General features: G+C 45.4%; 2 protein-coding genes across 3 annotated transcripts in view; one reads left to right on the plus strand and one right to left on the minus strand.

Annotated features, from left to right (window-relative positions):
* The window catches only part of LOC139411872 (sodium-dependent phosphate transporter 2-like), a 135,298-nt gene extending 132,617 nt beyond the window's left edge, over positions 1-2,681 (plus strand). The window contains exon 11 of one of the 2 annotated variants that reach the window (XM_071158620.1): positions 2,475-2,681. In XM_071158620.1, coding sequence (XP_071014721.1) covers positions 2,475-2,639 — 165 coding nt within the window. In that variant the 3' untranslated portion in view covers positions 2,640-2,681. The remainder of the gene's footprint in view (positions 1-2,474) is intronic. The other variant, XM_071158621.1, reaches the window with a different exon arrangement.
* A 17,980-nt stretch (positions 2,682-20,661) lies between these two features.
* LOC139411873 (E3 ubiquitin-protein ligase KCMF1-like) lies at positions 20,662-44,676 on the minus strand. The gene is made up of 10 exons (XM_071158623.1): positions 44,517-44,676; positions 41,252-41,419; positions 40,028-40,167; positions 35,646-35,747; positions 34,817-34,985; positions 26,392-26,480; positions 25,903-26,114; positions 24,044-25,762; positions 22,854-23,790; positions 20,662-21,421 (listed from the first exon to the last, which is right to left on the minus strand). Exons 1-8 carry the CDS (start codon positions 44,530-44,532, stop codon positions 25,471-25,473), a joined length of 1,188 nt encoding a protein of 395 aa, XP_071014724.1. The 5' UTR covers positions 44,533-44,676; the 3' UTR covers positions 20,662-21,421; positions 22,854-23,790; positions 24,044-25,470.
* Between the last annotated feature and the right edge of the window lie 13,747 nt (positions 44,677-58,423).

Genomic DNA, 58,423 nt, shown 5'->3' on the forward strand with positions numbered 1-58,423 from the left:
CTGACCCTCTAGGACTCTGACCCTCTAGGACTCTGACCCTCTAGGACTCTGACCCTCTAGGTCTCTGACCCTCTAGGACTCTGACCCTCTAGGACTCTGACCCTCTAGATCTCTTTCCCTCTAGGACTCTGATCCTCTAGATCTCTGACCCTCTATGACTCTGACCCTCTAGGACTCTGGCCCTCTAGGACTATGGCCCTCTAGGACTGACCCTCTAGGACTGACCCTCTAGGACTCTGACCCTCTAGATCTCTGACCCTCTTGGACTCTGACTCTCTAGATCTCTGATCCTCTAGATCTCTGACCCTCTAGATCTCTGACCCTCTAGATTTCAGACCCTCTAGGACTCTGATCCTCTAGATCTCTGATCCTCTAGATCTCTGACCCTCTAGATCTCTGACCCTCTAGGACTCTGGCCCTCTAGGACTCTGACCCTCTAGGACTCTGACCCTCTAGGACTGGTCCTCTAGGACTCTGACCCTCTAGATCTCTGACCCTCTAGATCTCAGACCCTCTAGGACTCTGATCCTCTAGATCTCTGATCCTCTAGTTCTCTGATCCTCTAGATCTCTGACCCTCTAGATCTCAGACCCTCTAGGACTCTGATCCTCTAGGACTCTGACCCAACTGCTTCATTCAACATTTCAGCAGAAGGCTTGGTCAGTGTTCTCCTTTTGATACATTCAAGCTTTTATTTAACATTTTAAAGTTTAACTTTATTTGTATTAAATACATTCATCTGCTGGGGGAAAATGCACAAGAAACAAAACTGACTTTTTCAATCGATTTCAAAATGGCTCAAATTTCCCTAAAATCAACCTGACCTGATGCAAACCATTTCTCTTGATTTCTCACCTCCTCCACTTCCTTGGTAGGACTACATTTTTAACACGCTAATAGCTAGCTATGTCTGCTGTATGATTTCTGATTGATGTGTCCTTATTGTCCCTGCAATATGGTGATTGTTTGATTTTATTAATTTGTTGTGTGATGTGTCAGGGGGCTTAACTGAGATCAGGGTCGTTAGGGCATTCATTAGGGCATTCATTAGGGCATTAATTAGGGCATTCATTAGGGCATGCCGTAGCAACAAAAATAAAATGTTTTTTTCTTGTAACGGAAGATTAACATTTTAGTCTGTTGTCATCCGTTTGGTGCCAAATGAACAGGACCCTGGTGACACACCTCAACTCCACTGTAGTACAGGGTTTTAGGGGTCCATTCAGGTTGAACCCAGTTTATTAACCAGATATTCCCTACTCCGTTTACTAAGCTAATCTATCCCCGAGTGGACCCCCTCAACCCTGGCTGGTGTGTGAAAAGTAGTGATGGTGATGATGGGGCTCCGTTCAAACGGCATCAAACAAGGGGCGCGTTCCAGGCTGACTACATTGCAGTCGCCTGTCAGAGCTCACACAACGCCTAGATGGGTGTTTTAACATATCGGCTAACCCACATCGGATGATATAGCAATTTGATGGCTGACTGCACAGTTGAGGATATCGCACGCAGCCTATTGGTTGAAGTGTTCAACGCGACTGCAATATGATATGTCTGGAACATGTCCATTCTCACAACGTTAAGTTCGCTAGCTTTCATCATGGTTTCTCCGGCCACACTGGCAGCGTTTACACAGGCAGCCTAATTCTGATATTCTTTTCACTAATTGGATTTTTGACCAATCAGATCAGCTCTTTGCCAATACTTAGGCAAAAGATCAGAATTGTGATGCCTGTGTAAACGCAGCCACAGATAATTTCTGTGTCAGAGTGGTCTGGAAACATTGGCAGTCCATCCTGACCCTAGACCAAATTTAGATGCTGCTATCTTCACCACAGGGGTGCTAGCTCGGGTTACACTGGCCGTATATGAGAGAGAGAGAGAGAGAGAGAGAGAGAGAGACAGAGACACACAGAGAGACAGGTTGTTCTATTGTTAGCTTGATCTATTAAATATTTGATGAAGACAAGGTGAGTAAATATGTTAGATTATATATGTGTTCTTGTGGAAGCCTGAATTTAGCAGAAGTATACACTAAAGGAAACACACAATCACACATAAATTGACATTTATTGATTTGGGTGAATTCTAGTTGGGTGTATTCCATTTTTGGAGAGGTGAAATATAAAACTGCAAATTTCAGACTTCAACTAACTGATTTGAAGAAACCTACTAATAGAAGTGTTCAAATCAGCTGGCACTACTAACCTAGGAGCTTTACAGTCTGTGGTCTGTCACCAACCAACCCTAGTCCTGCTGGGCTCACAGCAGGCTTTTATTCTATCCCTGCACTAACCCACCTGACTCTCAGGTCAGGTCTTGAGCAGTAACTTGTGGCAACATCTGCTCACCCTTTTCCAGGACCAGGTTTGGTGTACCAGGACTACTAGTTGAACTGATAGAAATGTAACCCAGGTGTTGATTTGGTTCCTGTTTTGTGTTTTTCTCCTCTTGTGCATTGCCGTGACGACCAGGTGGGCTCGGTGGTAGCGGTTGGCTGGATCCGCTCCAAGAAGGCGGTTGATTGGCGGTTGTTCCGTAACATCTTCCTGGCGTGGTTCGTCACGGTGCCGGTGGCGGGGCTGTTCAGCGCCGCGGTCATGGCTCTGTTCGTCTACGGCATCCTCCCTTACGTCTGAGGAAGAGAGGAGAGAGGGAGGAAAGAGGAGAGAGGACAGAGGAGAGAGGAGAGAGGGAGGAAGGAGAGAGGGAGGAAAGAGGAGAGAGGGAAGCCTCAAGGAGATGGAGAGTGAGGGGAGATAAAAGAGAGGGGTAAAGAATGAGGGGATGAAGAGTGGGCCTCGATGTTAAGAATGGGGCTAGGGGAGAGGAGAGAGATGGTGGGGTGGAATGGTTAATTACACTGTGTCTGGAGAAGAGGGTTAGATCACATTCTGCCTGGGTTCTAGTCCTGAAGAAGGTTAGATCACATGCTACCTGGGTTATAGTCCTGAAGAGGGTTAGATTACATTCTGCCTGGGTTCTAGTCCTGAAGAAGGTTAGATCACATGCTGCCTGGATTCTAGTCCTGAAGATGGTTAGATTACATTCTGCCTGGGTTCTAGTCCTGAAGAGGGTTAGATCACATGCGGCCTGGGTTCTAGTCCTGAAGAAGGTTAGATCACATGCTGCCTGGGTTCTAGTCCTGAAGAGGGTTAGATCACATGCTGCCTGGGTTCTAGTCCTGAAGAAGGTTAGATCACATGCTGCCTGGGTTCTAGTCCTGAAGAGGGTTAGATTACATGCTGCCTGGGTTCTAGTCCTGAAGAAGGTTAGATCACATGCTGCCTGGGATCTAGTCCTGAAGAGGGTTAGATTACATGCTGCCTGGGTTCTAGTCCTGAAGAGGGTTAGATCACATGCTACCTGGGTTCTAGTCCTGAAGAAGGTTAGATCACATGCTGCCTGGGTTCTAGTCCTGAAGAGGGTTAGATTACATGCTGCCTGGGTTCTAGTCCTGAAGAGGGTTAGATCACATGCTACCTGGGTTCTAGTCCTGAAGAAGGTTAGATTACATGCTGCCTGGGTTCTAGTCCTGAAGAAGGTTAGATTACATGCTGCCTGGGTTCTAGTCCTGAAGAGGGTTAGATTACATGCTGCCTGGGTTCTAGTCCTGAAGAGGGTTAGATCACATGCTACCTGGGTTCTAGTCCTGAAGAAGGTTAGATTACATGCTACCTGGGTTCTAGTCCTGAAGAGGGTTAGATGACATGCTGCCTGGGTTCTAGTCCTGAAGAGGGTTAGATTACATGCTACCTGGGTTCTAGTCCTGAAGAGGGTTAGATTACATGCTACCTGGGTTCTAGTCCTGAAGAGGGTTAGATTACATGCTACCTGGGTTCTAGTCCTGAAGAGGGTTAGATCACATGCTGCCTGGGTTCTAGTCCTGAAGAAGGTTAGATCACATGCTACCTGGGTTCTAGTCCTGAAGAGGGTTAGATTACATGCTGCCTGGGTTCTAGTCCAGAGACCTGTTGACTTCCTTCTATTGTGTTTTATTTTTGTTATTTTTGCATAAAAAAAAACGAATGGTGTTTAACTAACATGTTAAATCTTACAGAGCAACCTGCTGTACAGACGTCCACATCACAGACGTCCACATCACAGACGTCCATATCACAGACATACTGTAGCTACATAATACAGACGTACAATGCCTTCAGAGAGTATTCATACCCCATGACTTATTCCACATTTTGTTGTTTTACAGCCTGAATTCAAAATGGATTTCACCGATCTACACAATTTGGCAAAATTCCAAAGTGAAAACATGTTTTTAGAGATGTTGGCTATTTTATTGAAAATTAAATACAGAATTGTCTCTTTTTTTATATAAGTATTCACACCCCTAAGTCAATACTTTGTAGAAGCACCTCTGGGTGAGTCTCTAAGAGCTGGCTTGATCATTGCTAGACAACCATTTTCAGGTCTTGCTATAGATGTTCAAGTAGATTTAAGTTTAAACTGTAACTCGGCCACTCAGGAACATTTACTGTCTTCTTGGTAAGCAACTGTCTTCCTCTCTGGCAACTGAGTTAGGAAGAAGGACGCCTGTATATTTGTAGTGACTGGGTGTATTGATACACCAGTAGTGTAATGAATAACTTCACCACGATCGAAGGGTTACCCAATGTCTGTTTTTTATATGTTTACACCATCTACCAATAGGTGACCTTCTTTGCAAAGCATTGCAAAACATTGGAAAACCTCCCTGGTCTTTGTGGTTAAATCTGTGATTGAAATTCACTGCTCATCTGAGGAACCTTACAGATAATTAATTGTATGTGTGGGGTACAGAGATGAATAGCCATTAAAAAATCTTGTTTAAACACTATTTTTGCACACAGAGTGAATACATGCAACATATTCTGCAAATATTTACTCCTGAACTCATTTAGACTTGCCGTAACAAAGGGGTTTGAATACTTATTGACTCGAGACATTTCAGTTTTTAATTTTTAATTACTGTGTAAGAAATAATAATCTAAAAACATTATTCCACTTTGACATTATGGGGTATTGTGATGTCATGATGGGGTATTGTGATGTCATGATGGGGTATTGTGATGTCATGATGGGGTATTGTGATGTCATGATGGGGGTATTGTGATGTCATGATGGGGGTATTGTGATGTCATGATGGGGGTATTGTGATGTCATGATGGGATATTGTGTGTAGAGGCCAGTGATACAGAACCTCATTTGGATCCATTTTTAAATTCAGGCTGTAACAACAACAAAATGTGAAGAAAGTCAATGGGTGTGGAGACTTTAAAGGCATTGTACATATATCAGAGACTAATATTACAGACTTACATATATCAGAGATGTATATTACAGACTTACATATATCAGACATGTATATTACAGATTGACATATTATAGACATACATATTAAGCCCTTTTCGCACGGGACTGGTATTACTATAGACCGTCGGTTATGTAATTATTACCCCAACATGTCAGGGACGATTCGGACAGGATTAGTTTTACCCCTAATGACCTTCAGTTCACATGTCTAGGGATAGTCTAGTATTGACTTATTGACCTTCAGTTCACACAGTCTAATATTAACCTAATGACCTTCAGTTCACATGTCTAGGAATAGTCTAATATTGACCTAATGACCTTCAGTTCACATGTCTAGGAATAGTCTAATATTGACCTATTGACCTTCAGTTCACATGTTTAGGGACAGTCTAATATTGACCTAATGACCTTCAGTTCACATGTCTAGGAATAGTCTAATATTGACCTAATGACCTTCAGTTCACATGTCTAGGAATAGTCTAATATTGACCTAATGACCTTCAGTTCACATGTCTAGGAATAGTCTAATATTGACCTATTGACCTTCAGTTCACATGTCTAGGAATAGTCTAATATTGACCTAATGACCTTCAGTTCACATGTCTAGGAATAGTCTAATATTGACCTAATGACCTTCAGTTCACATGTCTAGGAATAGTCTAATATTGACCTAATGACCTTCAGTTCACATGTCTAGGAATAGTCTAATATTGACCTAATGACCTTCAGTTTGGATCCATATCAATAAGAACCATGAACTGTAGTCTGCATAGAGGTTTTAATGGTCGGATTTAATTTCTCAATTAATTTGACAATATCGGTCAATTGCGATTGAGGTATAAAAATAATTTAAAAAATATTACAGGGGCAGTTTGGTAAAACTAATCCGGTCCACTGGAAAAACGGGCCTGCTGAGTGATAATTACATAACCGACGTTCTATAGTAATACCAGTCCCCTGTGAATAGGGCTCTACTGTACGTTAAGACACTGTAGTGTTTTACACAGTGATATAAATATGAAAAAAGACTCAACGCAGTCCTCAGTAGTAGACCGTGACACACACACACACACACACACACAGATACAGAGATAGACACACAAACACTGAACATAACAGAGTCACATTTGCACAACATCTATGCGAAATGCCTAAAGTTGTATATGAATATATATTTCATTGCGTTAATAGTTGCTGCCTGCGCTAGGAGGCAGCAGCGTAGTGGGTTTAGCAGCTATACTTAATGCCCGAAAGAAATGTTTTACATAATGTATTGTTTAGAGTTGGATTTTGTTGTAGTGCACCTTTGCTTTAAAACTGAAGATGTGTGCTTGGCTGGTCAACCAACCCCCCCCCCCCCCCGCCCCTTCATAGTTACCTATGACCCTTTGTAGTGACCATTTCATAGTTACCTCCCTAACATGCTAGCTAGATAGCCTGGAAGGAAAGGTTGGAACACACAGGGTCTTGTTGCCGCGGCAACCTTCAAATCCTCCCAGGGGTGGTGGGACTGCTTTCATTTTAAATTTACATATATATATATATTTTTTTTTTTTCTTCTTCTTTTTAGCTGTTGCCATAGAAACCAGTTCCCAGAAAATGATGTCTAAAATTTTAACTGTGTTCCTGTACATTTTAAAGATGAGATAGCCTATTTTAAAGATGAAATACCCTATTTTAAAGATGAAATACCCTATTTGAATGTTTTTCTAAATGTCATTTGTACTGTAAACACTATCCTCGTGGGAGGTATGATGTCATGCTTGAGTCACCCTGGCCCTAGAACCTGAGGCGTAGAGTGCACACCAGTTATTCTGTCTGAACTACGGTTTTAATCCACTATTTGAAATTTAAATTGAGCACATTGGGCTTTTTTTTTCTCATTTCTTCATTTCAGAATAATCTTTTATTTTTATTTTTTTTACCAAAGATACTGAGGAAACCTTTTTATTATCAGCTCCAGGATTCTGAACCGTCTCTTTTGCAGCAGCAATTTAACCAGTAATCAAACCGTTTCCTTTCTCTAGGAAACTGCACATTCTCTTGTGCTGCAAGTATAGTATAAGAGGTGTGTGTGTGTTGGTTAGGATAGCTTAACAGGGTGAGTTACACCAGAGTCTGCCCCCCCCCCCCCCCCCCCCCCCCCCCCCACGTGAATGTTTTGGTTTTTGCCCCTAGCACTAAACAGCTGATTTCAAATAATCAACGCTTGATGATGAGTTGGTTAATTGAATCCGCTGTGTAGTGCTTGGGGAAAAAAAACCAAAGGACTGAGTTTGGGAAAACACTGAGTTACACCATGCCAAATTAACCTGTCATACATGCTGCCATGGCAACATTACAATATATCACGCAGACCCATCACCCATGATACTGAAACCATCCAACCAACACACACACACACACACACACACACACAAACACTCAGAGCCAATTCTGGAGGCTCCCTAAACTAATTCTCATCTCTCGCTCAACTTCATATGTACCCGGTCAGGGTGACTCTGTGGGTGTTTCTGCATACTAGCGTGCTCCGAGCACTGGAGGGTCGGAGCAGGAGTCCAAGTCAAAGTATGTGAAACGGAGGACGGATGGCACTTCTCTAAAACATTGATGCTTCAATGGAAAGTATCCAAGTATCCAAATATGACGCAAAAAAACCACATTTAAAAAAATTTTAATTAAACAACATTTCTTGAAATCGATGGCGGACGTTATTTGAGCTAAAGCGAGAGAAAATAACACTCTTGACTTCCGAATGAAATGTTGCCTATTCAAATCACATATGTCGCCTGACTACAATGTTTAATCTTAATAAATCAGTAACTAGATGCTGTATTAAACTTGGCGTGTTTTACCTGCCTACATACCGTAGATCACAAGTCCATAATAAGTCTATAGGGCTAACAGGCTAGCAACTAGTACTGTTAGCTAGGCAGATAGCCACAAAGAAGTGTTAGCTAGCTACCTACGAAGAGTTGACATCTCCGACCCTCCACAGTTTTAGGTCATGTTTGCCTGTTTAAACTATCTGGTTGGCTACATTATTACAATTCACATACGTAGCTGAAAGTTATGAACTAAAATGTTTGCTTTGTGCATATCTTGTTTGGTCTCTATTGTTGCCATTGTCCTGGCTGGAAGAAGGGTCAGTGAACGGGAAGGTGCAGCGTGAGGTAATACACTAGGGGAGGTGCAGCGTGAGGTAATACACTAGGGGAGGTGCAGCGTGAGGTAATGCAGTAGGGGAGGTGCAGCGTGAGGTAATACAGTAGGGGAGGTGCAGCGTGAGGTAATACACTAGGGGAGGTGCAGCGTGAGGTAATGCAGTAGGGGAGGTGCAGCGTGAGGTAATACAGTAGGGGAGGTGCAGCGTGAGGTAATACAGTAGGGCAGGTGCAGCGTGAGGTAATACACTAGGGGAGGTGCAGCGTGAGGTAATACACTAGGGGAGGTGCAGCGTGAGGTAATACACTAGGGGAGGTGCAGCGTGAGGTAATACAGTAGGGGAGGTGCAGCGTGAGGTAATACAGTAGGGGGAGGTGCAGCGTGAGGTAATACAGTAGGGGAGGTGCAGCGTGAGGTAATACACTAGGGGAGGTGCAGCGTGAGGTAATACAGTAGGGGGAGGAGCAGTGTGAGGTAATACAGTAGGGGAGGTGCAGCGTGAGGTAATACACTAGGGGAGGTGCAGCGTGAGGTAATACACAAGAGGGGAATGCTTCTCAAATTGAATGTTTGTTTTTTTACATTCTCCACACTTTGTCCTCACATGAACGTACTCAAGAGAACGTGGTCGGAGAATGCACCCCCGAACATGAGAGTGGAACACCCTGTCTGTTCGTTCCAGATTTCCTGTTGTCTGTTTGTTCCAGATTTCCTGTTGTCTGTTTGTTCCAAGACAAGACAAGTGTTGGAAGTGGATCAACAGTATAGTAGCCAATCACACACCGTCCTCCACCAACCTCTGTCAACAGTATAGTAGCCAATCACACACCGTCCTCCACCAACCTCTGTCAACAGTATAGTAGCCAATCACACAACCGTCTCCCACCCACCTCTGTCAACAGTATAGTAGCCAATCACACACCATCCCCCACTAACCTCTGTCAACAGTATAGTAGCCAATCACACACCGTCCCCCACCCACCTCTGTCAACAGTATAGTAGCCAATCACACACCGTCCCCCACCCACCTCTGTCAACTGTATAGTAACCAATCACACACCGTCCCCCACCCACCTCTGTCAACTGTATAGTAGCCAATCACACACCGTCCCCCACCCACCTCTGTCAACAGTATAGTAGCCAATCACACACCGTCCCCCACCAACCTCTGTCAACAGTATAGTAGCCAATCACACACCGTCCCCCACCAACCTCTGTCAACAGTATAGTAGCCAATCACACACCGTCCCCCACCCACCTCTGTCAACAGTATAGTAGCCCCCACTGATACCAGGAGTGACATTGAGGGGGGGGGGGGGGGGGGGGGGTGATAGGTCTGATATCAGGAGTGACAATAAGGGGGGATGGTCTGATATCAGGAGTGACATTGAGGGGGGGGTGATAGGTCTGATATCAGGAGTGACATTAAGGGGGGATAGGTCTGATATCAGGAGTGACATTAAGGGGGGATAGGTCTGATATCAGGAGTGACATTGAGGGGGGATAGGTCTGATATCAGGAGTGACATTAAGGGGGATAGGTCTGATATCAGGAGTGACATTGAGGGGGGATAGGTCTGATATCAGGAGTGACATTAAGGAGGGGGGATAGGTCTGATATCAGGAGTGACATTGGGGGGTGATAGCTCTGATATCAGAAGTGACATTGAGGGGGGATAGGTCTGATATCAGGAGTGACATTGGGGGGGGATAGGTCTGATATCAGGAGTGACATTGAAGGGGGATAGGTCTGATATCAGGAGTGACATTGAGGGGGGATAGGTCTGATATCAGGAGTGACATTGAGGGGGGATAGGTCTGATATCAGGAGTGACATTGAGGGGGGATAGGTCTGATATCAGGAGTGACATTGAGGGGTGATAGGTCTGATATCAGGAGTGACATTGAGGGGGGATAGGTCTGATATCAGGAGTGACATTAAGGAGGGGGGATAGGTCTGATATCAGGAGTGACAATAAGGAGGGGTGATAGGTCTGATACCAGGAGTCACATTGAGGGGGGATAGGTCTGATATCAGGAGTGACATTGAGAGGGGATAGGTCTGATATCAGGAGTGCCATTGAGAGGGGATAGGTCTGATATCAGGAGTGACATTGAGAGGGGATAGGTCTGATATCAGGAATGACAATGAGAGGGGATAGGTCTGATATCAGGAGTGACATTGAGGGGGGATAGGTCTGATATCAGGAGTGACAATAAGGAGGGGGTGATATGTCTGATATCAGGAGTGATGTTGAGGGGGGATAGGTCTGATATCAGGAGTCACATTGAGGGGTGATAGGTCTGATATCAGGAGTGACATTGAGGGGGGATAGGTCTGATATCAGGAGTGCCATTGAGAGGGGATAGGTCTGATATCAGGAGTGACATTGAGAGGGGATAGGTCTGATACCAGGAGTCACATTGAGGGGGGATAGGTCTGATATCAGGAGTGACAATAAGGAGGGGTGATAGGTCTAATATCAGGAGTCACATTGAGAGGGGATAGGTCTGATATCAGGAGTGACATTGAGAGGGGATAGGTCTGATATCAGGAGTGCCATTGAGAGGGGATAGGTCTGATATCAGGAGTGACATTGAGAGGGGACAGGTCTGATATCAGGAATGACATTGAGAGGGGATAGGTCTGATATCAGGAGTGACATTGAGAGGGGATAGGTCTGATATCAGGAATGACATTGAGAGGGGATAGGTCTGATACCAGGAGTCACATTGAGGGGGGATAGGTCTGATACCAGGAGTCACATTGAGGGGGGAAAGGTCTGATATCAGGAGTGACATTGAGGGGGGATAGGTCTGATATCAGGAGTGACAATGAGGGGGGGTTGATAGGTCTGATATCAGGAGTGACATTGAGGGGGGATAGGTCTGATATCAGGAGTGACATTGAGGGGGGATAGGTCTGATACCAGGAGTCACATTGAGGGGGGATGGGTCTGATATCAAGAGTGACATTGAGGGGGGATAGGTCTGATATCAGGAGTGACCTTAAGGAGGGGGGTGATAAGTCTGATATCAGGAGTGACATTGAGGAGGGGGATAGGTCTGATATCAGGAGTGACATTGAGGGGGGATAGGTCTGATATCAGGAGTGACATTGAGGGGGGATAGGTCTGATATCAGGAGTGACATTGAGGGGGGGATAGGTCTGATATCAGGAGTGACATTGAGGGGGGATAGGTCTGATATCAGGAGTGACATTGAGGGGGGATAGGTCTGATATCAGGAGTGACATTGAGGGGGGATAGGTCTGATATCAGGAATGACATTGAAGGGGGATAGGTCTGATATCAGGAGTGACATTGAAGGGGGATAGGTCTGATATCAGGAGTGACATTGAGGGGGGATAGGTCTTATATCAGGAGTGACATTGAAGGGGGATAGGTCTGATATCAGGATTGACATTGAGGGGGGATAGGTCTGATATCAGGAGTGACATTGAGGGGGGATAGGTCTGATATCAGGAGTGACATTGAGGGGGGATAGGTCTGATATCAGGAGTGACATTGAGGGGGGATAGGTCTGATATCAGGAGTGACAATAAGGAGGGGGGTGATAGGTCTGATATCAGGAGTGAAATTGAGGGGGGATAGGTCTGATATCAGGAGTGACATTGAAGGGGGATAGGTCTGATATCAGGAGTCACATTGAGGGGGGATAGGTCTGATATCAGGAGTGACATTGAGGGGGGATAGGTCTGATATCAGGAGTGACAATAAGGAGGGGGGTGATAGGTCTGATATCAGGAGTGACATTGAGGGGGGATAGGTCTGATATCAGGAGTCACATTGAGGGGGGATAGGTCTGATATCAGGAGTGACATTGAGGGGGGATAGGTCTGATATCAGGAGTGACAATAAGGAGGGGGGTGATAGGTCTGATATCAGGAGTGACAATAAGGAGGGGTGATAGGTCTGATATCAGGAGTGACATTGAGGAGGGGGGATAGGTCTGATATCAGGAGTGACATTGAGGGGGGGTGATAGGTCTGATATCAGGAGTGACATTATGGAGGGGGGATAGGTCTGATATCAGGAGTGACATTGAGGAGGGGGGATAGGTCTGATATCAGGAGTGACATTGAGGGGGGTGATAGGTCTGATATCAGGAGTGACATTGAAGGGGGATAGGTCTGATATCAGGAGTGACATTGAGGGGGGATAGGTCTGATATCAGGAGTGACATTGAAGGGGGATAGGTCTGATATCAGGAGTGACATTGAGAGGGGATAGGTCTGATATCAGGAGTGACATTGAGGGGGGATAGGTCTGATATCAGGAGTGACATTGAGGGGGGGGTGATAGGTCTGATATCAGGAGTGACATTAAGGGGGGATAGGTCTGATATCAGGAGTGACATTGAGGGGGGATAGGTCTGATATCAGGAGTGACATTAAGGGGGATAGGTCTGATATCAGGAGTGACATTGAGGGGGGATAGGTCTGATATCAGGAGTGACATTGAGGGGGGATAGGTCTGATATCAGGAGTGACATTAAGGAGGGGGGATAGGTCTGATATCAGGAGTGACATTGAGGGGGGATAGGTCTGATATCAGGAGTGACATTGTGGGGGTGATAGGTCTGATATCAGGAGTGACATTGAGGGGGGATAGGTCTGATATCAGGAGTGACATTGAAGGGGGATAGGTCTGATATCAGGAGTGACATTGAGGGGGGATAGGTCTGATATCAGGAGTGACATTGAGGGGGGATAGGTCTGATATCAGGAGTGACATTGAGGGGGGATAGGTCTGATATCAGGAGTGACATTGAGGGGTGATAGGTCTGATATCAGGAGTGACATTGAGGGGGGATAGGTCTGATATCAGGAGTGACATTAAGGAGGGGGGATAGGTCTGATATCAGGAGTGACAATAAGGAGGGGTGATAGGTCTGATACCAGGAGTCACATTGAGGGGGGATAGGTCTGATATCAGGAGTGACATTGTGAGGGGATAGGTCTGATATCAGGAGTGCCATTGAGAGGGGATGGGTCTGATATCAGGAGTGACATTGAGAGGGGATAGGTCTGATATCAGGAATGACATTGAGAGGGGATAGGTCTGATATCAGGAGTGACATTGAGGGGGATAGGTCTGATATCAGGAGTGACAATAAGGAGGGGGTGATAGGTCTGATATCAGGAGTGACATTGAGGGGGGATAGGTCTGATATCAGGAGTCACATTGAGGGGTGATAGGTCTGATATCAGGAGTGACATTGAGGGGGGATAGGTCTGATATCAGGAGTGCCATTGAGAGGGGATAGGTCTGATATCAGGAGTGACATTGAGAGGGGATAGGTCTGATATCAGGAATGACATTGAGAGGGGATAGGTCTGATATCAGGAGTGACATTGAGAGGGGATAGGTCTGATATCAGGAATGACATTGAGAGGGGATAGGTCTGATACCAGGAGTGACATTGAGAGGGGATAGGTCTGATATCAGGAATGACATTGAGAGGGGATAGGTCTGATACCAGGAGTCACATTGAGGGGGGATAGGTCTGATACCAGGAGTCACATTGAGGGGGGAAAGGTCTGATATCAGGAGTGACATTGAGGGGGGATAGGTCTGATATCAGGAGTGACAATGAGGGGGGGTTGATAGGTCTGATATCAGGAGTGACATTGAGGGGGGATAGGTCTGATATCAGGAGTGACATTGAGGGGGGATAGGTCTGATACCAGGAGTCACATTGAGGGGGGATGGGTCTGATATCAAGAGTGACATTGAGGGGGGATAGGTCTGATATCAGGAGTGACCTTAAGGAGGGGGGTGATAGGTCTGATATCAGGAGTGACATTGAGGAGGGGGATAGGTCTGATATCAGGAGTGACATTGAGGGGGGATAGGTCTGATATCAGGAGTGACATTGAGGGGGGATAGGTCTGATATCAGGAGTGACATTGAGGGGGGATAGGTCTGATATCAGGAGTGACATTGAGGGGGGATAGGTCTGATATCAGGAGTGACATTGAGGGGGGATAGGTCTGATATCAGGAGTGACATTGAGGGGAGATAGGTCTGACATCAGGAGTGACATTGAAGGGGGATAGGTCTGATTTTAGGAGTGACATTGAAGGGGGATAGGTCTGATATCAGGAGTGACATTGAGGGGGGATAGGTCTGATATCAGGAGTGACATTGAAGGGGGATAGGTCTGATATCAGGAGTGACATTGAGGGGGGATAGGTCTGATATCAGGAGTGACATTGAGGGGGGATAGGTCTGATATCAGGAGTGACATTGAGGGGGGATAGGTCTGATATCAGGAGTGACATTGAGGGGGGATAGGTCTGATATCAGGAGTGACATTGAGGGGGGATAGGTCTGATATCAGGAGTGACAATAAGGAGGGGGGTGATAGGTCTGATATCAGGAGTGACATTGAGGGGGGATAGGTCTGATATCAGGAGTGACATTGAAGGGGGATAGGTCTGATATCAGGAGTCACATTGAGGGGGGATAGGTCTGATATCAGGAGTGACATTGAGGGGGGATAGGTCTGATATCAGGAGTGACATTATGGAGGGGGGATAGGTCTGATATCAGGAGTGACATTGAGGAGGGGGGATAGGTCTGATATCAGGAGTGACATTGAGGGGGGGTGATAGGTCTGATATCAGGAGTGACATTGAAGGGGGATAGGTCTGATATCAGGAGTGACATTGAGGGGGGATAGGTCTGATATCAGGAGTGACATTGAAGGGGGATAGGTCTGATATCAGGAGTGACATTGAGAGGGGATAGGTCTGATATCAGGAGTGACATTGAGGGGGGATAGGTCTGATATCAGGAGTGACAATAAGGAGGGGGGTGATAGGTCTGACATCAGGGGTGACATTGAGGGGGGATAGGTCTGATATCAGGAGTGACATTGAGGGGGGATAGGTCTGATATCAGGAGTAATAATATGGGGGGTTATAGGTCTGATATCAGGGGCTAATATGGAGGTACCTGTAGCTCATACAAGACATGGAGGCATAGAGTTGGATAAAGGGCACATATCAATGTCTCTGCCCATGTTAAAACAGGGTTTGTGGCAAGTAAGCCCTCTGTCCAACTCGGGTTTATATTGAGTTTTTTTGCAGTTGTATTGGTCATCACCAGCATTTTTATCAGAGTCACCTCACTTGTAAATGAACAAATTAATGAAAGTGTGGCTTTGTTTTTCAAATCTGAACAACCCCCCCCCCCCCCCCCCCAATGCGAGGAGTCGCTGTTATTTTATTTAGTATTTTTCTTTCGTTGTGCTGCGTTATTTGTCATGAAAACATATATTCTGAAGTGGCCATTTACCTTGTAAAGTAGTGTTTTACTGTGTGATTGATACAGTCATTTCTAAGTACTGTGGAATTTACATCGTAACCGTATTGTAAAGTACCTCAAAACAAACAAAAAAAATATACAAACGTGTTGCCAAATAATGCCAATGAAAAGACAACTATAATAATTACTATTATTAACCATGAATTATCAAGTGCAAGTAAGACAAAAAAATAACCTGAAGTGTCTAGACGAGAGTTGCTGACGTCTCATTGCCCTCATGGTTTTTTTTTTTCTTCTCTTGTAGTGCTAGTTATCCTGAAAGCCTCTACACTGCTGTGTTAACGCCACATGTCTGGCTGCGATGTAAACAATGAAGAGAATAAATAGACTATATTTTTCTACCATCTGAGTGAAGCACTCCATACACCGTGAGGGTGGCGGAATGCGCTGGGAACCAATGGGAGATCGCTGGCAACGGGTCTTAGGCTATGACGCTATCGCCTGTAACCTAGGTAACAAAGGTTAAGACAATTTTCAATGCGAAATGTTAGAAAATAAATATTTTCATTTGACCAGCACCGTTGCTGATTCTACAGGATTAGCGGTCGTGAAAATCAAGTAATAAAGTGACCATTTTATTTTTTTTATTTTTTTTATGAATAACAGTAAAACAGTTATCCTATGTGTTGGCTGTGTAGTTAGCGGGAAATTCACTACGATTGTGTCTTTTTTTTCCACTTTGGTTGGCAAACTTTCTATAGGCTACTGCGAACAGTCACTTTGTCATTTTGACTCACATTGCTAGTCCCATTGTTTAGACTTGTTCCGTATTTATGCAAAGATTTATGGAATATTAGAATCCTATTGTCTTAACCTTTGTTCATTTTAAACCTAGCCCTCAACCAGGAAGTGGACGTGACGACACAGGAAAAACAATCTCCTCCGTTCCAACGCGATTGACCACGGTTCGACTCTAACCCAGTGCGCTCTCCTCGCCTTACGTTAGATGGCGTGTCAGTTTGCCGATATAGATGCAGACTTTTAAATGACCATTTTTATTTTAGATAAAAAACACTTTGTAATTTTGTTTCCCTATACCGCTTTGATGAGCGGCCAGACTGGGGTCACTTGTTTGAAAAGTAGGAAATGGAAACAGAAAGCCTATATATATTACACTGTTTTTTTTTTTACCATCCACGTCTGGCCCATAAGTTAACAGCAGGCCTGAAATCAGTATCACTAAGGACAGAGCTTAGACTGGTAACACTTAAGGGCTGGTCTCAAATCAGCTCTTCTCAGAATAGGTCTGTAGACGGGAGATTATCTGAAATGGGGTTTTGCCGGAGGCGGCTTTCGCTCTAGCGGCTCATGTTCCTTTTCCTTTGACAAACACTGAGTTGCTCTGTGGGCTATGAAGGCTTATTCCTGCCAACATTTTGGCATTCATCTGCTTCCATAGATTGAGACCCTTTTGGGACACACTTGGTCATTCTTATTTTCATGCATTCTCAGTCCTGATAGGCTGATGCACCGCTCAAGGTAGAGAGGGACCACATTTTGATCAATCAATATTAGCTACCGATCATCAATCAAAACAATAACCAGTGGCTGATGTAGTTGCCCATTGGGAGTTGGTGACAGTTTGTTACCCACAGGTGGCACCTTAATTGGGGAGGACTGGCTCGTGGTAATGACTGGAGCGACATCAGCGGAATGGTATCAAACACATGGTTTCCATGGTTTCCAGGTGTTTTGATGCCGTTCCATTTGCTCCGTTCCAGACATTATTATGAGCCGTCCTCCAATCAGCAGCCTCCTGTGTTGTTACCATGCCGACGTGTGATAGCAGACAGCCAACCCCTCTCTCAGTTCTGCGGGAACAGAACAGAATGTGACAAAGGGTTTATTTTCTGAACGTTAATATTAGATGAAGCTGCTTGTTGTGACTGCACCGCTGTCTCTCTCTCTCTCTCTCTCTCTCTCTCTCTCTCTCTCTGTAGAGACACTGTTCTTCTCAGGGTGGATGGGTGTAACGGTATTGTCTCCCCACGTGGTGGCGCTGTTGCTTTTAGCCCAGAAAGCCAGACTGAATCACGCTACGTTTTAGAATGGTTTCACCACTGTAATAAAGGGAGCTGAATTCAGGATGGATTTCCAGGCTAGCACTGCTGCTGCTCCCGAGGATGAAACGGTTCCAGTCCTCACTTTGTCCACTAGGTAGCGCTAGCTGTCTCTACTGAGGGTGCAGACAGAGCTTTGTCCACTAGGTATTGCTAGCTGTGTACTGCTCGATGTCGTCTTTATACTGCTTCACTGTTTAACCCGTTTGATATTCAGTCCCTCCTCCAAGCCTGAGCTTCAGCTAAGACTAAAGCTCTTCTGACTTGCATAATAATTGTACCGTAAAGTTTTAAGTTGAAATGTTTTTTTGTGGAAAAAAAAGATTTAAAAAAAAAATGTGTCTGCATTTAAAAACAAATGAAATTACGGGAATTAAAATTACAAAGCATACCAAACAGTGTGTTGTGGGTGTGGTTATTGTGTGTTGTAGGTGTGGTCTGAGCTAAGAGGGTGTGGCATTTTTTTTTTTAACCATTATTAAAGGTACGCTCAGCGATATGGATATAAACCGTGGAACGACTACGTTTGTTGTCACGCGACGATCACACGCCATCTGTATGGCACGCCTATAACTGCACTAACCGAGGTAAGGTCTACACTTGACTTGATCTTCTATGACATCTGTAGTTTCATCACTGTTCATTGTCACCGAGTCTCCCTTTTAAAATTGTGCTCCCGCGTAGCGCAGCAGTCTGCAAGAAGCGTCACTGCAGTCATAACCAGTCCCGGAGGACGGCGCACAATTTGCCCAGCGTCGTTCGGGTTTGGCCCGAGGTAGGCCGTCATTCTGACTTGCCTTGTTAAATAAATAGGTTTAATTGAAATGCTCTATAGACGAATCGTCTCATTGTGACATTTTTCTTTTGTTGTGTTTTATGACGACGCATTATGCTTTTCTTTAAAAGGTACGCTCTGCCCCTCTGGGCACGTTTAAAGGGTACGCTCTGCCCCTCTGGGCACGTTTAAAGGGTACGCTCTGCCCCTCTGGGCACGTTTAAAGGGTACGCTCTGCCCCTCTGGGCACGTTTAAAGGGTACGCTCTGCCCCTCTGGGCACGTTTAAAGGGTACGCTCTGCCCCTCTGGGCACGTTTAAAGGGTACGCTCTGCCCCTCTGGGCACGTTTAAAGGGTACGCTCTGCCCCTCTGGGCACGTTTAAAGGGTACGCTCTGCCCCTCTGGGCACGTTTAAAGGGTACGCTCTGCCCCTCTGGGCACGTTTAAAGGGTACGCTCTGCCCCTCTGGGCACGTTTAAAGGGTACGCTCTGCCCCTCTGGGTACGTTTAAAGGGTACGCTCTGCCCCTCGGCACGTTTAAAGGGTACGCTCTGCCCCTCTGGGTACGTTTAAAGGGTACGCTCTGCCCCTCTGGGTACGTTTAAAGGGTACGCTCTGCCCCTCTGGGCACGTTTAAAGGGTACGCTCTGCCCCTCTGGGCACGTTTAAAGGGTACGCTCTGCCCCTCTGGGCACGTTTAAAGGGTACGCTCTGCCCCTCTGGGCACGTTTAAAGGGTACGCTCTGCCCCTCTGGGCACGTTTAAAGGGTACGCTCTGCCCCTCTGGGCACGTTTAAAGGGTACGCTCTGCCCCTCTGGGCACGTTTAAAGGGTACGCTCTGCCCCTCTGGGCACGTTTAAAGGGTACGCTCTGCCCCTCTGGGCACGTTTAAAGGGTACGCTCTGCCTCCCTGTTTGGTGCTTCATCATTACAACCCTGGTTTAAAAAGAAGCAGAATACCCTAAAATAATGACGTTTTTATAGAAACAACTCATTTCCTTTAGGTTCTACTTTGGGCACGTGTGACCCGAGAGTAAAATGTCAATTACTCTGCTCTAATGCTGATGTAAAAAAAGAGAGGAGGTTAGTGTTGTTGTAATGGGAGCCCTAGGATGGACACCCACTTGATGTGTTTAACATATAGTGCTGAGTTAACACTCATATTAACTAAGTCCCCCCCTCATGAATGTCCCCTTGGTAACAGTCACAGTGGCGCAGTCACACCCACTGCAGAGCAACGAGAGGTAGGGTCACCAAGGAAACATCCCAAATGGAACCCGATTTGTCTTTAGAGTGCCCTACTTTTGATCAGGGCCCATAGCACTCTGGTCAAAAGATAGGACACTATTATAGAGAATAGGGTGCCACTTGGAGCGCATGGAGGAGACTGAAGAGAAGAGGCAATCTCATTATTTCTCACTCTCACCAAGTGGCCATTAGTCTTGTCCCCAGGCCATCATTGTAAATGAGAATTTGTTCTTTACCGACTCGCCTGGTTAAACAAAAATAAATAATTGACCATGCCGCAGTCCCCCCCCCCCTTATACATTCAGACTGCTCTTTACAGCTAGACACCGTATAGAAACCTACAACTACTAACACTCCCCTCATAGGTATGCTGGCACTTTCAGAATACCAAGTGTGAGGGATGAAGATTGTAAACTACTTTATGGTTAGTTTCAATCCAGGCCTAGTTCTCCTATCATTCTTTCTAGTGTGGTCGTTCAGCAGACGCTCTGATCCAGAGAGACTTACAGGAGCAATTAGGGTTAAGTGCCTTGCTCAAGAGCACAGACAGATTTTTTTTTTTTTTCTTCTCTCACCTAGTCAGCTCAGGGAATCGAACCAGCAGCCTTTTCGGTTACTGGCCAAATGCCCTTAACCGCTATGCTACCTGCCGAAAAAAATAGATGGTTACCTGCTGGGCACCTCTTTCTACAGAATAGTGACGGGGATGTCGCATTTAGGAGTCTCTAGACAACGATGGTGTGGTTCATTTTACATCCAAAACTAATTTTATTGTCCTCCCCAAGTTGAACAGTTTACCCTGCTTTTTTTTTATTTTTAGCATTTTCCAAAACACCAAAAACATGTAATCATACATTGCATTTTGTTAAAGGTAGCATTGGAGGCATACAAAGGGTCGTCTAAGAGACAGATAGATAGAGAGAGAAGGACTCTCTCCAGTCACTCTGTCGGATTAGCATCTCTGCAATTGAGGAATACTGTCAGTCGGGGGGGGGGGGGGGGGGGGACTATGTAAACTGGCAGGAGAGTGTCGGTGTCATAAAGTACTGATCTAGGATCAGCCCCCTCCCCCATGTCTGTCCATATAAATCAACCATTGTGATGTAAAAGCTAAAAGTGATTCTATAGCAAACACCTACTTTCAGACCTGCCTTTTAGAAGACAACACTCCCTACTTTCAGACCTGCCTTTTAGAAGACAACACTCCCTACTTTCAGACCTGCCTTTTAGAAGACAACACTCCCTACTTTCAGACCTGCCTTTTAGAAGAAAACACTCCCTACTTTCAGACCTGCCTTTTAGAAGAAAACACTCCCTACTTTCAGACCTGCCTTTTAGAAGACAACACTCCCTACTTTCAGACCTGCCTTTTAGAAGACAACACTCCCTACTTTCAGACCTGCCTTTTAGGAGAAAACACTCCCTACTTTCAGACCTGCCTTTTAGAAGACAACACTCCCTACTTTCAGACCTGCCTTTTAGAAGACAACACTCCCTACTTTCAGACCTGCCTTTTAGAAGAAAACACTCCCTACTTTCAGACCTGCCTTTTAGGAGAAAACACTCCCTACTTTCAGACCTGCCTTTTAGGAGAAAACACTCCCTACTTTCAGACCTGCCTTTTAGGAGAAAACACTCCCTACTTTCAGACCTGCCTTTTAGGAGAAAACACTCCCTACTTTCAGACCTGCCTTTTAGAAGACAACACTCCCTACTTTCAGACCTTTTAGAAGACAACACTCCCTACTTTCAGACCTGCCTTTTAGAAGACAACACTCCCTACTTTCAGACCTGCCTTTTAGAAGACAACACTCCCTACTTTCAGACCTGCCTTTTAGAAGACAACACTCCCTACTTTCAGACCTTTTAGAAGACAACACTCCCTACTTTCAGACCTGCCTTTTAGAAGACAACACTCCCTACTTTCAGACCTGCCTTTTAGAAGACAACACTCCCTACTTTCAGACCTTTTAGAAGACAACACTCCCTACTTTCAGACCTGCCTTTTAGAAGACAACACTCCCTACTTTCAGACCTGCCTTTTAGAAGACAACACTCCCTACTTTCAGACCTGCCTTTTAGAAGAAAACACTACCTACTTTCAGACCTGCCTTTTAGAAGACAACACTCCCTACTTTCAGACCTGCCTTTTAGAAGACAACACTCCCTACTTTCAGACCTGCCTTTTAGAAGAAAACACTCCCTACTTTCAGACCTGCCTTTTAGAAGACAACACTCCCTACTTTCAGACCTGCCTTTTAGAAGACAACACTCCCTACTTTCAGACCTGCCTTTTAGAAGACAACACTCCCTACTTTCAGACCTGCCTTTTAGAAGAAAACACTCCCTACTTTCAGACCTGCCTTTTAGAAGACAACACTCCCTACTTTCAGACCTGCCTTTTAGAAGACAACACTCCCTACTTTCAGACCTGCCTTTTAGAAGACAACACTCCCTACTTTCAGACCTGCCTTTTAGAAGAAGACAACACTCCCTACTTTCAGACCTGCCTTTTAGAAGACAACACTCCCTACTTTCAGACCTGCCTTTTAGAAGAAAACACTCCCTACTTTCAGACCTGCCTTTTAGAAGACAACACTCCCTACTTTCAGACCTTTTAGAAGAAGACAACCCTCCCTACTTTCAGACCTGCCTTTTAGAAGACAACACTCCCTACTTTCAGACCTGCCTTTTAGAAGACAACACTCCCTACTTTCAGACCTGCCTTTTAGAAGACAACACTCCCTACTTTCAGACCTGCCTTTTAGAAGACAACACTCCCTACTTTCAGACCTGCCTTTTAGAAGAAGAAAACACTCCCTACTTTCAGACCTTTTAGAAGAAGACAACCCTCCCTACTTTCAGACCTGCCTTTTAGAAGACAACACTCCCTACTTTCAGACCTGCCTTTTAGAAGAAAACACTCACTACTTTCAGACCTGCCTTTTAGAAGACAACACTCCCTACTTTCAGACCTGCCTTTTAGAAGACAACACTCCCTACTTTCAGACCTGCCTTTTAGAAGAAGACAACACTCCCTACTTTCAGACCTGCCTTTTAGAAGAAAACACTCCCTACTTTCAGACCTGCCTTTTAGAAGACAACACTCCCTACTTTCAGACCTGCCTTTTAGAAGACAACACTCCCTACTTTCAGACCTGCCTTTTAGAAGAAAACACTCCCTACTTTCAGACCTGCCTTTTAGAAGAAGAAAACACTCCCTACTTTCAGACCTTTTAGAAGACAACACTCCCTACTTTCAGACCTGCCTTTTAGAAGACAACACTCCCTACTTTCAGACCTGCCTTTTAGAAGAAAACACTCCCTACTTTCAGACCTGCCTTTTAGAAGAAAACACTCCCTACTTTCAGACCTGCCTTTTAGAAGACAACACTCCCTACTTTCAGACCTGCCTTTTAGAAGAAAACACTCCCTACTTTCAGACCTGCCTTTTAGAAGAAAACACTCCCTACTTTCAGACCTGCCTTTTAGAAGACAACACTCCCTACTTTCAGACCTTTTAGAAGACAACACTCCCTACTTTCAGACCTGCCTTTTAGAAGACAACACTCCCTACTTTCAGACCTGCCTTTTAGAAGAAAACACTCCCTACTTTCAGACCTGCCTTTTAGAAGAAGACAACACTCCCTACTTTCAGACCTGCCTTTTAGAAGAAAACACTCCCTACTTTCAGACCTGCCTTTTAGAAGACAACACTCCCTACTTTCAGACCTGCCTTTTAGAAGAAAACACTCCCTACTTTCAGACCTGCCTTTTAGAAGACAACACTCCCTACTTTCAGACCTGCCTTTTAGAAGAAAACACTCCCTACTTTCAGACCTGCCTTTTAGAAGACAACACTCCCTACTTTCAGACCTTTTAGAAGAAGACAACCCTCCCTACTTTCAGACCTGCCTTTTAGAAGACAACACTCCCTACTTTCAGACCTGCCTTTTAGAAGACAACACTCCCTACTTTCAGACCTGCCTTTTAGAAGACAACACTCCCTACTTTCAGACCTGCCTTTTAGAAGACAACACTCCCTACTTTCAGACCTGCCTTTTAGAAGAAGAAAACACTCCCTACTTTCAGACCTTTTAGAAGAAGACAACCCTCCCTACTTTCAGACCTGCCTTTTAGAAGACAACACTCCCTACTTTCAGACCTGCCTTTTAGAAGAAAACACTCACTACTTTCAGACCTGCCTTTTAGAAGACAACACTCCCTACTTTCAGACCTGCCTTTTAGAAGACAACACTCCCTACTTTCAGACCTGCCTTTTAGAAGAAGACAACACTCCCTACTTTCAGACCTGCCTTTTAGAAGAAAACACTCCCTACTTTCAGACCTGCCTTTTAGAAGACAACACTCCCTACTTTCAGACCTGCCTTTTAGAAGACAACACTCCCTACTTTCAGACCTGCCTTTTAGAAGACAACACTCCCTACTTTCAGACCTTTTAGAAGACAACACTCCCTACTTTCAGACCTGCCTTTTAGAAGACAACACTCCCTACTTTCAGGCCTGCCTTTTAGAAGACAACACTCCCTACTTTCAGACATGCCTTTTAGAAGACAACACTCCCTACTTTCAGACCTGCCTTTTAGAAGAAAACACTCCCTTTTTATACCAGTCTTGTGGATCTTCTATGGTCCTCTTGTGTAACATGTCTAATTACCTCCTTTATGTAGTGTTATGCATACTGTATGAAGCTTCTCTCTGGATATGCAACTCAAAAAAACTGAGCCACGGGTCAGTTGGCATTAAGCAGAAGGTCACATGGCACCGTAAGTGATATTAAACACGTGGTAGGAACTAAACCATTCAATCAACAGTCTCTGAGGAGTGAATCATTTGTGTAGAACTAAAATTAAAATAAAAAAACACCCCCTATAATTGACAGAGCAGGTTAGGAAGATTAGCCATAGACCGAACACACATATGCTATCCTATAGGAGTTAAAACATCTCTACGATGATACCCGACTCCCCGATTTGTGATAGCAGTTTAATATGGAACAGTGACTGTAGTTGAGAAGAGGGAACACAGTGGTGAACAATCTGGACGTGCCAACGTTTGTTGTGGCAAACCATCAAAGTAGGTTTTGATAAATATCCAGGAACACAGAGGCGTAGGAGGAGAGAATCTGGGAAGACGTCTCCTTAAAACCCACTGGGTTTTAAGGGATAGGGGACAAGGAGTATGCAATTGAGATCTTCCCACTGTCTGTCTGTCCTCTTGTGTGTCTGTGGACGACTCTATGATAATAAATGATCAAGCTGCTATACCTACCCATCTATCTGACCTACGTTCACCTGCTGGGGGCCAAGCAGTCAAACACGTCTTCATGTGGAGTTGATTATCCGCTTTCATTCATAAACATTTATATAGATGTATTATAAATTGTTCAATTGCCTCTTGCTCACAACACTCGCTCTCTCACGTTCACATTCTGTGTCCTGTCATGTACACATTGTAATAGAATGTGGTGGTGGTGTGGGGGGTTGACAGATGAGATGACAATCCCCCCCCCCTCCCCCAACTTTGTAGTGGTGGCTACGGCAACGCCGGGGGATGCTGCTCGTTCTTCAGTTCTCGGAGGTTGAGGTTCTGCAGAGCCACGTCTAGGGTCATGACCCCCACGCAGCCCATATCTTCGAAGGCGGCGAAGCCATCCGAGCCTCGCGTCACGGCATCGTGGTAGTCACGGAGATCGTCGTCGTCTTCGCTGTGTTCGGGATTGGCCAGCAGGGTGGAGAGGAGGAGCTCCGTGACGAAGAGAGAGCGGTCCGCCCACTGGCCCTCACATAGCTGGTGTTCCGCCTCTGACAACCTCGGCTCACTCAGTCTGGAGGGGGAGGGAGGATGGAGGGGGGACAAATGGAGCTCTATTACAAAAACAATCCATCACCCACATCTAACGGGCAGACAAGCCTCTTGCTCAAGAGAATAACTAGTATAAATGAAGTGTAGCAGACAGTTGCCAACCTGTTGAGAAGGAACTGGGAGGTGCTGCTCTGTGTTTTGGGCTCCTGCTGCTCCGGGTTGGGACTAAGGTTGTTGAAGAAGTTGGAGCCAGGGTTGGCGTTGTGATCCCCTGCGTGGTTGGAGGTGCGGCTGCCGCGTTGCGAGGTGCCCCGGGCCGTCTCCAACTGCTGTCTGGTAGCCTGGGTCTGCTGCCAATCCACCTGGAGCTGCATCTACAGGACGAAGTGATGAGGACGAAGAAGACCGAAGTGGGAGGAGGAGGAGAAGATGAAGACAGGAAGTTGGAAGAGTGGGAAGCGGAGGAGAGGGGACGGAGGAAGTGATGAACAAGAAGTCATAGAAGACAATGAAGAGTTAAAGTGCTTCACTTAAGGGCATAAATGGCAGAAGAATTGCATCAGATTCTAGGCTACTGATAACAACAACCGGAGGGCTCTGGGATTCGAACTGTTGACCCTCTGGTTGCTGACCCTCCTATGGACTACCTACCTGGAGCTGCTGTAGCTGGGAGGCTGAAGGACCTGAACTCAGCTGGCTGCCCGCCGACCTACGCACCCCTGACAACTGGGACAGCAGCTCTGCGAGGCGTGGGGAGGAAGAAGGGGTTAAATAAAAATGTCATTTCTGTCTGTCCATGTGGCAGTCTGTCCATGTGGCAGTCTATCTGGGCCGGTGCCATTAAAAAACAGCAGTGGTAGGCATTGAACCAAATGGATTAAAATCGGGATTAAAAACAGGATTAGGATAACTAAGGAATGTGTCATGGCAACACCGACACGAACACTGTCTTTACTGATAGACTGGTCTGTCAGGGCCTTGGGTGGGAGGGGGGTGTTAGTCTTGACTGGTCTATTGGGGGGGGTGGGGGCGGGTATGTACTAAGGGTGTGTGTTGCACAGTGCATATTATTTTTTAGGAATCTGTTGTGTGTGTGTCCTACCAGTGTGTGTGTGTCCTACCAGTGTGTGTGTGTCCTACCAGTGTGTGTGTGTCCTACCAGTGTGTGTGTGTCCTACCAGTGTGTGTGTGTCCTACCAGTGTGTGTGTGTCCTACCAGTGTGTGTGTGTCCTACCAGTGTGTGTGTGTGTGTCCTACCAGTGTGTGTGTGTGTGTCCTATCAGTGTGTGTGTGTCCTACCAGTGTGTGTGTGTCCTACTCCAAAATGTATGAAAATAAAAGGCACGCCGACATCATCTAAAATACAACTTCTACCTCCAGAAATGAGCCGAAATGAACACATTGGACCATGCATATAGGCTATCCATGGTGTACATTATCAGATGAACATATTGGACCATGCATATAGGCTATCCATGGTGTACATTATCAGATGAACACATTGGACCATGCATATAGGCTATCCATGGTGTACATTATCAGATGAACACATTGGACCATGCATATAGGCTATCCATGGTGTACATTATCAGATGAACACATTGGACCATGCATATAGGCTATCCATGGTGTACATTATCAGATGAACACATTGGACCATGCATATAGGCTATCCATGGTGTACATTATCAGATGAACACATTGGACCATGCATATAGGCTATCCATGGTGTACATTATCAGATGAACATATTGGACCATGCATATAGGCTATCCATGGTGTACATTATCAGATGAACACATTGGACCATGCATATAGGCTATCCATGGTGTACATTATCAGATGAACACATTGGACCATGCATATAGGCTATCCATGGTGTACATTATCAGATGAACATATTGGACCATGCATATAGGCTATCCATGGTGTACATTATCAGATGAACATATTGGACCATGCATATAGGCTATCCATGGTGTACATTATCAGATGAACACATTGGACCATGCATATAGGCTATCCATGGTGTACATTATCAGATGAACACATTGGACCATGCATATAGGCTATCCATGGTGTACATTATCAGATGAACACATTGGACCATGCATATAGGCTATCCATGGTGTACATTATCAGATGAACACATTGGACCATGCATATAGGCTATCCATGGTGTACATTATCAGATGAACACATTGGACCATGCATATAGGCTATCCATGGTGTACATTATCAGATGAACACATTGGACCATGCATATAGGCTATCCATGGTGTACATTATCAGATGAACACATTGGACCATGCATATAGGCTATCCATGGTGTACATTATCAGATGAACACATTGGACCATGCATATAGGCTATCCATGGTGTACATTATCAGATGAACACATTGGACCATGCATATAGGCTATCCATGGTGTACATTATCAGATGAACACATTGGACCATGCATATAGGCTATCCATGGTGTACATTATCAGATGAACACATTGGACCATGCATATAGGCTATCCATGGTGTACATTATCAGATGAACACATTGGACCATGCATATAGGCTATCCATGGTGTACATTATCAGATGAACACATTGGACCATGCATATAGGCTATCCATGGTGTACATTATCAGATGAACACATTGGACCATGCATATAGGCTATCCATGGTGTACATTATCAGATGAACACATTGGACCATGCATATAGGCTATCCATGGTGTACATTATCAGATGAACACATTGGACCATGCATATAGGCTATCCATGGTGTACATTATCAGATGAACATATTGGACCATGCATATAGGCTATCCATGGTGTACATTATCAGATGAACATATTGGACCATGCATATAGGCTATCCATGGTGTACATTATCAGATGAACACATTGGACCATGCATATAGGCTATCCATGGTGTACATTATCAGATGAACATATTGGACCATGCATATAGGCTATCCATGGTGTACATTATCAGATGAACATATTGGACCATGCATATAGGCTATCCATGGTGTACATTATTATTATTATTATTATTATTATATTATTATTATTATTATAATAAGAATTATCTCCGTCGCCTGATGCAGCAGGGTGAACAGAAATACGTATACACAGGTAACTGCCCAAATAATGGAAAAACTTGAGTAAATGAGGGATACAAAGTGCATTGAAAGCAGGTGCTTCCGCACAGGTGTGGTTCTTCAGGTAATTAAGCAATGACATCCTGTCATCTATAGAATAGCTTCCAAACATACCCTCGTAAAACTGACTATTCTACCGATCCTGGACTTCGGCGATGTCATCTACAAAATAGCTTCCAACACTCTACTCAGCAAACTGGATGCAGTCTATCACAGTGCCATCCGTTTTGTTACCAAATCCCCTTATACCATCCACCACTGCATCCTGTCTGCTCTAGTCAGCTGGCCCTCGCTACATATTCGTCGCCAGACCCACTGGCTCCAGGTCATCTACAAGTCTCTGCTAGGTAAAGCCCCGCCTTATCTCAGCTCACTGGTCACGATAACAACACCCACCCGTAGCACGCGCTCCAGCAGGTTTATCTCACTGGTCATCCCTAAAGCCAACACCTCCTTTGGCCGCCTTTCCTTCCAGTTCTCTGCTGCCAGTGACTGGAACAAATTGCAAAAAAAAATTGCTGAAGCTGGAGACTTACATTTCCCTCACCAACTATCTGAGCAGCTAACCGATCGCTGCAGCTGTACACAGCCCATCTGTAAATAGCCCATCCAACTGCCTACCTCATCCCCATATTGTTTTTATTTACTTTTTTTTGCTCTTTTGCACACCAGTATCACTACTTACACATCCTCCTCTGCACCTCTATCACTCCAGTGTTAATCTGCTACTTTGTCATTACTTTGCTACTATGGCCTATTTTATTGTCTTACCTCCTCATGCCATTTAGACACACTGTATATAGACTTTCTTTTTTTTCCTATTGTGTTATTGACTGTACGCTTGTTTATGTGTCACTCTGTTGTTGTTTCTGTCGCACTGCTTTGCTTCGTCTTGGCCAGGTCGCAGTTGTAAATGAGAACTTGTTCTCAACTAGCCTACCTGGTTAAATAAAGGTGATGATTTAGGCTACCATGGCTATGCCCCCCCCCTATAGGTTGAAAATTCCCCCATCTACAGAGCAGGACTGGTCACTGAATGGTTTGGTGAGCATAAACTATATGCCCTGGGCCATCTCAGTCACCAGAGCTCAACCAAATTGAACACTTATGGGAGATTCTGGAGTTGGCCCCTGAGACAGCATTTTTTTTCCCACTACCATCAACAACAAAAAACACCAAATGATGGAATTTCTCATGGAAGAAGATAAGAGTTCCAGACACTGGTATAATGTATGCCAAGGCGCATTGAAACTGTTCTGGCTCATGGTGGCCCAATGCCCTAAAAACATGGTGTTTCCTTTATTTTGGCAGTTACACACTTTTTGTGTGTGTGTGTGTGTGTGTGTAATGAACAGCTATAATAAAGACTGGACGGTCGGGCATTCGAGCGGTTGCGTCCATTTCTACTGTAAAATGGACTCTACAAAGTGATGAAATGTAGCCCTGTTGTGGTGACCGTATTACCGCCACACCGGCAGTCATGAGTCATGAAGGCAGTCAAATTCCACTTGACCCTTTAGTCACGGCAATTAAGCTTCGCCAAGCTCCGATGCTGCTCCTGGTCGTAACCTAGTAGCTAACTGCCTGGTACTCAGCACTCTATTTTCCCTCTAATCACTCTGACATCAATGCTAAATGTATTTTTATATTAACAAGTCAGTTTAGAACAAATTCTTATTTACAATGACGGTCTACCCCGGCCAAACCCATACGACGTTGGGCCAATTGTGCGCCGACCTATGGGACTCCCAATCACGACCTATGGGACTCCCAATTACGGCTGGTGGTGATGCAGCCTGGAATCTAACCAGATTCTGTAGTGACGCCTCTAGCACTGAGATGCAGTGCCTTAAGACCGCTGGCCACTCGGGAGCCCAAAAATCGAATCAAACACTTCACGAGAGCAACATTTCTATAGCCTATACAAGTGCGTGAGAAAACAGGAGTGATGGCCTCTTAAAAAGAGGAGGCTCCCATCAGCTTTCTATAGGCTAACCTTAATATATGTATTTCTCAACTTTCCTAATATTAAGCACATTGCTTAGATTTACAACAGGAGTATAACCTAGCTGGCTGGCATGAAAATAAATCATAGGAAAAGCGTTCTCCATTTCCTATTTAAGTGCATAGATATGCATTTCCTCTGCCCCTCTTTCGATACAGGTGCATGATTAATGGTCCAATCGAAATTAACTAAATGTCACGTTATTTAGTATATGTAAAGACAAGATTAAATCAAGAATAGTGTGATGAGTGACAATATTAGCCCATCACTAGTGAATGATCCCCAATTTAAGGCAAGAAACTGACTTTTTTTGGCAACTTTTTCTAATCATAGTCGCACAACTCATGTAGCCTAGCCTATGTTTTAATAAGGTTAGTATCACAACTCATGTAGCCTAGCCCATAGGCCTATATGTTTTAATAAGGTTAGTATCACAACTCATGTAGCCTAACCCATAGGCCTATATGTTTTAATAAGGTTTATCACAACTCATGTAGCCTAGCCCATAGGCCTATATGTTTTAATAAGGTTAGTATCACAACTCATGTAGCCTAGCCCATAGTCCTATATGTTTTAATAAGGTTAGTATCACAACTCATGTAGCCTAGCCCATAGGCCTATATGTTTTAATAAGGTTAGTATCACAACTCATGTAGCCTAGCCCATAGGCCTATATGTTTTAATAAGGTTTATCACAACTCATGTAGCCTAGCCCATAGGCCTATATGTTTTAATAAGGTTTATCACAACTCATGTAGCCTAGCCCATAGGCCTATATGTTTTAATAAGGTTAGTATCACAACTCATGTAGCCTAGCCCATAGGCCTATATGTTTTAATAAGGTTAGTATCACAACTCATGTAGCCTAGCCCATAGGCCTATATGTTTTAATAAGGTTAGTATCACAACTCATGTAGCCTAGCCCATAGGCCTATATGTTTTAATAAGGTTAGTATCACAACTCATGTAGCCTAGCCCATAGGCCTATATGTTTTAATAAGGTTTATCACAACTCATGTAGCCTAGCCCATAGGCCTATATGTTTTAATAAGGTTTATCACAACTCATGTAGCCTAGCCCATAGGCCTATATGTTTTAATAAGGTTAGTATCACAACTCATGTAGCCTAGCCCATAGGCCTATATGTTTTAATAAGGTTAGTATCACAACTCATGTAGCCTAGCCCATAGGCCTATATGTTTTAATAAGGTTAGTATCACAACTCATGTAGCCTAGCCCATAGGCCTATATGTTTTAATAAGGTTAGTATCACAACTCATGTAGCCTAGCCCATAGGCCTATATGTTTCAATAAGGTTAGTATCACAACTCATGTAGCCTAGCCCATAGGCCTATATGTTTTTATAAGGTTAGTATCACAACTCATGTAGCCTAGCCCATAGGCCTATATGTTTTAATAAGGTTAGTATCACACCTCATGAGGCCTGGCCCATAGGCCTATATGTTTTAATAAGGTTAGTATCACAACTCATGTAGCCTAGCCCATAGGCCTATATGTTTTAATAAGGTTTATCACAACTCACGTAGCCTAGCCCATAGGCCTATATGTTTTAATAAGGTTAGTATCACACCTCATGTAGCCTGGCCCATAGGCCTATATGTTTTAATAAGGTTAGTATCACAACTCATGTAGCCTAGCCCATAGGCCTATATGTTTTAATAAGGTTTATCACAACTCATGTAGCCTAGCCCATAGGCCTATATGTTTTAATAAGGTTTATCACAACTCATGTAGCCTGGCCCATAGGCCTATATGTTTTAATAAGGTTTATCACAACTAAAGTGGCCAAATAACTTGTTAATTTAAGCACATTAATTCATCTGTTTTACAAGGGGCGTAACTGTTATCATATATAAGCAGTGCGTGACTTTCAAAAAACATTTTACCTTTATTTAACTAGGCAAGTCAGTTAAGAACAAATTCTTATTTTCAATGAAGGCCTAGGAACAGTGGGTTAACTGCCTGTTCAGGGGCAGTACGACAGATTTGTACCTTGTCAGCTCGGGGATTTGTAATTGCAACATTTTGGTTACTAGTCCAACGCGCTAACCACTTGGCTACGCTGCCGCCCCAAAGCCATTTGGCATAGCCACATCAGGACATAACATAAGGACAACTCAGAGTATGCTATTCTTTTATTCGGAAAGACTATATTTTCTTCAAATCATGCTTCTTTAGACCTGTCTAAAATAAATAATGGCTATATTACATGGATTTATTAGACTTTTTAAAATGGCATGTTGGCTATGTGTGGAAGCCAGGAGATGCTACATGTGTTTGTTGAATAACAGTCAATTACCATGAGACAGACAGTGTTTTGCTTTACAATAACCGTGACCGCCAAAGTCCTAGCTGCGTGCCATTCCAAATCATGTCCAATCAATTGAATTTACCACAGGTGGACTCCAATCAAGGTGTAGAAACATCTCAAGGATGATCAATGGAAACAGGATGCACCGGAGCTCAATTTCAAGTTTCATAGCAAAAGGTCTGAATACTTAAGTAAATAATGTATTTCAGTTTATTTTTTAATAAATGTGCAAAAAAAATGTAAAACCTGTTTTTGCTTTGTCATTATGGGGTATTGTGTGTTTTAGAATGAAAACATTTCCTTTAATCCATTTTAGAATAAGGCTGTAACTAACATAAAATGTGGAAAAAGTCAACGTGTCTGAATACTTTCCGAATGTACCGTACATTTTAAAGTAGTTATCGGCAGAGAAAGGGGGGAAGTCACAGCCATTTTCAAGTCTGGCCGTAGATTTAAGCCAATTTAAAAAATAAAAAAAATTTAAGTCAAAACTAACTAGGCCACTCAGGAACATTCAATGTTGTCTTGGTTAGCCTTGTGTTTTAGTGTCTGTTTGAAAAGTTGTATTATTGTTAAAAAAAAACTCCCTAGTCCTTCCCGATGAGCATACCCATAACATGATGCAGCCACCGCCATTCTTGAAAATATGAAGAGTGGTACTCGGCCATGTGTTGGGTTTGCCCCAAACATAACACTTTGTATTCAAGACATAGTTAGTTTCTCTGTCAAAATGCTTTGCAGTTTTACTTTAGTGCCTTGTTGCAAACAGGATACATGTTTTGGAATATTTGTATTCTGTACAGGCTTCCTTCTTTTCACTCTGTCATTTAGGTTAGTATTGTGGAGTAACTACAATGTCGTTGATCCACCCTCAGTTTTCTCCTATCACAGCCATTCAACTCTGTTTTAAAGTCACCGTTGGCATCATGGTGATATGCCTGAGGGGTTTCCTTCCTCTCCGGCAACTGAGTTAGGAAGGACGCCTGTATCTTTGTAGTGACTGGGTGTATTGATACACCATCCAAAGTGTAATTAATAACTTCACTATGCTCAAAGGGATATTCAATATTTGTTTTTTTGCCCATCTACCAATAGGTGCCCTTCTTTGCGAAGCATTGGGAAACTCTGGTCTCTGTGGTTGAATATGTTTGAAATTCACTACTTGACAGAGACCGTCCAAATAATTGTATGTGTGGGGTACAGAGATGAGGTAGTCATGTTAAACACTTATGTTGCATGGACTCACTCTGCAATATGTTAAATTGTTAAGCAAATGTTTCCTCTTGAACTAATTTACCGTAACAAAGGAATTGAATAATTATTGACGCAAGACATTTCAGTTTTTCATTTGTAAAAAAATAAAAAATTCTAAAATCATAATTCCACTTTGACAGAATGGTGTATTGTGGGTAGACCAGTGATTCAATCCATTTTTTTAAAATCAGTCTGTAATGTAACAAAATGTGGGAAAAAAATCCAGGGGTGTGAATAGTTTTCGAAGGCTCTGTAAATATATTTCGTAGAACAGACTTCTGCATTAGGCGGTGTCATCTCCAAACCAGCCATCCCCATCCTACCTCCTATAGGATCCATGGCCTCCCTGTTGTAGTTGGAGCTCTGTGTGGTAGAGCTCCCCCCGGAGGTTGACGAGGTGAAGTGCATGTTGGATCGACGGGCCCTCGGCCCCCCTAGACCCCGACCCGGGTGGATCATCCTACGCACGTGCCGCACCCCGCTCGACTCATCGTGGAGCAACACCGTCAAGGAACATCATGGACACGTCATGAATATACACAACATGTAAATAAAAAGATCCCAGAAATGTTCCACACAAAAATATTATTTCTCTCAATATTGTGCCCAGATTTATTTACATCCCTGTTGGTGATCATTTCTCATTGGCCAAGATAATCCATCCATCGGACAGGTGTGGCATATCAAGAAGCTGATTACACAGGTGCACCTTGTGCTGGGGACAACAACAACAACAAAAACATCTTAATGGCTAGCTAGCCCTATTGACTTACTATGGGGTTGTGATCTACACACATCAGTGGGTATTATAGGCAGGTAAACATGCCAAAAAGAAAAACCATGTATTTATTATCAAGATAGAATATTAATATTGTAGTCAGGCAAGATATGAGATGTGAAGAGGCAAAGTCAGTTTATTTTCTCTCTTCAGCCCAAACAATTTTCGCCACCGATTTTAGAGAAATATTGCATTACATCGTCTTTACGTCCTTTTCATTGAAGCTTGCGTTGACGCACGCTTTCGAAAATATTTACAAGCGAAGTACGCATCCCAAGAAAGGCCTCCCTTTTTTGCATACTTTGATTTGGACTCATTCGTGCTCAAAGAACGGTAGTGTGCCTATTGGGAAAGACCCTGAGGGTAAAGGATATCAAGTCTCTGGGTGCTCTGTGTTCAAGTGTGAGATGAGCAGCGAAGTCGCCCGTCACGTGATTAGGGTCTCCGCCAGGCAGCACAGCACATATGGGACAGATCTGGAGAGGGAGGGAGAGAGAGATAGAACCAAGGGTTGGAACCAAAATTGGAGAGGGGGAGAGAGAGAGAGAGAGAACCAAGGGTTGGAACCAAAATTGGGGAGAGAGAGAGAGAGAGAGAGAGAGAACCAAGGGTTGGAACCAAAATTGGAGAGGGAGAGAGAGAGAGAACCAAGGGTTGGAACCAAAATTGGAGAGGGAGAGAGAGAGAGAACCAAGGGTTGGAACCAAAATTGGAGAGGGAGAGAGAGAGAGAACCAAGGGTTGGAACCTAAATTGGAGAGGGAGAGAGAGAGAGAACCAAGGGTTGGAACCAAAATTGGAGAGGGAGAGAGAGAGAGAACCAAGGGTTGGAACCAAAATTGGAGAGGGAGAGAGAGAGAGAACCAAGGGTTGGAACCAAAATTGGAGAGGGAGAGAGAGAGAGAACCAAGGGTTGGAACCAAAATTGGAGAGGGAGAGAGGGAGAGAACCAAGGGTTGGAACCAAAATTTGAGAGGGAGAGAGAGAGTGAGAACCAAGGGTTGGAACCAAAATTGGAGAGGGAGAGAGAGAGAGAGAGAGAACCAAGGGTTGGAACCCAAATTTCTTTCCAATCGTTCATTCCACTGTTCTGAACAGCAAAATAAAATGTTCTTAACCGAAAGGTCATGTTTATATAATTCCTTTTTTATTTTTTTACATTTACCTCAACATTAAAGTGATCTATCAATCAGTGCGGATAGAGCAGCTTGCCGTGGACTGGGCCGTGGACTGGGCCGTGGACTGGGCCGTGGACTGGGCAAACTGTTTACATGCGTTGGACAGACAAGTGTAGGGCGCTAGATGAGTTATACCTCCGGAGGAGCAGCTTCTATCAAGTTCGGGCGGCAGGTAGCCTAGTGGTTAGAGTGTAGAGGAGGCAGGGTATCCTAGTGGTTAGAGTGTAGAGGAGGCAGGGTAGCCTAGTGGTTAGAGTGTAGAGGAGGCAGGGTAGCCTAGTGGTTAGAGTGTAGAGGAGGCAGGGTATCCTAGTGGTTAGAGTGTAGAGGAGGCAGGGTAGCCTAGTGGTTAGAGTGTAGAGGAGGCAGGGTAGCCTAGTGGTTAGAGTGTAGAGGAGGCAGGGTAGCCTAGTGGTTAGAGTGTAGAGGAGGCAGGGTAGCCTAGTGGTTAGAGTGTAGAGGAGGCAGGGTATCCTAGTGGTTAGAGTGTAGAGGAGGCAGGGTAGCCTAGTGGTTAAAGTGTAGAGGCGGCAGGGTAGAGGCGGCAGGGTAGCCTAGTGGTTAGAGTGTAGAGGAGGCAGGTAGCCTAGTGGTTAGAGTGTAGAGGAGGCAGGTAGCCTAGTGGTTAGAGTGTAGAGGAGGCAGGTAGCCTAGTGGTTAGAGTGTAGAGGAGGCAGGTAGCCTAGTGGTTAGAGTGTAGAGGAGGCAGGTAGCCTAGTGGTTAGAGTGTAGAGGAGGCAGGTAGCCTAGTGGTTAGAGTGTAGAGGAGGCAGGTAGCCTAGTGGTTAGAGTGTAGAGGAGGCAGGGTAGCCTAGTGGTTAGAGTGTAGAGGAGGCAGGTAGTCTAGTGGTTAGAGTGTAGAGGAGGCAGGGTAGCCTAGTGGTTAGAGTGTAGAGGAGGCAGGTAGCCTAGTGGTTAGAGTGTAGAGGAGGCAGGTAGCCTAGTGGTTAGAGTGTAGAGGAGGCAGGGTAGCCTAGTGGTTAGAGTGTAGAGGAGGCAGGTAGCCTAGTGGTTAGAGTGTAGAGGAGGCAGGTAGCCTAGTGGTTAGAGTGTAGAGGAGGCAGGTAGCCTAGTGGTTAGAGTGTAGAGGCGGCAGGGTAGCCTAGTGGTTAGAGTGTAGAGGTGGCAGGTAGCCTAGTGGTTAGAGTGTAGAGGAGGCAGGTAGCCTAGTGGTTAGAGTGTAGAGGAGGCAGGTAGCCTAGTGGTTAGAGTGTAGAGGAGGCAGGTAGCCTAGTGGTTAGAGTGTAGAGGAGGCAGGTAGCCTAGTGGTTAGAGTGTAGAGGAGGCAGGGTAGCCTAGTGGTTAGAGTGTAGAGGAGGCAGGTAGTCTAGTGGTTAGAGTGTAGAGGAGGCAGGGTAGCCTAGTGGTTAGAGTGTAGAGGCGGCAGGGTAGCCTAGTGGTTAGAGTGTAGAGGTGGCAGGTAGCCTAGTGGTTAGAGTGTAGAGGAGGCAGGTAGCCTAGTGGTTAGAGTGTAGAGGAGGCAGGTAGCCTAGTGGTTAGAGTGTAGAGGTGTCAGGTAGCCTAGTGGTTAGAGTGTAGAGGAGGCAGGTAGCCTAGTGGTTAGAGTGTAGAGGAGGCAGGTAGCCTAGTGGTTAGAGTGTAGAGGCGGCAGGTAGCCTAGTGGTTAGAGCGTAGAGGCGGCAGGTAGCCTAGTGGTTAGAGTGTAGAGGCGGCAGGGTAGCCTAGTGGTTAGAGCGTAGAGGCGGCAGGGTAGCCTAGTGGTTAGAGTGTAGAGGAGGCAGGTAGCCTAGTGGTTAGAGTGTAGAGGAGGCATGTAGCCTAGTGGTTAGAGTGTAGAGGAGGCAGGTAGCCTAGTGGTTAGAATGTAGAGGCGGCAGGGTAGCCTAGTGGTTAGAGTGTAGAGGCGGCAGGGTAGCATAGTGGTTAGAGCGTTGGACTAGTAACCAGAAGGTTGAAAGTTCAAACCCCCGAGCTGACAAGGTACAAATCTGTTGTCCTGCCCCTGAACAAACCCACTGTTCCTAGGCCGTCATTGAAAATAAGAACTGACTTGAAAATAAGTCTTAACTGACTTGCCTAGTTAAATAAAGGTTTAAAAAAAAAAAATAAAGGTCTCTGTAGCTACATGTTCCTGTAGAGAAGTCTCTGTGTCCTTATATACAGTAATATACACAGTGTACAAAACATTAGGAACACCTTCCTAATATTGAGTTGCACCCCCCGTTTTTTGCCCTAAAAAAAAAGCCTAAATTCATCGGGGCATGGACTCTACAAGGTGTTGAAATCGTTCCACAGGGATGCTGGTCCATGTTGACTCTACAAGGTGTTGAAAGTGTTCCACAGGGATGCTGGTCCATGTTGACTCTACAAGGTGTCGTTCCACAGGGATGCTGGTCCATGTGGACTCTACAAGGTGTTGAAAGCGTTCCACAGGGATGCTGGCCCATGTTGACTCTACAAGGTGTCTAAAGGGTTTCACAGGGATGCTGGTCCATGTGGACTCTACAAGGTGTCTAAAGCGTTCCACAGGGATGCTGGTCCATGTTGACTCTACAAGGTGTTGAAAGCGTTCCACAGGGATGCTGGCCCATGTTGACTCTACAAGGTGTTGAAAGCGTTCCACAGGGATGCTGGCCCATGTTGACTCTACAAGGTGTTGAAAGCGTTCCACAGGGATGCTGGCCCATGTTGACACTACAAGGTGTCTAAAGGGTTTCACAGGGATGCTGGTCCATGTGGACTCTACAAGGTGTTGAAAGCGTTCCACAGGGATGCTGGCCCCATGTTGACTCTACAAGGTGTCTAAAGCGTTTCACAGGGATGCTGGTCCATGTGGACTCTACAAGGTGTTGAAATCGTTCCACAGGGATGCTGGCCCATGTTGACTCTACAAGGTGTTGAAATCGTTCCACAGGGATGCTGGCCCATGTTGACTCTACAAGGTGTCTAAAGGGTTTCACAGGGATGCTGGCCCCATGTTGACTCCAATGCTTTGTGTCCAGTTGGCTGGATGTCCTTTGGGTGGTGGACTATTCTTGATACACACAGGAAAACTGTTGAGCGTCAAAAACCCAGCAGCGTTGCAGTTCTTGACACAAACCGGTGCGCCTGACACCTACGACCATAATCAAATGTATTGATGAAGCCCATTTTACATCAGCCGATGTCACAAAGTGCTGTACAGAAACCCAGCCAAAAACCTCCAAACAGCAAGCAATGCAGATGTAGAAGCACGGTGGCTAGGAAAAACTCCCTAGAAAGGCCAGAACCTAGGAAGAAACCTAGAGAGGAACCAGGCTCTGAGGGGTGGCCTGTTCTCTTCTGGCTGTGCCGGGTAGAGATTATAACAACATGGCCAAGATATTCAAGTGTTCAAAGGCACTTTAATATGTTTTCTTACCCATTCACCTGATGAATGACACACCTACACAATCCATGTCTCAATTATCTCCAGGCTTAAAAATATATATTTTTTAACCTGTCTCCTCCCCTTCTTCTACACTGATTGAAGTGGATTTAACAAGTGACATGAATAAGGGATCATATCTTTAAACTGGTCAGGGTGTCGAAGGAAAGAGTCGGTGTTCCTAATGTTTTGTCCACTCAGTGTATACTCACCACCTCTGAGGAGGTCTCTGTGTGCTCTGCAGTCACGTGCTCCTGTAGAGAAGTCTCCGTGTAGCCCATCCTGCCACAGTAGGGACAGGTGAAAGCCTGGGGCTGCTCCACCGAGAAGGACTCTCCCCCATAATATAGGTCTGGAAGAAAAGAGGACCGGGACGTGGTTAGACAGGACGGAAACAGCAGAGGTTAGGGAGGAGGAGACAGGATGGAAAAGCAGAGCTTAGGGAGTAGGAGACAGTATGGAACAGCAGAGTTTAGGGAGGAGGAGACAGTATGGAACAGCAGAGTTTAGGGAGGAGGAGACAGGATGGAACAGCAGAGTTTAGGGAGGAGGAGACAGGATGGAACAGCAGAGGTTAGGGAGGAGGAGACAGTACGGAACAGCAGAGGATAGGGAGGAGGAGACAGGGTTAGACAGTATGGAACAGCGGAGCTTAGGGGGGAGGAGACAGTATGGAACAGCAGAGCTTAGGGAGGAGGAGACAGGATTGAACAGCAGAGCTTAGGGAGGAGGAGACAGTATGGAACAGCAGAGCTTAGGGAGGAGGAGGCAGGATGGAACAGCAGAGCTTAGGGAGGAGGAGACAGGATGGAACAGCAGAGCTTAGGGAGGAGGAGACAGTATGGAACAGCAGAGCTTAGGGAGGAGGAGGCAGGATGGAACAGCAGAGCTTAGGGAGGAGGAGACAGGATGGAACAGCAGAGGATAGGGAGTAGGAGACAGGATGGAACAGCAGAGCTTAGGGGGGAGGAGACCGTATGGAACAGCAGAGCTTAGGGGGGAGGAGACAGGATGGAACAGCAGAGCTTAGGGAGGAGGAGACAGGATGGAACAGCAGAGGATAGGGAGTAGGAGACAGGATGGAACAGCAGAGCTTAGGGGGGAGGAGACCGTATGGAACAGCAGAGCTTAGGGGGGAGGAGACAGGATGGAACAGCAGAGCTTAGGGAGGAGGAGACTATATGGAACAGCAGACCAAATACTTATTTTCCACCAAAATGTGCAAATAAATTCATTAAAAATCCTACAATGTGATTTTCTGGATTTTTTTTCTAATTTTGTCTGTCATAGTTGAAGTGTACCTGTGATGAAAATTACAGGCCTCTCTCATCTTTTTAAGTGGGAGAACTTGCACAATTGGTGGCTGACTAAATACTTTTTTGCCTCACTGTAGTTGTGTGTCTGTGGTTTATATGCAAGTGTGTGTGTGTACTCACCGTAGTCGACCCTGGTTAGTATACACTGCACGGCGTGCTCTGCCGTGTGCCTGGTGGTCGTGGCGCCGCCCTCGTAGCACGAGGCACACAGGTCGTAGTCGTAGCAAATTAAACACTTGTACCGCTGCCCCCGAAAGTTACCTTTCAAACACGCGTCGCAGCTCACACCTGGGGAAGGACACAACATTAACAGGACCGAGTCAAACCCAACACCACCACACAGGACCGAGTCAAACCCAACACCACCACACAGGGTGTTGGTCAAACCCAACACCCCCACAAAGGGTGTTGGTCAAACCCAACACCCCCACAAAGGGTGTTGGTCAAACCCAACACCACCACACAGGGTATTGGTCAAACCCAACACCCCCACAAAGGGTGTTGGTCAAACCCAACACCACCACACAGGGTATTGGTCAAACCCAACACCACCACACAGGGTGTTGGTCAAACCCAACACCACCACACAGGGTGTTGGTCAAACCCAACACCACCACACAGGGTGTTGGTCAAACCCAACACCACCACACAGGGTATTGGTCAAACCCAACACCCCCACACAGGGTATTGGTCAAACCCAACACCACCACACAGGGTATTGGTCAAACCCAACACCCCCACACAGGGTATTGGTCAAACCCAACACCCCCACACAGGGTATTGGTCAAACCCAACACCCCCACACAGGGTATTGGTCAAACCCAACACCACCACACAGGGTATTGGTCAAACCCAACACCACCACACAGGGTATTGGTCAAACCCCCCAACACCCCCACACAGGGTATTGGTCAAACCCAACACCACCACACAGGGTATTGGTCAAACCCAACACCCCCACACAGGGTATTGGTCAAACCCAACACCCCCACACAGGGTATTGGTCAAACCCCCCAACACCACCACACAGGGTATTGGTTAAACCCAACACCCCCACACAGGGTATTGGTCAAACCCAACACCACCACACAGGGTATTGGTCAAACCCAACACCACCACACAGGGTATTGGTCAAACCCAACACCCCCACACAGGGTATTGGTCAAACCCAACACCCCCACACAGGGTATTGGTCAAACCCAACACCACCACACAGGGTATTGGTTAAACCCAACACCCCCACACAGGGTATTGGTCAAACCCAACACCCCCACACAGGGTATTGGTCAAACCCAACACCACCACACAGGGTATTGGTTAAACCCAACACCCCCACACAGGGTATTGGTCAAACCCAACACCACCACACAGGGTATTGGTTAAACCCAACACCCCCACACAGGGTATTGGTCAAACCCAACACCACCACACAGGGTATTGGTCAAACCCAACACCCCCACACAGGGTATTGGTCAAACCCAACACCCCCACACAGGGTATTGGTCAAACCCCCCAACACCACCACACAGGGTATTGGTTAAACCCAACACCCCCACACAGGGTATTGGTTAAACCCAACACCCCCACACAGGGTATTGGTCAAACCCAACACCACCACACAGGGTATTGGTCAAACCCAACACCACCACACAGGGTATTGGTCAAACCCAACACCCCCACACAGGGTATTGGTCAAACCCAACACCCCCACACAGGGTATTGGTCAAACCCAACACCACCACACAGGGTATTGGTCAAACCCAACACCACCACACAAGGTATTGGTCAAACCCAACACCACCACACACACACACATGGCAGTCAGGGTATAAAACACACAGACAGTATTGGTCAAACCCCACAACACACACACACACACACACACACACACACACACACACACACAGCAAGCCTACATGTTGCGTAATTTATCCATCATGACATAGAACCAACATATTGAGGTGACAGACTTAACCTAACCTACTGCACAGAGACAGAACAGTTTCACATTTCCGGGGTCCACATGATTAATGAAAAGCCACCATTGCTACAATGCCAGTGCAGGACTGATGGCCGTCGTTATGAAATACCAGTGTGACTACTATATCCAGCTAGCTATGTGAACTTCCAACTTTGACAGCAGGCAATTGATTGACTACAACAGTCTTGCTATATAAAAAAATAAAACATCCACCCTTATCAGCGTTGGTAGAAAAGCGGATGTTTCTGGTTCTCAGGGATACAGTATTTTCAACCTAACTTGTCCTGGCGTCTTTTCTACGTCAGGTTTAAAAAAAAAAATAGCTGGTTTGCAAAACGAGCCAACATTCCCCAATAGCCTGGAAATCCAACGTTGAATTTGGATTTCACTGCTTGTTTCTAGACTAAAGCATGATCGGTATAAACAACCGTGAATTGTAAATAATTTGTAAAAAAATAATGTGGTAGGTGTACACCCATGCTCCAGGTGATAAGACAATTGAACTGCACTACCAGCACTTTGAAACATTTTGTAAGTATACTTTTGTGGACATTTTTCATCTCATTCCCCCCTGCAATAAAAGTACGTTAAAATATACTTTGATTGAACATTATGGCTTGTAAAGGTCGTGAGAGGAAATAAAACGTTCCTAATCCACTCTGTCAATAATGTCCACCGTTGAATCCAACGTTAGATCTCCAGGCTGTACCGAACTGTACCGAACTAGCAGAGGTCAGAACGGAGCCAGCAAAGGTTGTTCATTATCTCGGTTTTTATTTTAGAAACCAAGAAAATAATTACGCTGGTATATATATATATTTTAGTTGTTGTACATGCTAAAACAAAAATGAAGTAAACGAACTATACTGCTGAAAGCATGAATACAGGGGCCTCATCCATGACTAATTTGATGACAGGGCATTCATTCACAACCTGTGAGTGTGAAGTTGGCAAGAGAGAAAGGGAAAGTGAAACAGAGGCAACTTAACAAGGACACTTTTGTCAAAGTGTCGAAATACTTTTCAAATTTGTAAAAAGTGTTGTTGTTTTTTTTTTTTGCCTCAGTACCTTAAACCTAATAAACAGTTAGCCAGCTAACTTATTAGCAAGTCCAACTAATGCTAACTTAGTTCTACGTGACTGTAGTTGTTTGGATAGCTATAAGAAACCAAATATGAGCTGCTTTCTTGGCCAGTGTCCTTGCGGGTAAATACAAGTATTTCTTTATTGGAAAGCAAGTATTTCTTTATTATTTAGCTACAGAAACTCGGGTAGGGGGCTTGATAAAAGTGGCCAAATGTTAAAGTGGTGCCGCCATCATATACAGGTCGATACAAAAACAACACCCTCCCATGTCACTAACCCGCTTCACCCCGGTCTCTTTATCCCGAGTTGACTTCTTACCTTCATGACGGGACATCCTATTGGGACACTAACACAGGCCCATACACGGACTCGCTTGAAGCTTGAACCAGCAACCTAGCTGTCCCTGACCTCTTAATAACTCATATGAAGGATCCGGTCTCCGCAGCCACATGTGTGTGATGTGAGAAACAATAGTGGGAATCTGCGATTCTCCTTCCAAATAAAAGTCGCACATTGGAAACTGACGTAAACAGATTAAAACAGTGGAATCGTGCCGCAATTGGACTCGATATGTCTAAAACAAAATGTGGAATGTTGTTATATATTTATTTTACTAGGCAAGTCAGTTAAGAACAAATTCTTATTTTCAATGACGGCCTAGGAACAGTGGGTTAACTGCCTGTTCAGGGGCAGAATGACAGATTTGTACCTTGTCAGCTCGGGGGTTTGAACTTCCAATCTTCCGGTTACTAGTCCAACACTCTAACCACTAGGCTACCCTGCCTCCCCATATAAATTCAGCCAACAAAATAAAAAATAATCTGTTCATTTGACGTTCTTTATGAGTCGTGATCCCAGGGTGACAACACATATATATTATACATGTTCTTTATGAGTCGTGATCCCAGGGTGACAACACATACATTCTAAATGTTCTTTATGAGTCGTGATCCCAGGGTGACAACACATATATATTATACATGTTCTTTATGAGTCGTGATCCCAGGGTGACAACACATACATTCTAAATGTTCTTTATGAGTCGTGATCCCAGGGTGACAACACATATATATTATACATGTTCTTTATGAGTCGTGATCCCAGGGTGACAACACATACATTCTAAATGTTCTTTATGAGTCGTGATCCCAGGGTGACAACACATATATATTATACATGTTCTTTATGAGTCGTGATCCCAGGGTGACAACACATATATATTATACATGTTCTTTATGAGTCGTGATCCCAGGGTGGTAACACATATATATTATACATGTTCTTTATGAGTAGTGATCCCAGGGTGACAACACATACATTCTAAATGTTCTTTATGAGTCATGATCCCAGGGTGACAACACATATATATTATACATGTTCTTTATGAGTAGTGATCCCAGGGTGACAACACATATATATTATACATGTTCTTTATGAGTAGTGATCCCAGGGTGACAACACATATATGTTATACATGTTCTTTATGAGTCGTGATCCCAGGGTGACAACACATACATTCTAAATGTTCTTTATGAGTCGTGATCCCAGGGTGACAACACATATATATTATACATGTTCTTTATGAGTCGTGATCCCAGGGTGACAACACATATATATTATACATGTTCTTTATGAGTCGTGATCCCAGGGTGGTAACACATATATATTATACATGTTCTTTATGAGTAGTGATCCCAGGGTGACAACACATACATTCTAAATGTTCTTTATGAGTCATGATCCCAGGGTGACAACACATATATATTATACATGTTCTTTATGAGTAGTGATCCCAGGGTGACAACACATATATATTATACATGTTCTTTATGAGTAGTGATCCCAGGGTGACAACACATATATATTATACATGTTCTTTATGAGTCGTGATCCCAGGGTGACAACACATATATATTATACATGTTCTTTATGAGTCGTGATCCCAGGGTGACAACACATACATTCTAAATGTTCTTTATGAGTCGTGATCCCAGGGTGACAACACATATATATTATACATGTTCTTTATGAGTCGTGATCCCAGGGTGACAACACATATATATTATACATGTTATTTATGAGTCGTGATCCCAGGGTGACAACACATACATTCTAAATGTTCTTTATGAGTCGTGATCCCAGGGTGACAACACATATATATTATACATGTTCTTTATGAGTCGTGATCCCAGGGTGGTAAAACACATACATTCTAAATGTTCTTTATGAGTCGTGATCACAGGGTGGCAACACATATATATTATACATGTTCTTTATGAGTCGTGATCCCAGGGTGACAACACATATATATTATACATGTTCTTTATGAGTCGTGATCCCAGGGTGGTAAAACACATACATTCTAAATGTTCTTTATGAGTCGTGATCACAGGGTGGCAACACATACATTCTACATGATTTCAATGGGTCTTTCTCCATTCTGATTGGTTTATACTGTTCAATTCAACTTCACTCAGTCGATGTCCTTTCTACACTGCCACATAGGGCTGCACAATATGGGCAGACAATCTAAGCTTTATTTATAAATGTTGCAATTACGGTTTGACTTGTGATTTAGAGCGAAACACTTTGGTGAACTGTTGGAATCAAGGATATGTAATCAATGACTATTCTAATTCTATAGATAAATAAAAAATAAATACAAATTGTTATTTTCTAACTAGGCAAGTCAGTTAAGAACAAATTCTTACTTTCCGCTGGTCCAATTGTGCGCCGGGACTCCCAATCACGGCCGGTTGTGATACAGCCTGGAATCAAACCAGGGTCTGTAATGATACCCCCTAGCACTGAGATGCAATGCTTTAGACTGCTGCGGCACTCGGGAGCCCCCCGATAGGGCAGTGGGCACGTTGAAAACAGTGTTGTTTGATGTGACAACAAATGAAAACGCCAGGAGGAGTTTTTTTATTTTTTATTTTATTTTTACCTTTATTCAACTAGGCAAGTCAGTTAAGAACAGATTCTTATTTTCAATGACGGCCTAGGAACAGTGGCCTTGTTCAGTCCGCCACAGTTATTGTGACAGGGTAGGAACATAAGTGTTTCCTGAACGAGGGCTGCCATGTTCACAGTCTTCCTGACAAATTGGGCTATTTTGAAAACGATGTCACGGGTGGAAAATATATAATTTTTTTGACCTACTTCTAAATTCCACCGCGACCACCATAGGAATTTATATATTTCAGTATATATTGTTCACTGTTACTGACTATGATATTGAGTGAGTGAGTGAATGTTTGGGAGGCGGCGGGCCGGAGGTGTGTGTGTGTGTGTGTGTGTGTGTGTGTGTGTGTGTGTGTGTGTGTGTGTGTGTGTGTGTGTGTGTTGCAGCAGAGGTAGCCGAGTCACTGAAACAGAGCGTGCACGTCGTGCCAGTTGTAGGTAAGCCATTTAGACTGATCATTATGGAGACCAGTGGCGATTTTAGCTGGTACATCTTGGTGGGGCAAGCCCACAAACTCCTAAGACCTGCAAACATCAGTCCCAACACCTTACCACTGTTACACCTGGCTATCAGCAGAGTCCCAACACCTTACCACTGCTACACCTGGCTATCAGCAGAGTCCCAACACCTTACCACTGTTACATCTGGCTATCAGCAGAGTCCCAACACCTAACCACAGCTACACCTGACTATCACCAGAGACACAACACCTTACCACTGCTACACCTGGCTATCAGCAGAGTCCCAACACCTTACCACTGCTACACCTGGCTATCAGCAGAGTCCCAACACCTTACCACTGCTACACCTGGCTATCAGCAGAGTCCCAACACCTTACCACTGCTACACCTGGTTATCAGCAGAGTCCCAACACCTTACCACTGCTACACCTGGTTATCAGCAGTCCCAACACCTTGCCACTGCTACACCTGGTTATCAGCAGAGTCCCAACACCTTACCACTGCTACACCTGGCTATCAGCAGATCCTTGTCTGGCAGCGAAACAGTTAATTCAGCCTCATTTACTGCCTTTTAAAAAGAACATAGCTGATATGGCTGACTTGCTTAAACAAATTTGGTTTCTACTGACAGTTGAGATGGACAAACTGTTAGGTTCTGCTATCTTGCTAGCTAAGATCAGTCCAATCAAAGCTACAGTAGATAATAACGTGATTTGCCGTCATTTTATCTGTGACCAATGACCACCCATCTTGGATGGACACTTCTAAAAGTAACTCTTCGGCAGCACCCAAGGGGCTTGAATTTTTTTTAGGTCTACCCTTAGATTTGGCAGTGAAGTAGTGTCCCCATGAGTGACAGAAGACTGAGCCAAACATGACGCAACTAGAGAACATTATCCAATCGCAGCGCAACTAGAGGACATTACCAACCCCTACGCTCCGTATTTTCCGTTGGCTGCCCCACCACCACAGAAAGCACTGAGCTAGGCTGAAACACCTACATTTTGGAGCTGCCTTACTCAAGAAAGCAAAAAGCATGTTTGTATGTGACTTTACCAACTCAAAGATTTTTTTATTTTATTTTACATTGTTTGCAAGCTGATATGTGACACGTATTAATGCCAGGTAAAAATGTGGGGCTCAAAACAGGTGTGCCCTGAATGACGGGTCCCCTGCCCTGAATGACGGGTCACCTGCCCTGAATGACAGGTCCCCTGCCCTGAATGACGGGTCCCCTGCCCTGAATGACGGGTCACCTGCCCTGAATGACAGGTCACCTGCCCTGAATGACGGGTCCCCTGCCCTGAATGACGGGTCCCCTGCCCTGAATGACGGGTCCCCTGCCCTGAATGACGGGTCACCTGCCCTGAATGACGGGTCACCTGCCCTGAATGACAGGTCCCCTGCCCTGAATGACGGGTCCCCTGCCCTGAATGACGGGTCACCTGCCCTGAATGACGGGTCCCCTGCCCTGAATGACAGGTCCCCTGCCCTGAATGACGGGTCCCCTGCCCTGAATGACGGGTCACCTGCCCTGAATGACGGGTCACCTGCCCTGAATGACGGGTCCCCTGCCCTGAATGACGGGTCCCCTGCCCTGAATGACGGGTCCCCTGCCCTGAATGACGGGTCCCCTGCCCTGAATGACGGGTCACCTGCCCTGAATGACGGGTCCCCTGCCCTGAATGACGGGTCCTCTGCCCTGAATGACGGGTCCCCTGCCCTGAATGACGGGTCCCCTGCCCTGAATGACAGGTCCCCTGCCCTGAATGACGGGTCACCTGCCCTGAATGACAGGTCCCCTGCCCTGAATGACGGGTCCCCTGCCCTGAATGACGGGTCCCCTGCCCTGAATGACGGGTCACCTGCCCTGAATGACGGGTCACCTGCCCTGAATGACGGGTCAGTTGTCCTGAATGACGGGTCAGTTGTCCTGAATGACGGGTCCCCTGCCCTGAATGACGGGTCAGTTGTCCTGAATGACGGGTCCCCTGCCCTGAATGACGGGTCAGTTGTCCTGAATGACGGGTCACCTGCCCTGAATGACGGGTCAGTTGTCCTGAATGACGGGTCAGTTGTCCTGAATGACGGGTTACCTGCCCTGAATGACGGGTCAGTTGTCCTGAATGACGGGTTACCTGCCCTGAATGACGGGTCAGTTGTCCTGAATGACGGGTTACCTGCCCTGAATGACGGGTCAGTTGTCCTGAATGACGGGTTACCTACCCTGAATGACGGGTCAGTTGTCCTGAATGACGGGTTACCTGCCCTGAATGACGGGTCACCTGCACAGGGAGGGTTGGGAGCAGGCTGAGGCTGGAAGAATGCTGTGGATAGGGTAGAATGCTGGGGATAGGGTAGAATGCTGAGGCTGGAAAAATGCTGGGGCTGGGGTAGAATGCTGGGGATAGGGTAGAATGCTGGGGATAGGTTAGAATGCTGGGGATAGGGTAGAATGCTGGAGCTGGGGTAGAATGCTGGGGCTGGGGTAGTGGTTGGGGATAGGGTAGGATGCTGGGGATAGGGTAGGATGCTGTGGATAGGGTAGAATGCTGGGGATAGGGCAGAATGCTGGGGATAAGGTAGAATGCTGTGGATAGGGTAGAATGCTGGGGATAGGGTAGAATGCTGGAGCTGGGGTAGAATGCTGGGGCTGGGGTAGAATGCTGGGGATAGGGTAGATTGCTGGAGCTGGGGTAGAATGCTGGGGCTGGGGTAGAATGCTGGGGATAAGGTAGAATACTGGGGATAGGGTAGAATGCTGGGGATTGGGTAGAATGCTGGAGCTGGGGTAGAATGCTGGGGCTGGGGTAGAATGCTGGGGATAGGGTAGAATACTGGGGATAGGGTAGAATGCTGGGGATAGGGTATAATGCTGGAGCTGGGGTAGAATGCTGGGGATAGGGTAGAATGCTGGGGATAGGGTAGAATGCTGAGGATTGGGTAGAATGCTGGGGATAGGGTAGAATGCTGGGGATAGGGTAGAATGCTGGAGCTGGGGTAGAATGCAGGGGATAGGATAGAATGCTGGGGATAGGGTAGAATGCTGGAGCTGGGGCAGAATTGCCAGAAAATAGTCTAACGTTCATTCTTTAAAGTTCCTTCTGGTGTTTCTCACTCAGAGATTTTGAGATCCTCTGTCCAACATTAATCACTCATTCTCTTCTGTCAGATTTATCTATAGTTATGCACATGTGCAAACAGCATTTATTTACAGTCATAAACTGGGTGGTTTGAGCCCTGAATGCTGATGGGTTGAACGCCATGTTATATCTGACCATATACTACAGCAATGACAAAAAATATATACTTTTTACTGTTCGAATTTAAATGAACCAAATTAGGGATTTTGGTAACAAAACTCTTCAGTCAAAAATGGTTGTAGGTATGTTACACCTTCAGTAACACGGACAGGAGGAGAGAGAGACAACACTATACACTCTGTTGATGTTCTGTGATGGTCACAGCAGCAGGGAGGAGAGAGAGACAACATTATACACTCTGTTGATGTTCTGTGGTGGTCGCTGTAGCAGGGAGGAGAGAGAAAGACAACGGACCATTCCTCAGGACTACCTGGCATGATGACTTCTTCCTGTCCCCAGTCCACCTGGCCGTGCTGCTGCTCCAGTTTCAACCGTTCTGCCTGTGATTATTATTATTTGACTATGATGGTCATTTATGAACATTTGAACATCTTGGCCATGTTCTGTTATAATCTCCACCCGGCACAGCCAGAAGAGGACTTTCTAGGGAGTTTTTCCTAGCCACCGTGCTTCTACACCTGCATTGCTTGCTGTTTGGGGTTTTAGGCTGGGTTTCTGTACAGCACTTTGTGATATCAGCTGATGTACGAAGGGCTTTATAAATACATTTGATTGATTGTGCTTAAAGCATCAGATAAGCTCAGTGCATATAGTTGATTTGATTAAAACACATAGGACGTGTCTATACATAGAACAATACACATTTTAAAATTCCAACCAGTCAATTGGTCGAAGAAACAAATGACTCTTGGTCGACCAAGTTAGTTTTTTTTTTGTGTCGGGGACAGCCCTAGACTCCAATCACCCAAGCCATAGACTGTTCTTTCTGCTTCCGCGTGAGTGTTACGCACGCCTCTATGAAGATGGAACGCAACACCCTGCTACAACTAAACTCTCTGTGAAGTGAAAGAGGTATGGACTGTAGGTGCGAGTAAGGATGACAACAGGCAGAATGTGGTACCGTTTACAAGGACTTTATTCCTTTACACGGTAATATGGGGAAAAGGGCTGGACAGAACCAAAGCAAAGAAAGTAAATCTCAAAGCCCCCCCCTCTCCTATCTTACCTGCCTAACCACTTTCACCTAATTTAGCACCACCTGGTGCCCTAACCAAAATACAGGGGGTGGTCCGCCCAGGTCTTACCTAGTGTGCCTAGACAGTGAATATACTATGGGTATATGTATGCCAGCGGGCCTCTTGCCTAAGCACTCCCAAGGTGCCTTCCCCTTCCCCCCTGGGAACAAATGAAACAGAATATTAAACAATTTTCACAAACAAACTAAGAAACAAAGTACATCAAATAAGCTCTACCTGAGCAACAAACTCACAGAACATACCAACTCTCAGCAATGAACTCCCAGCAAAATCAACCTCTAGCAAAATCTCTCTATCACAATCAATCACTCTGCAATGACCTCCCAGAAAAACTCTCTCTCCTGAACAGAACACTGGCTTTTATATAGCTTCAGAATGAATGTGTAATTGGAGACAGCTGTGTCTTGACGAGGGGGCGTGGTCAGCTCTCCAATTAGCCCTGGAGTCGACCAATCAGCTGCTTGAGGGATTTCAGGAAGCCATTTCCTGAAATAAAACACATGCAAATACACAAACTACAACACATAAACTGGGGAACGTAACAGCGAGCAATACTGGTACATCGTCGGGCACCAACATCCTCCTGAACAGCTTCTATCCCCAAGTCATAAGACTGTTAAATAGATAACAAAATGGCTTCACAAACTAACTGAGTTAACGATTGTATCATTGCATCGTCTCTAATGTAATTCCACTTTGACATTATGGGATATTGTGTTTAGGCCAGTGACATAAAATCTCAATTGAATCCATTTTAAACTCAGGCTGTAACACAACAAAACTTAACTGGCTTCTATCCTCAAGCCATGAGACTGCTAAATAGCTAGCAAAATGGCTTGTATCTTTCTTTTTGCACTGTCTCTATGCACACTGACAGGACTCTACACTCTGACAGGACTCTACACTCTGACAGGACTCTACACTCTGACAGGACTCTACACCCTGACAGGACTCTACACTCTGACAGGACACTGACAGGACTCTACACTCTGACAGGACTCCTCTACACACTGATAGGACTCTACACACTGACAGGACTCTACACTCTGACAGGACTCTACACACTGACAGGACTCTACACTCTGACAGGACACTGACAGGACTCTACACACTGACAGGACTCAACACTCTGACAGGACTCTACACTCTGACAGGACTCTACACTCTGACAGGACACTGACAGGACTCTACACACTGACAGGACTCTACACTCTGACAGGACACTGACAGGACTTGACACACTGACAGGACTCGACACACTGACAGGACTCGACACTCTGACAGGACACTGACAGGACTTGACACACTGACAGGACTCGACACTCTGACAGGACTCGACACTCTGACAGGACTCTACACTCTGACAGGACTCGACACTCTGACAGGACTCGACACTCTGACAGGACTCTACACTCTGACAGGACTCTACACTCTGACAGGACTCGACACTCTGACAGGACTCTACACTCTGACAGGACTCTACACTCTGACAGGACACTGACAGGACTCGACACACTGACAGGACTCTACACTCTGACAGGACACTGACAGGACTCTACACACTGACAGGACTCGACACTCTGACAGGACTCTACACTCTGACAGGACTCGACACACTGACAGGACACTGACAGGACTCTACACACTGACAGGACTCTACACACTGACAGGACTTGACACACTGACAGGACTCTACACTCTGACAGGACTCGACACTCTGACAGGACTCGACACACTGACAGGACTCTACACTCTGACAGGACACTGACAGGACTCTACACACTGACAGGACTCGACACTCTGACAGGACTCTACACTCTGACAGGACTCGACACACTGACAGGACACTGACAGGACTCTACACACTGACAGGACTCTACACTCTGACAGGACTTGACACACTGACAGGACTCTACACTCTGACAGGACTCGACACTCTGACAGGACTCTACACTCTGACAGGACTCTACACTCTGACAGGACTCGACACTCTGACAGGACTCTACACTCTGACAGGACTCTACACTCTGACAGGACACTGACAGGACTCGACACACTGACAGGACTCTACACTCTGACAGGACACTGACAGGACTCTACACACTGACAGGACTCGACACTCTGACAGGACTCTACACTCTGACAGGACTCGACACACTGACAGGACACTGACAGGACTCTACACACTGACAGGACTCTACACTCTGACAGGACTCTACACTCTGACAGGACTCGACACACTGACAGGACACTAACAGGACTCTACACACTGACAGGACTCTACACTCTGACAGGACTTGACACACTGACAGGACTCTACACACTGACAGGACTCGACACTCTGACAGGACACTGACAGGACTTGACACACTGACAGGACTCGACACTCTGACAGGACTCGACACTCTGACAGGACTCTACACTCTGACAGGACTCGACACTCTGACAGGACTCTACACTCTGACAGGACTCTACACTCTGACAGGACTCGACACTCTGACAGGACTCTACACTCTGACAGGACTCTACACTCTGACAGGACACTGACAGGACTCGACACACTGACAGGACTCGACACTCTGACAGGACTCTACACTCTGACAGGACTCGACACACTGACAGGACACTGACAGGACTCTACACACTGACAGGACTCTACACTCTGACAGGACTTGACACACTGACAGGACTCTACACACTGACAGGACTCGACACTCTGACAGGACACTGACAGGACTTGACACACTGACAGGACTCGACACTCTGACAGGACACTGACAGGACTTGACACACTGACAGGACTCGACACACTGACAGGACTCGACACTCTGACAGGACACTGACAGGACTTGACACACTGACAGGACTCGACACTCTGACAGGACTCGACACTCTGACAGGACTCTACACTCTGACAGGACTCGACACTCTGACAGGACTCGACACTCTGACAGGACTCTACACTCTGACAGGACTCTACACTCTGACAGGACTCGACACTCTGACAGGACTCTACACTCTGACAGGACTCTACACTCTGACAGGACACTGACAGGACTCGACACACTGACAGGACTCTACACTCTGACAGGACACTGACAGGACTCTACACACTGACAGGACTCGACACTCTGACAGGACTCTACACTCTGACAGGACTCGACACACTGACAGGACACTGACAGGACTCTACACACTGACAGGACTCTACACTCTGACAGGACTTGACACACTGACAGGACTCTACACTCTGACAGGACTCGACACTCTGACAGGACTCGACACACTGACAGGACTCTACACTCTGACAGGACACTGACAGGACTCTACACACTGACAGGACTCTACACTCTGACAGGACTTGACACACTGACAGGACTCTACACTCTGACAGGACTCGACACTCTGACAGGACTCTACACTCTGACAGGACTCTACACTCTGACAGGACTCGACACTCTGACAGGACTCTACACTCTGACAGGACTCTACACTCTGACAGGACACTGACAGGACTCGACACACTGACAGGACTCTACACTCTGACAGGACACTGACAGGACTCTACACACTGACAGGACTCGACACTCTGACAGGACTCTACACTCTGACAGGACTCGACACACTGACAGGACACTGACAGGACTCTACACACTGACAGGACTCTACACTCTGACAGGACTCTACACTCTGACAGGACTCGACACACTGACAGGACACTAACAGGACTCTACACACTGACAGGACTCTACACTCTGACAGGACTTGACACACTGACAGGACTCTACACACTGACAGGACTCGACACTCTGACAGGACACTGACAGGACTTGACACACTGACAGGACTCGACACTCTGACAGGACTCGACACTCTGACAGGACTCTACACTCTGACAGGACTCGACACTCTGACAGGACTCTACACTCTGACAGGACTCTACACTCTGACAGGACTCGACACTCTGACAGGACTCTACACTCTGACAGGACTCTACACTCTGACAGGACACTGACAGGACTCGACACACTGACAGGACTCGACACTCTGACAGGACTCTACACTCTGACAGGACTCGACACACTGACAGGACACTGACAGGACTCTACACACTGACAGGACTCTACACTCTGACAGGACTTGACACACTGACAGGACTCTACACACTGACAGGACTCGACACTCTGACAGGACACTGACAGGACTTGACACACTGACAGGACTCGACACTCTGACAGGACTCGACACTCTGACAGGACTCTACACTCTGACAGGACTCAACACTCTGACAGGACTCTACACTCTGACAGGACTCTACACTCTGACAGGACTCTACACACTGACAGGACTCTACACTCTGACAGGACTTGACACACTGACAGGACACTGACAGGACTCTACACTCTGACAGGACTCGACACTCTGACAGGACTCGACACTCTGACAGGACTCTACACTCTGACAGGACTCGGCACACTGACAGGACACTGACAGGACTCTACACACTGACAGGACTCTACACTCTGACAGGACTCTACACTCTGACAGGACTCGACACTCTGACACTCCAACACACCCAAAATCCATAGGTAAGGCTATTCATGATATTATACGTGTGACCAGAATGGAATTATTTAATCTATACATACATGATTTAATTTACGATTTCAACAGATTTTTGGGGGTGAAATTAACTAATTATTTTCTTTTGTTGAATTTATATAACAACATTCCAACCTTGTTTTAGCATTCTCCAGTCTAATTGTGGCATGATTCCGCCATTTTCATCCGTTTTGCATCAGTTTCATTTGGGGACTTTTATTTAGAAGGCAATTGTACCGTTTCCTGCTCAATGTTGTTCAAGACACACACACACACATGGTCCGCCTCCCGCCGGAGCAACGGGCTGAAGCCATGCTGCTAGTGCTACTGTCATGTACCCCTTCAGATACTCATCAAGCTAGGTAAGATACACGAAACCCCATGACGTAGGTTAATTAACACTGTGTTTGTGTGCGGGTTTATCTTTCATCAGTTCCATGGTGATTGTCAACGTGTTTTATAGTATCGCAACCCCAAAGAGCAAGCAGGAGCACAGTCGCCAGAAGAAAAAAAATAACTCCCTAGACAGAAGAAACGTATTTTGGTTGAACCCGAGTTATGCAAAGTGTAGCCTACAAATGACCATAATCTAGTTTTGTGTGTGATCGATTGCTTGAAAACGTTATATAGTGTTTGTCCTTCTGTCTCTTCCTGACTGTTACTTGTTCACCTACACCATCTCTGTGTCTTGCTGCACGTGTCATGTACCAAATTCCACAATAGAAGCGCCCTCGCAGGAACATAAATATTGAATTGATCGACCTCTGAACTGAAGTGAAGTTTGGAACTAACTCCATTCCAAAAAAAAAAAAAAGATTTGTAGAAAGGTGTATTTTCTTTGTTGGCCACTTGAGTGCGATAGAGTTTAACTTGTTAGCAGGTAACCACATAGCAGAATAACAACTCTGTTAATTAAAGTAGTCTGCCAGAAGAAACTACACAGACAGCTAAACATGTCAAAATAAAATATCACCCGAAATCTTCTTCTCATGGATACCTTGAAACCTGTTATTCCTGCAAACGTCCGTAACTTCATTGTTATAAATTGCGCAAAAAAATGTATTCATGGATGAAGATGTCTTCCCTTAAGAAAAAAATATTGCAGTATAACTCCAGTACACTGTAGTATAACTGTAGTTAGAGTGCAGTATAACTGCAGTATACTGTAGTATAACTGTAGCCAGAGTGCAGTATAACTGTAGACAGAGTGCAGTATAACTGTAGTTAGAGTGCAGTATAACTGTAGCCAGAGTGCAGTATAACTGCAGTATACTGTAGTATAACTGTAGCCAGAGTGCAGTATAACTGTAGACAGAGTGCAGTATAACTGTAGTATAACTGTAGCCAGAGTGCAGTATAACTGCAGTATACTGTAGTATAACTGTAGTTAGAATGCAGTATAACTGTAGCCAGAGTGCAGTATAACTGCAGTACACTGTAGTATAACTGTAGTTAGAGTGCAGTATAACTGTAGCAGGAGTGCAGTATAACTGCAGTGCACTGTAGTATAACTGTAGCCAGAGTGCAGTATAACTGCAGTACACTGTAGTATAACTGTAGCCAGAGTGCAGTATAACTGTAGCAGGAGTGCAGTATAACTGTAGTATAACTGTAGCCAGAGTGCAGTATAACTGTAGTATAACTGTAGTTAGAGTGCAGTATAACTGTAGTATAACTGTAGCCAGAGTGCAGTATAACTGTAGTATACTGCAGTATAACTGTAGCCAGAGTGCAGTATAACTGTAGTATACTGTAGTATAACTGTAGCCAGAGTGCAGTATAACTGCAGTATACTGTAGTATAACTGTAGACAGAGTGCAGTATAACTGTAGTATAA

This window comes from Oncorhynchus clarkii, chromosome 6 (genome assembly GCF_045791955.1).
Source record: "Oncorhynchus clarkii lewisi isolate Uvic-CL-2024 chromosome 6, UVic_Ocla_1.0, whole genome shotgun sequence".
Lineage (NCBI taxonomy): Eukaryota > Metazoa > Chordata > Actinopteri > Salmoniformes > Salmonidae > Oncorhynchus > Oncorhynchus clarkii.

Bases quoted from the DNA above. Each gene is read 5' to 3' on its own strand.
- LOC139411873 (XM_071158623.1), bottom strand. The intron at 40,168-41,251 runs GTGAGTACACAC...CTTTTCTTCCAG, and splicing joins ACTAACCAGGGTCGACTACG to ACCTATATTATGGGGGAGAG. The intron at 25,763-25,902 runs GTTGGCAACTGT...CTCCCCCTCCAG, and splicing joins TCCCAGTTCCTTCTCAACAG to ACTGAGTGAGCCGAGGTTGT.